The sequence below is a fragment of the Cervus elaphus genome, chromosome 1, assembly GCF_910594005.1.
Source record: "Cervus elaphus chromosome 1, mCerEla1.1, whole genome shotgun sequence".
Taxonomy (NCBI): Eukaryota; Metazoa; Chordata; class Mammalia; order Artiodactyla; family Cervidae; genus Cervus; species Cervus elaphus.
In genome coordinates, this window is record NC_057815.1 from 20800826 (window position 1) to 20872914 (window position 72089).

The 72089-nt window shown below is 39.7% G+C and overlaps 2 protein-coding genes across 2 annotated transcripts; both read left to right on the top strand.

The window, feature by feature from the left end:
- Positions 1 to 25460: 25460 nt before the first annotated feature.
- MMP12 (matrix metallopeptidase 12) lies at positions 25461 to 36030 on the top strand. The gene is made up of 10 exons (XM_043904657.1): positions 25461 to 25595; positions 26052 to 26299; positions 27317 to 27465; positions 27772 to 27897; positions 31255 to 31416; positions 31929 to 32052; positions 32871 to 33004; positions 33377 to 33536; positions 34236 to 34339; positions 35223 to 36030. Exons 1-10 carry the CDS (start codon positions 25491 to 25493, stop codon positions 35321 to 35323), a joined length of 1413 nt encoding a protein of 470 aa, XP_043760592.1. The 5' UTR covers positions 25461 to 25490; the 3' UTR covers positions 35324 to 36030.
- Positions 36031 to 46908: 10878 nt separating this feature from the next.
- On the top strand, positions 46909 to 53444 carry LOC122687839 (stromelysin-1-like). Its single transcript, XM_043893566.1, has 10 exons — positions 46909 to 47245; positions 48003 to 48247; positions 48344 to 48492; positions 48638 to 48763; positions 49178 to 49342; positions 49527 to 49671; positions 50580 to 50713; positions 51118 to 51277; positions 52011 to 52114; positions 53040 to 53444. Exons 1-10 carry the CDS (start codon positions 47141 to 47143, stop codon positions 53138 to 53140), a joined length of 1434 nt encoding a protein of 477 aa, XP_043749501.1. The 5' UTR covers positions 46909 to 47140; the 3' UTR covers positions 53141 to 53444.
- The last annotated feature ends 18645 nt before the right edge of the window (positions 53445 to 72089 follow it).

A 72089-nucleotide genomic window follows, 5' to 3' on the forward strand; every position in this document is an offset into this window, starting at 1 on the left:
GTGATTACTAACGTGAGAGAATCCCCTTTTGTAACTTTATTGTGTGGAATTTTCTCAAATTCAGGAAATATTCTTCTGGGATCAAGGCCATTAAAATTACAAGCAACTTTTAAAAAGTGTAAGCATGTTTTCCTGGGGAGGTTTTATCATTTTCATGAGATATTTTTCAAAGACTTACAATACCCAAAGTGTTCTGAACCACAGGTCCATTCAAGTTACTAGAGAATGAGAGCGAGAACAGAAAATTGCTTTAAATATGGTAAAATTACTTTAAATCTTTATAAATCTGGAAAGATAAGGGGAAAAAGTGCTAATGTATAGTAGACTTTAGATTCCCTCTCCACTGTTGTGGAAGTAAAAAATTGGAAAGAGAGTATATACAAAATTGTGGTATATCCAATATACACAATACAAGGATTTGTATGGAACAAGTTAGATCTATTTTTGATGGTTTCCTATCATGTGATTATTACTTGAAAAAAGCAAGGTTCAGAGAAATGCACATAGTATAATCCCACTTTGTAAAACAACTCATGACAAACCTTCTTCCTTACATATAGGCGTATGTGTACGTGTGTGTTTGTACACACAATATGAGCAAGGAGAAAAAAGAAAACTGTATACCAAATTATTAAAGAAGACCAACCAGAGAACAGGATGGGTGAGTTATTCAATGGAAGGAGAAAAAGTGAGGTGGAATACATATGCATGCAAACAAATGAACAAACAAACAGCAACAAAAAGCCCACTATTTTGAAGAAGAAAGATGTACAGAAAAAAAATTGCACGGATTTCCCTGCGGTCAAGTGGTTAAGAGTCCATGATGACAATTTAAGGGATGCATTTTCTGTCCCTGGTCAGGGAACTAAGATTCCACATACATGCAGCAGGGCACTACCAAAAGATGAAAGGAATAAAAAGTCATAACTAATAAACTAAAAAAAAGCTATTTCAATAAAATTGTATGCATGATGTGAATTTATTTGTATGAAATTATCTGTGTGTTCATACATGCATAACGAGATACATGAAAGAATGGTGTTATGATGGTGAATGAAATATTCATGGATAGTTTATTCTATTCTTCATGTTTTACAAAGCTGATTCCTTACTCATTTTATTATCTCTTTTGTGGTTCAAATGTTTTTATTACTGCCACCTATTATTTATATATTCCATTTAAAAAATTTCATTGTGGCAAAAAGAAAAAATATTTGCTAATTTTTATTTCAGATGATAATTCTCATCCTCAGTGTATAATTCCAGTAACAATTAAATTAGGTATTCTCAGAAATTAGACAAAGATAGCACATAAATTGTAGTCTCTGTATCATCATCTTGTTTTATGGCAGATTCAACAAGGATATGGTATGTGAGTAGGTGTGTATGTGGGTGGCAACAGTGGAGAAGCTGGGATGAAAGAAACCCACAAGATCCACTTTGGTGATGTAAGGGAGGAAGAACTTTATCACAACTCATCTCAGGCTTTCAGCTTGAACTCTAACTAAAAGACCGATTAGCAAGAGAGAGACAGTTTATTAGATGCATATAGTCCATAGTACGAGGGAGGAATCTAAATGAAAAGTAACTCAGAAAGGTGGCTTAGAAACTCAGTTTGTATAGCATCTTCAAGAAAGAACAATCAATTTGTAGAGGAATGGCAAAAAAAAAGGAAAGCAGCTTTAGACTTCTAAAGGTGGCGCGCTGTGAGAAGGTGAATACACAGGACAGAACTACTGGAGGAAGGCTAGCTTGAGGATCCTCTTGGTGTCTCCTCTGAAGCTCAGCTGGTAAAGAATCCACCTGCCATGCAGAGGATCCCAGTGTGATTCTTGAGTCAGGAAGATGTCCTGGAGAAGGGTCACGCTACCTACTCCAACTTTCCTGGTTGGAGATGCAGGAGACCTGGGTTCTGTCCCTGGGTTGGGAAGATCCGCTGGAGAAGGGCATGCAACCCACTCCAGTATTCTTGCCTGGAGAATCCCCATGGCCAGAGGAGCCTGGTGGGCTGCAGTCCATGGGGTTGCAAAGAGTCAGACATGACTGAGTGACTAAGCACTGGGCTAGAAGTCTATCTGCAGAAAAAAAAAAAAAAAAAGGATTTATATCTTATATTTGGGCGAAAGGGGGGAAAACTTTATTTGCTTCTTCTCAATTTTCTTTGGCTCAAAATAACTTTTATGTCAAAGAGACATTCTTTAAGATGACATATTCTGGTTTCCTTCAGTGGATTCAGGTTCTGGGAAAGAAATCAGAATGCAAATAATCTATTCAGGGTCACAAATGCTGAAGCAAAAAACACAGAACCTGTTAGCTGCTTGAAGAGGGCTTGAAGCAAAGAAATGGACTCACAGGAGTCATGTTACCAGAACTGGATCCTGGAATACAGGCTGCCCTTCGATTAAAGAAAAGCAGAACCAGAGTCTTTCCAAAAGCAGACAAGAATGTGACTAAAGACATAAAGAACATGCTTGAATTATGCCTAAAACAGTCTTTAAGGCATTGCTGTCACTCACTGTAAGATATTTTGGATTTGTAAAATGAATTCTAAGCATGATTCATGTTTTTTTTGCAGGGCTTATTAATCATCCAATGAACTTGGTATTAGAGAGGAGGAAGCTCCTTGCTGTCTCCACAGAGGATATTCTTGAGGCTGACTTGGAAAATCCCAAGAGCTTTGTTATTCATAATGAAACTAAGACTTGAAACTTGAGTTCACTGATTTCCTTGGTGCTAAGGAAGGGCCTCTCCTCTTCATCCATTTTTGTATGAGAAATGTTAGACAACTGGACTGCAGAAGAGAGAATTCCACTTCCAATTTAGTAAAGCAGTATCCAAGTGTCTTCATTATGCTCCTCCTGTGTGTGTGTGTTTCCTTCTTTTGACCTTCCCTTTTCTGAATTGTCCTTGTAAGGAAGGAAGAAAATTTCCTCTTCTAGATTCTTCTGACTCATCTAAGGACTAAACCGACATGAGATACATTAGCAAGAGAAAATCAGTTAATAGCATGTGTCCAAGGGAGAGACACAGGAAAACTGAGTATGACAAAGTGGCCAAAACCTTCACTTAAAATAGCGTCTTCAGCTAAAGACGAAAGTGGATGTTGGGGGTAGTGGTTTGGGATTTCCAAGGGGGAGGAAGGCAATTCACATGGAGATGGAAAAGCAAATGTTTGTTGAATCAGGCAGGAGCAAGGGGACAGAGTGGACTGTGATCCCTGGGTCCTCCAGAGTATCCCTCGCCACACCGAGTCCATGTTCTTTGCAGATATATTTGGTGATAGCTCTATTCCAGGAACAGGCTCTTAATCTAAACTATTTTAGATAGTAAGGGGAGAGAAACAACAACAACAAATCTTGTATTTCTTAAAAATAACTGATGCTGAGCAGGGCCCTGTGGGACTCCTGGGCATGGAGGACTTTTTGTCCCCCATTCCTTGTAGACAAGACTCCAGCCTCCATGACCTTCTCTGAGTTTCAAAGGGTGGAAGAGTTGCTAATCAAAGGAGAAGCAGCAATGAAACCACCCTGGGCAGAGGCTTATCCACATTGGGATATGGACCACCTAGGACCGTGCACAGACCCTGATCTTGTCAGCAGCCCCTCACTTTGGAAACTGCAGAAGAAAGAAGAACGCAAGACTGTCACTGCCTTGATCCTTATCACACACTCCTGCCTGATTATAACCTTTCCCTACTCACCAGGGAGTGGGGGCACAGTTCTTGAGGTGGTAGCCTACTGTGGCCCCCCTTTGCCTGGCAAAGTAATGGGCTTCACTGGTGGCTCAGCTGGTAAAGAATCTGCCTGCAATGTGGGAGACCTGGATTCGGTCCCTGGGATGGGAAGATTCCCTGGAGAAGGGAACGGCTACCCACTCCAGTATTCTGGCCTGGATAAAGCCACTCTTTCTTTCTCCTCCATAACTCTGGCTCTGTATTTCTGTTTGGTATTGGTGCACAGAGAGCCAAGATTTTGGCAACAAATTTGGGGGCTCGTCTGGGATCTGATCGTGGGCAGGTGACCCTGCAGGGCCACTTGGCTTGGTTGGATGCTTGGGGATTGCTTTCACACTAGCCTCCTTCCTCTGGGAGAGTGGAAGGCTGGAGGATCTTCCAGGTCAGAGCATCAGGGTCCACCAGCTGCAGGGCTATGCCCCAATCACACCCTGTCCTCCACTTGCGCTGCAGAACCCAAGCTTGCCGTGGAGAAGAGGGGAGAGGTTGTCCTAGCAGCTGCCGAGGCTTTCTTTGCCCTGGGGATATCCTTTTTTTCCCTTCTCCAAACTGGCCCAGATTTATCCTCTGGGAAGACTTGAGCTTCTGGAGGATCAGAAAGAGGGCCTTTGGAGCACCGTGACACACCCACCAGCTATTTGGTCAGCCCCCTGGGTACACACCAGGGCCTCTTTGACCTTGCCTGTTTGGGGGAACTTCGGTTCCAACTTGGGGAGCTTTGATTCCAATTCGGGGAGTTCTCCCTATGAAGGGCAACTCCATTTGTAAGGTGGGCTTTGGGAAAAGTCACAGGTCTAGTGGGACTGGGAAGTCATATTTGGGGCATTTATGCCATTTGGCTTTTGATTTTTGGGCATCTCTTTGCCATCTTTTTGGGGAATTCTTGCCATTTGGCTTTTTGATTTCTTTGCCATTTGTTTTATTTGCAATGTGACTTCTGGATGGTGAGGTTTTGGTTTGGTTGGTTTGAGCCTGCAGATTGGTTTGAGTGTGCAGACATATGGCACAAACTGCTTGAGCTAAAATGGGAGGCATTTCCTCTAATGTTCCACACCACAACCACCCCCTGCCCCCCAACCTGGGAACACCTTTGGAAAAGTTTTAAATGTCTGGTCAACCTATAGCTTTGATCCAATGCCAAAAATAAACATAAAAAGACCTAAAAATGGGTCTCACAATTAAATCTTTATTGCCACAGGATGAGAAAATAGACTGAAGTTCCCTTATGTCCAGGACTCTTCTCCTATAATCAACAGTCTGGGGCTGATCAAACTAAGATCCCCACCTCCCCAGAGAGACAATCCCTGTTGGGACCAGTCTACCTTTGCTATCAGGGCCAACTTGAGTACTATCTGGTTTAAATTTTGGCCATGAAACTATGACCATAGGAAAAGATTTTTTGACCATGTGGCCACAATATTCTTTCAACTCCAGAGAAAATTGGTTAAAGCTTTTTGTTTTAACCAAATTGTCCTACTAGGAGAACATGCTTTTCTCTCCTTGTACCTTGAGACCACAGCTTTCAGGGACACATATCTAGACCATCTCTAATTCCTGAAACTGAGGGGGGGAAAAAAGCACACAAAAGAAGTCTTTTAAATTTTTTCTTATTCCAATCATTGTTTATCAACTATTGTTTTGTATTGTGATGTCTGATTCATGACTAAGTCTGGAAAACAAAGCTATGAGATCTCTTGTTGTGTCTGTTTGGATATATGTATGTCTCAGTATGTGTCTTTGTCTTTGGATATTATTGCTAAATTTGTAAATGAGCTCTATTTAATTGGCTCAAAGAAAAGTAGGCACTTAAAGATCAAACAATTCTAAGTGAAAGAGAAATTAAGCTAAATGGATTTCAGGTTCTTGTGAACTGGGAAATAGTCAGCTTCAAATTAACACTTGGTATTAAGGCATGTTTGTTGATGTGTGTGTGTCGGTGCTTATGCAGACTCTGGTAAATATTAATAACAGGACAGGGCTCACAAGTGACAACACCAGAGAATCCTCCCCTGTTGCTTCAGGCTCTGCCTATGGTGGGAAGTTGGTTGGGATTTTAACTTTTGGACTAGACTTGTTATGGGTAAGCTTTATTCCATCTTGTAGAACCCCCCCTCCCCTAAGTATTTTTACAAGACAGATCTTCAACTATGCTCCCATGAAAAGCAATTGGTATTTCTCTCCCCTGGGCAGCTATATCTCTGCCAGGGTATTTTTACAAGACCAAGAGAACTTCAGTTGTGCTCCCATGAAAAGCAATTTGTATTTGTTTTCCTTGGGCAGGTATTTCTCTCTTCCTTGTGCCCAGGCCCTCAGGAAAAAAAGAAAAAAAAAGTGGAGAGTGGTCAAGAGCTTTTGGAACTCAAGCAGCAAAAACTGAGATTTCTGGTTCAGTCTTAAGGTAAAAGTTAACTAGTAAATGAACTATTTTAATTGACTTGAAAGTAAGTGTTTACAAATTAAATCTACATATACAGAAAATTGGCCAAGATAAATTTTAGGACCCATGATATCAGAAATATTCAGTACTGAATTGATATCTGCTATTGAAAGTAGCTTAAGATTGTTGGCTTGATTAATATAGACATGTCCTTAGAGTTATCAATGATAATTGTAATATTTCTGTTGTACCTAGGTTAACTAGAGGTCAAATAAGACCTTATTCCATCTGTCACAGATTTGTCAACAAGAAAAGTAAGTCAATGTTAAAAAAGCACAAAACTTTAAGGAAAGTAAGATATGTGATCACAGTAGCAGGTATAAGGAATAAAAGACACTGACTGTCTTATGCATGATCAGGAGTCTCTATGGTTGGGCTGCTTTTAGTTGGGTAAATGGACTTTGTTAGAAACGGGCTAGAGTAAGACTTGTTTTGGTTTCTTACTCAAGTATTCTTGAAATGCTGCTTTTGACTACAGACCATGTGAGTTTCTTTGCCTTTAAATAATTTGTATTAATATTTGCTTTTGAGATCTATGGTTACTTTGGTTAAGGAATGGGTATTGTCTCACATTGACTGATGATCTTGACTAAGTGTTTTAAAACTTTTGACAAGCTTCCTGAATATCAAATTTTAATTAAAGTTCTTTTGCTTTCCAGCTAACTTTGGGATAATTTAGAGGGTTCTCAAGGTGTCTTAAAGAGAAATATTTAACTATCATTATTTTGTATGTTACATGTAATCATTCATAATTCTGGCTTACGAATGAATTCATAAATCAGATGTTTAACCATGCCTTTTAAGTCTTTTGTCATTTATAGATACTTTTGTGCTCTGATGCTGTTACTAAAAGGGCTTCATTATCAAGGAGATTCATAGGAAGGCTATGGAAGGGGTTACAGCAATTTCACATCAAAATTATGGCTATGCAGAGATTCCAGTCCATACTGACCTAAAACAAGGAGCAGTCCTGCCCCTGGGCCCTTAGATCAGGTATCCAGAGACTTTTACTCCCTGACGGGCAGGTCGATGCTTCTACTCAGCCTTGAAGCAATTACGGAAGATGGATTGTCACCCCTTTGCTTCCCGTAAGAAGATGGGAGTAAAATCTCTGAGGGGGAAATGAAACAGGAGGGAAGGGGCAGGGCATGAACTTTGAAGAAAGACATAACCTAGGGACATTATACAGGGTTGATCAGAGGCAAATGGGTCCAAGATGGTGGACCAGCCCTTGAGCCTCAGTATAAGCTCTTTGGAACAGATCAGCAAGCTAAGCGACATACCTACCTGTGGGTGGTGGTCCAATCCAATGTAAGGAAGCTTTTAAAGAGAGAAAATGTAAATGAGATAGCTATTAAATAAACCGTTAAGAATGATTATGTAATAGTAATGTCTGTCTGCTAGTTGAAGTGATGGAATTCCAGCTGAGCTCTTTCAAATCCTAAAAGATGATGCTGTGAAAGTGCTGCACTTCAATATGTCAGCAAATTTGGAAAACTCAGCAGTGGCCACAAGACTGGAAAAATGCCAGTTTTATTTTCAATTCCAAAGAAGGCAATGCCAAAGAATGGTCAAACTATCACAATTGCACTCATTTAACATGCTAGTAAGGTAATTCTCTAGTCAAGGCTATGGTTTTTCCAGTGGTCAGGCATGGATATGAGAGCTAGACTGTGAAGAAAGCTGAGTGCCGAAAAATTGATGCCTTTGAACTATGGTGATGGAGAAGACTCTTGAGAGTCCCTTGGACTGCAAGGAGATCCAACCAGTCCATCCTAAAGGAGATCAGTCCTGGGTGTTCATTGGAAGGACTGATGCTGAAGCTGAAACTCCAATACTTTGGCCACCTCATGCGAAGAGTTGACTCATTGGAAAAGACCCTGATGCTGGGAGGGATTGGGGGCAGGCGGAGAAGGGGACGACGGAGGATGAGATGGCTGGATGGCATCACCGACTCAATGGACATGAGTTCGAGTAAACTCCGGGAGTTTGTGATGGACGGGGAGGCCTGGCGAGCTGCGATTCATGGAGTTGCAAAGAGTCAGACACGACTGAGCGACTGAACTGAACTGAACTGAAGGTAATTCTCAAAATCCTTCAAGCCGGGCTTCAACAGTACACGAACCAAGAACTTCCAGATGTACAAACTGGATTTTAAAAAGGTAGAGGAGCCAGAGATTAAATTTCCAACATCTGCTGGATCATAGAAAAAGCAAGGGACTTCTAGAAAAGCATCTACCTCTGCTTCATTGACTATGCCAAAGCCTTTGACTGTGTGGATCACAACAAAGTGTGGGAAATTCTCAAAGAAATGGGAATACCAGACCATCTTACCTGCCTCCCAGAAGCCTGTATGCAGGTCAAGAAGCAACAGCTAAATCCCGACATGAAACAATGAACCGGTTCCAAATCAGGAAAAAAGTATGTCAAGGCTGTATATTGTCACCCTGCTGATTAAACTTCTATGCCAGAGTACATCATGAGAAATTCTGGGCTAGCTGACTCACAAACTGGAATCAAGATTGCTGGGAGAAATATCAACAACCTCAGATATGCAGATGACACCACCCTTATGGCAGAAAGTGAAAAGAAACTAAAGACCCTCTTGATGAAAATGAAAGAGGAGAGTGAAAAAGTTGACTTAAAACTCAACATTCAAAAAAACGAAGATCATGGCATCCGGTCCCCATCACTTCATGGCAAATAGATGGGGAAACAATGGAAACAGTGACAGACTTTATTTTCTTGGGCTCCAAAATCACTGCAGATGCTGACTGCAGCCATGAAATTAAAAGATGCTTACTCCTTGGAAGAAAAGCTATGGCAAACCTAAACAACATATTAAAAAGCAGAGACAAAACTTAGCCAACAAAGGTCCATCTTGTCAAAGCTATTGTTCTCATATCTACACAGTAGTCATGTACGGATTATGAGAGTTGGACCATAAAGAAGACTGAGCACTGAAGAATTGATGGTTTTGAACTGTGATGTTGGAGAAGACTCTTGAGAGTCCTTGGAGAGCAATGAGATCAAACCAGTCAATCCTAAAGGAAATCAGTCCTGAATATTCATTGGTAGGAATGATGCTGAAGTTGAAGCTCCAATACTTTGGCCACCTGATGCAAAGTACTGACTTATTGGAAAAGACCCGATGATAGGAAAGATTGAGGGCAGGGGAAGAAGGGGATGGCAGAGGGTGAGATGGTTGGATGGCATCACTGAGTTGATGGACATGAGTTTGAGGAAGCTCTGGGAGTTGGTGATGGACAGGGAAACCTGGCGTGCTGCAGTCCATGGGGTCCCAAAGAGTCAGATATGACTGAGTGACTGAACTGACTTATGAACTTCAGATATGTGAAAAAGCAACAAGAGGGAATATTTTCCTGAGGCATGAGCTAGTAAGATAAGTGGTCCACAGACTTTTGACACTGTTAATGAGGCCTAGTCCAGTAATAGTAGCACATTGAGTAGTCTATCTGAAATCTTTGCCAGACTTAGGAATAAGTCTTCCTAGCATCTTAGGATGAAATGGTCATGAAATACCCCCAAGCCATAGTCAAATTTATTACCCTGAAGGGGCCCTGCGAACTAAAAGTTGGCACTTGCCATCTGCCTCTGCAAGGATTAAGTCAATGGCCACAGCAGCCACTGACCTTCAACACCCCTGAAGAAATTTAGGGTGGAGATCAAGAATGAGGCACTCTGTGCTCTGAGAAAAACTGGCTAGATAGGCATATAGATAGATATCTTCAGAAGGTTTTATGAACCCAAATTCATGCATTTTCCTGTATCTAGAAAAGCAGTAAAACCATTAACAGTGACACTGACTTGAACATAGAGGAGGAAAATGCACTGGACAGTTGAAATGGAGTAACTATGGTAAAACTAGGTGACCACTGTGGATGTGATTTCAGACGCATTTATTTCTGTATTGTTACCAGCTTGGATGTTCTCAGTTATGTCAGATCCACAAGGATTAATTCCCCTACTCCCTTCCATGAGGGTTTAGCTAAAGTTTTGAGAGTACTGAATCTGAATCAAGGTTAAATAGAGGCCTTTCCAACCAAAATGCAAAAAGCACTGGAAGTGACAACCCTTCTTAAGGACATTATTAAGAAACTCTTGTCAAGCTATGCTGGAAAACTCATCTAAAATCCAACAAGGTTTTTCAAATTGCTCTCTGTATACTGGTGACCACTAGAAACAGGTTAGGATTGAGCCCTTATGAAATTATATACAAAAGGTCACTCTTAGCTCCTTTCAACTGACTGGACTGTTAACTGTTAACAACAAACTGATTGTTAACTGCTATGTGGAGTTTGTGTTCTAAGGTCTCCTCCTTGCCTGGAAGCTCCCTTACGTCCCTTCAAAGCAGGAGACTGGGAGCTGATGAAAGTGTGAAAAAGGACAATGTCCTGAGCAGCAGCTTAAAGAAAAATGGAAGGGATTCTATGTTCCTCAAGACTGAGGAATATCCAAGAAAGGGGGGATTGATGCTGAGTAGGACACTGTGGGGCTCCTGGGCACAGAGGCCTTTTAGTCCCCCATTCCAGCCTCCATGACCTTCTCTGAGTTCCAAAGGGCAGAACAGTTGTTAATCAAAGCAGCAGCAATGAAACCCTGAGGCAGAGGCTCACCAAGATTAGGAGATGGGCCACCGAGGACCCTGCACACCTGTCAGCAGCCCCACACTTTGGAAACTGCAGAAGAAAGAAGAATACAAGACTGTTACTGCCTTGATCCTATGACACACTCCTGCCTGATGATATAACGTTTCCCTACTCACCAGCGAGTGGGGGCACAGTTTTTGAGGCACTAGCCTACTGTGTTCCCCCTTTGCTGGAAAAATAATAAAGCCACTCTTTCTTTCTCCTCCATAATTGTCTCCCTATTTCTGTTTGGCATTGGTGTACAGAGAGCCAATATTTTGGCAACATAAAGTTTAATAGCTCTCTTCAAGATTTCTCAGGGACCCTCTGAAGATTCCATAGTTAATCAAAGCTCTTCATAGTTAATCAATAGGACTTCATTAACTTAATTTGGGGAAGTTTACTAAAGATATCAAAATGGTTTTAAAGCATTCGATCAAATAGGATCATGTGAAGTGAAGTGAAGTTGCTCAGTTGTGTCCGACTCTTTGCGACCCCATGGACTGTAGCCTACCAGGTTCCTCTGTCCATGGGATTTTCCAGGCAAGAATACTGGAGTGGGTTGCCATTTCCTTCTCCCGGGGATCTTCCCGACCCAGGGATCGAACCCAGGTCTCCCACATTGTAGGCAGACGCTTTACCATCTGAGCCACCAGGGAAGTCCCAATTTTTTTTTTTAATGTATTTGGCTGCATCAGGACTTAGTTGCAGCATGTGAGGCCTTAGTTCCCTGACCAGGGATTGAACTCATGTCCCCTGCATTGCAAGGAGAATTCTTAACCACTGGACCACCAAGGAGGTCCCCAATAGGATTGTAGGTCACTGTGAAACAATACTTATGTGGTTAACCAGAGTGATAATATAAGATTTCAAAGGCAAATATAGAAAGTTACAACAGATTATTTAAAAGGTAAAGAAACTTGTAATCTGTTATCAAAAGTAGATCAATATTTCTAGAAAACTTTGTCCTCTTAACAGAGAGAAAATCGTATTCTAGTTTTGCATATATTTACATTTGATATTAAAATTTATTCACTCAATTAAACTAATTCTAAGTGTAGCCAGTCCTAAGCACACACAAAATTCTGTTCTCAGGGCTCCTTTTCCACAAACCTTCTAAAACATCCTTTTTTTAGTATTCAGATTTTTATCCTATGTTCTCTCTTTCTATCTCAATCTCAACTTCTTTAGGACAAAATTACTTTCTTTCCCCTTAACAAAATGCATTTCTATTCCTTATACCTTTGTCAACTACAAGTTGACGCTTGCCAAGAGCATTTGCCAGTGACTGAACAACAGCAAGGGCATTGCCATCTGTGTGCTTCTGCAGCTGCTGACCTCTGACACTCCCTGAAGGCAATTCAAGGTGGAGACTGAGTGTACTCCAGGGAAACCGGTATAACAGGTCTTTAGATAGATATTTCCAGCAGCTGATTTCATGATCCCAATTCTTTCATCTCCTCATATACCTAGAAAGGCACTAAATCCTCTCTTGGTGACATCAGCTGCAGAAAACCTTTGTGAAATGAGTACTTGATTGCTTTGAATCCCCCTCACCAGAGTCTCATGTGTTGGCCTCCCCCACTGCCTCTTTGGAGCCATCTTTCAGGGTTACCTGAGGTGTCTCCTGGGCTAAAGTCCTCATGAGCCCACGCTCGGTCGCTTCAGTTGCGCCCAACTCTTTGCGACCCCATAGACTGTAGCCCGTCAGGCTCATCTGTCCATGGGATTCTCCAGGCAAGCATACTGGGCTGGGTTGCCATGGCCTCCTCCAGGGGACCTTCCCAACCCAAGGATGGAACCTGTATCCCCTGAATTACAGGCAGATTCTTTACCACTGAGCCAGCAAGGAAGCCAACAGTCCCCATTTTGCCCCTAATAACTCACAGCTGTCACGTTGGGCATCTTTTTAGTCAACACTTTAAAAAAATTTCCTTGTATATGAAATGTTTTCCTCATTAATTTTAGTAGTTTTAATTACATTATTTAGAATTCTTAACCCTTAGAAACCTTAATTTTCAGTGAAAGCAAAGACAATTGTGAACTGTTTGCTATACCAATATTTTTTATTAACAAGCTTAGGATTATATTTCATAATTTCTAGGAACATACATTTCCTCAGCACTTATTTTTTTCAATGTGGTTTAAAACATGTTTACTATAAGACCCAAACATCTTCAGATTTTCTGTAATAAGACAAAAATAGATAAATAAACTTTGACTGTTTAGCAATTAATGTTCAGTATTTTATCTTATTTGCAAACGATCTATCCATTCAATGAATTCCCATCATTTAACTTACCTTACTCAGCAAAACTCTAAAGTTTTTTTATCAAAAAGTCCTATTCCATTACTCAGCCATTAAAAAGAATTCATTTGAATCAGTTCTAATGAGATGGATAAAACTGGAGCCCATTATACAGAGTGAAGTAAGCCAGAAAGATAAAGACCATTACAATATACTAACACATATATATGGAATTTAGAAAGATGGTAATGATAACCCTATATGCAAAACAGAAAAAGAGACACAGATGTACAGAACAGACTTTTGGGCTCTGTGGGAGAAGGCGAGGGTGGGATGTTTCGAGAGAACAGCATCGAAACATGTATATTATCTATGGTGAAACAGATCACCAGCCCAGGTTAGATGCGTGAGACAAGTGCTCGGGCCTGGTGCACTGGGAAGACCCAGAAGGATAGGGTAGAGAGGGAGGTGGGAGGGGGGATCGGGATGGGGAATACATGTAAATCCGTGGCTGATTCATGTCAATGTATGACAAAACCCACTATAATATTGTAAAGTAATTAGCCTCCAACTAATAAAAATAAATGAAAAAAAAGTCCTATTCCATCCAAGTCTATCTAAATCACTTGTCCCCAGTAATTATGTTTAGATCACTCATGAAAATTTCATGAGATATTAGACAAAGTCAGTCACCACCCCAAGCTATCTATCTTTTGACAAATTTTGTAACAGAGATAATATGAGCTTATTTAATTTTAGGTAAAGTAAAAGTTTTATATTTAATGTTTATAAATTTAAAGACCTGCTTCTTTTAACTAATCTAAGTGTTTATTAAAGATTAATCCTAGATCATGTGAGCTTGAAAATTTTGGGGATTAGTTTATATTTTTGAGAATTTTATTTTATCTTGGTTGTTTTAGTCAGAGTTTTTTAAAAAATTAATTTTGGCATTGCCATTTCAGAGACATAAAATTACTGTATCTATAACAGATGCACACATACAGACAGAAACAGAGTCTTAGCTCTTACTTAAAAACGTTTCCCATGAATCAGGTGCAATACAAAAATTATTAGTTTGTGAGTAATAATTGGAATAAATTAAGTTTACTCACTCAGATTGCTAAAGTCTTATTATTTGTAGAGAATACCTTTAAGATTTATATTTCTTGTTGACAAACAATCTTAAGAAAGTTTTGATTTAGAATTTGGACAAGAGAACCTTTTTAGCATTTGTATTTTAAAAGCCCCCTTTCCTCTTTATTAGTGTTTTCTTTTTTCTTTGTGAGAGATGTTCAGGTTCTATTGATCAAACTAACCAGGCTCAGTCTCAGGCAGTGTGGGCTGTGTTTACATTTCTGATTTTGTAGAACTCTGCAAGGTAAAGACAATTGCTTGTCTTCAACATTAGCTTCTGGCTTCCACCTCACACTGTGGGCTCAAGCAACACTGACAGTTTCCTTTAGCATGTTCAGTTAACATGGCCCAAGAGGAAGATAACATGCCTTGCTTTACAATATCAGGCCGGGGAAAGTTCCCTGGTGAGACAGTATCCATCCCCACCATACAACCAGGCAAAAGTGATGTAAGCACTTTAAATAATGCCCATTCAAATTCACCAATTTTCCTACAGTCACCATCAATTCCATCAACTCTTATATGTTTAACCATAGCCTCTACTAGGGCCCTATCAGCAAATCTCAGTCTTGCAGTTCTGAGTAGAAGTGCGCCCAGCTAGACATAATATCCATTCCCACAAGACAATCAGGCAACACTGACTTACCTCTTCACATAACATCTGCTCACGCGTTTCTGCCTTTATAATTCTATAAACCTTGCACTTTTACTTTTTCTTAATTATAGCTTAAGTCAGAGTTCCACCAATGGATTTTGGTACCACAACTTACAAGGTTCCCACATCAAGGAGTCATTAAAACTTCTCCACCATCTAAGTCACCAGGGAAGCACCTATGCAAAAAGCCTTGGGCCCCAGTGAAGAGGTCAAGTCAAGGGACCCAGGCCCTTTTTATCAATCTTTCAGTTCAGTTCAGTCACTCAGTCATGTGCCACTCTTTGCGACCCCATGGACTGCAGCATGCTAGGCCTTCCTGTCCATCACCGACTCCCGGAGCTTGCTCAAACTCATGTCTATCAACTTGGCGGTGCCATCCAACCATCTCATCCTCTGTCAACCCCTTCTCCTCTTGCCTTCAATCTTTCCCAGCATCAGGGTCTTTTCCAATGAGTCAGTTCTTTGCAACAGGTGGCCAAAGTATTGGAGTTTCAGCTTCAACATCAGTCCTTCCAATCAATACTCAGGACTGACCTCCTTTAGGATGGACTGGTTTGATCTCTTTGCACTTCAAGGGGCTCTCAAGAGTCTTCTCCAACACCACAGTTCAAAAGCATCAACTCTTCAGCATTCAGCCTTCTTTATGGTCCAGCTCTCACATCCATACATGACTACTGGAAAAACCATAGCTTTGACTAGACAGACCTTTTTTGGCAAAGTAATGTTTCTGATTTTTAATATGCTGTCTAAGTTGGTCATAACTTTTATTCCAAAGATCAAGCGTCTTTTAATTTCATGGCTACAGTCACCATCTGCAGTTATTTTGGAGTTCAAGAAAATAAAGTCAGCCACTATTTCCACTGTTTCCCTATCTATTTGCCACGAAGTGATGGGACTGGATGCCATAATCTTCATTTTTTGAATGGTGAGTTTTAAGCCAGGCTTTTCACTCTCCCCTTTCACTTTCATCAAGAGGTTCTCCAGTTCTTCTTCCCTTTCTGCCATAAGGATGGTGTCATCTGCATATCTGAGATTATCGATATTTCTCCTGGCAATCTTAATTCCAGCTTGTGCTTTATCCAGCCTGGCATTTTGCATGAAGTACTCTGCATAATTTAAACAAGCAGGGTGACAGTATACAACCTTGACATACTCCTTTCCCAACCAGTCTGTTGTTCCATGTCTGGTTTTAACTGTTGCTTCTTGACCTGCATATAGATTTTTCAGGAAGCAGATAAGGTGGTCTGGTATTCCCATCTCTTTCAGAATTTTCCACAGTTTCTTGTGATCCACATAGTCAAAAGCTTTAGTGTATTCAATAAAGTAGATTTTTTCGGGAACTCTCTTGCTTTTTCTATGATCCAACGGATGCTGGCAATTTGATCTCTGGTTCCTCTGCCTTTTCTAAATCCATCTTGAACATCTGGAAGTTCTAGGTTCATGTACTATTGAAGCCTTGCTTGGAGAATTTTGAGCATTACCTTGATAGCATGTGAGATGAGTGCAATTGTGTGGTAGTTTGAACATTCTTTGGCATGCCTTTCTTTGGGATTAGAAGGAAAACTGACATTTCCCAATCCTGTGGCCACTGCTGAGTTTTCCAAGTTTGCTGGCATATTTGAGTGCAGCACTTTACCAGCACCCTTTTAGGACTTGAAATAACTCAGCTGGAATTCCATCACCCTCATTAGTTTTGTTCATAGTGAAGTTTCCTAAGACTTTGGACTCCAGGATGTCTGGTTCTAGGTGAATGATCACACTATCGTGGTTATCTGGGTCATGAAGATCTTTTTAGAATAGTTGTTCTGTGTATTCTTGCCACCTCTTCTTAGTATCTTCTGCTTCTATTAGGTCCATACCATTTCTGTCCTTTATTGAACCCATCTTTGCATGAAATGTTCCCTTGGTATCTCTAATTTTCTTGAAGAGATCTCTAGTCTTTCCCATTCTATCGTTTTCCACTATTTCTTTGCACTGATCACTAAGGAAGGCTTCCTTATGTCTCCTTGCTATTCTTTGGAACTCTGCATTCAGATGGGTATATCTTTCCTTTTCTCCTTTACCTTCAGCTTCTCTTCTTTTTCAAGCTATCTGTAAGGCCTCCTCAGACAACCATTTTGTCTTTTGGCATTTTTCTTCCTGGGGATGGTCTTGATCACTGCATCCTGTACAATGTCATGAACCTCTGTCCATAATTCAGTCTTTAACTTGGTTAATGGCCTAGGTATTGCCTCCAAGCAATTGCAATTGTAATTTCATTGTAATTTTTGACTTTCAGCTTATAAAATTTCTCCAAATTGGGGTAGAAAAAGTGAACTTGTTTGGGGCCCTTTAATGTTTCAGGGACAGATAAGGAATCATTTTTGACCTACCTAACCTTGGGGAGTGCTATATTAAAACCTTTATTTTAAACCCATCAATGTCCATTATATTCATCCCATTTCTTAATAACCATTTAAAGACTGCCGCCCTGCTGGGAAGTGCCCCATGACTCTTTCCTTTCTGATTCTTCTTTTTGTGCCACCTCTTTCAGTATTTGCTTTATTTACCCTATTTCTTAATAACCTTTTAAAACTTTCCACTTTGTTGGGAAAAGTCCCTTGATTTCCCATCAGCTTAGTCCCATTATCTTCTTAATTAACTTAATGTCATTAGTACCTGTAAGGCCCATGAGCAGAAGCTAAGGCCAAAAATTCAATTAGACTTTTAAGGAATTTCTCAAGGTTAGCCATTATATTTTTTTGTATCCACCTTTTTAATTTGATCTTTCCATAGGTACCAATAAGATAGTTGTTTATGATGAGAACTGCCTAAAAATTTAGCAATTTTGAAGTTTTTCCAATTCAGAGAATCTATCATCTGGTTATCAAAGAGCAGGATCTTAATATAAATTTCAACCAATAAGGCTTTTTATGGCTTATCTGAGGCAGGAGATTGGTGGGCTCCAGTTTAGGCATATACAGTTTACACTGTATACACATATACAGTATACACTGTATACACATATACAGTATACACATATACAGTGTACACATATACAGTGTGCACATATACAGTTTATACATATATAGTGTACACATATACAGTGTACACATATACAGTTTACATATATATAGTTTGCACATATACAGTTTACACATATACAGTTTAGCCTCCAGTTTACACTTCAAGATAGAGATAACAATAGAACAGGGTAGACAGTGGACAGACTTTATCTCCTGTGGACACTTTAAGATAATACTCATGGCAGGGACAAAAAGGGGCTAAAGTCTGAGTAAAGGATCAAGAGGTCACACATATGCTCTCCCTGGGGCAAGGGAGACACCGCACATGCACAGAAGGTTTCCTCTGGGACCAAAAGGCAGTGGCTGCTAGACCATAAGTCTTGCCATCAGTTCCCAGCAGACACCCTCGCGCTGAAATCTATCTCGGCTGAGGGGTGCATGAGCATCTAGGGAAGGTCCTGAGACAATTTATTCACGGGGCCAAAGCAAGATGATTGGCCAGAGGGAAGATAAAACCTGGGAGACTGCCCCCTCATAAATGATTTAAACTTCCCAAGGGTGCAACTCTGGCTGAGTTTTCCTGTGTGTCTTTCTGTGTTTACTCTGCTTTTCTAATACTTTACTTTCCTCTACACTTTCTGCCTCCTTATCAGATTTTTCTTTTCAAGACACACAAGGACTGGGGGTTTAGACTCTAACTGCTGGCTCTGCACAGTCTAGTGGTTAGGATTTCTGATTTTCACCCAGGTGACCAGGGTTTGATTCCCAGCCAGGGAACTAACATTTTGCTTCTAGCTGCTGCTCACCGCAAGCTATCACTCACTACTGCGTGAGTCTAAAATCACAACCACAAACCAAAGAGACATCTCATAAGATCCAGAAAGCTTATTCCCCAAAATACTTTAAGAAAGCAAAGACATTTGCTGCATAGGCAGTGAGGATACCACACTGCCAGCGCTAGTTAAGCAACAAGGCTGAGATGACAAAGGCCCCTTGCGGACTGGAATCCATGGGACAAACTCCCCTGACAGCTGGCATGGTTGAACAAAGAATGCTCAGGTGCCAATCACACATCCAAATTACTACCTGTACTCTTGGCCAGTTGCCTGTTCCATGGGCTCAGTTCCATGGGCTTCCCTGGTGACTCAGTGGTAAATAATCTGCCTACAATGTGGGAGTTGCAGGAGACATGGGTTGGAAAGATCCCCTGGAGGAGGGCACGGCAACCCACTCTAATATTCTTGCCTGGAGAATTCCATGGACAGAGGAACCTGACAGGCTACAGTCCACAGGGTCAAGTCCACGGGGTCACAAAGGGTTGGACATGACTGAGCATGCACATACACCTATAGACTGATTGTCTAGTAATACCATCTCTTTGTGTTCCTTGCAGTCTCAAGGAGAATCCACAATGATAGCTAAAACATAAAATGTAAACACTTTGGGGAAAAGTGAGACAAACCTTTTAGAAAATTATACATAAAAAATAACAATAGCAGCAATACAGTACACCCTCTATGTAGAGAGGACCATGTTAGGTAGCCTGAATATACCTCATATGAATCTTAGTGCAGCTGTATCAGATGTAACATCATATCCTTGGGGGGCTGCCGTGAAGTGCAGCCCAGTTCGTCAAGGCACCTAGAACCTATAGATTCTCCCATCACTCTCAGTTTAGGAAAAACCCCTCTCTTCTCAAAGCGTAGCCACTTTAGTGATTTAGGCTCTAGGAAAGATGTCAGAATGTGAATAATTACTCAGGATTATGAATGTTGAGGCAAGAAACAGTTGGTTAGTGACTTAAGTGGTACTTGAAGGAAACGAGAGAAATTAAGGAAAAAACAATTTAGTGATTTAAAAATTCTGTTGCCTCAACTCTTGAAAAGAGCTGTGCATATTCTCTCTGATTTGCTCTCATCTTTCTAGCCATTGGTCTGTTTTCTCTGTGAGTTGATCTAACCCACAAACGCATTTGGTCAATCCTTTGTGAGAATGTCACTGCTTTTGACTGACACCAAGTTGAACAGGCTTACCTTTATAATCTAAAGAGTTCTGTGTTCTAAAGAGTGTCTCTGAAATCCAGATCTCTTGGCTTTATGGCTATCTTCCAGGAGATGGTACTTTTTGTCAACCATCTGGTGAGATGCCAAGTCATACCAGGCAGAACTGGTGTCATGGGTCATTTGCTGACCCAGCTATGTAGAATATACACTCCCAGAGTACATATATTCTCAGTGGGGTGATATCAATCCCGAGTGGGTGGAAATTGGTCACTGGGGACAAAAACATCTTATTTTTCAATGTATAAAATATAGATATGCTTATGGTACATAAATAGATATATACAATATCTCTTATATTGAAATTTCATGGGCGCAGTCTAATATGCTTCTTTTTTGGGTGGCAATAATGAAAGAAATGTTGAGAAACACTGCTCTAGATGTCACCAAGGAAAGAGAACCAGGCTCAGTGCTGAGCAGTTTCATGCAGCATCTGATTTAAACCTCTAATTGGTCACTTACAGATAAGGACACTGAACTACCTTGCCCAAAGCCACACAGTTCATAGATAATACAGGTAACATAGCTGAAGTCTGAGGCCAAGCCTCTTTCCACAGCCTTGTTCTTTCCATTAAGCCCGGCTTCAAAGACAAAATAGCACAGAGTTATCTGAGTCATTATCTCTAAACTGAGGTGATTTGATGTTGGAAAGCACAGAGAATAAACTACGCACCATACATACATACGTGTCTATCATCATGTATCTACCTCGGGATGAACACATGGACCTCTGCTTCCTGCTGCATTTTTGTCTTAGATTATAGCTATTTGCTGGGGGAAGAAAAGGGACAGGGAGAAGAAACCTCTGTCCTCTTCACCTGCCCTGTTCCTGCCTCTACCTCTCTGGGCTGCATGCGGGGCAATTGCCGTCACTCCCGAGCCCTGCACACGCCGTGTTTTTCACCAGTGTTCTGTCCCGTCTCCCTTGGGAGGAAGGTCGTGGGCTCAGGGAACCCACTGACACAGTCTGGGGCTGAGAACTAGTTTGAAAGGCAGTGGGTTTTCTAACCAGTTACTCTGACACTCTCTGCCTTATGGACAGTCAAGTAGCAGTTCCACGTGAGGCTGAGTTCCAGTTGATTCTGGAAATTGAGAGACGACTCTGTGAGCCGTCTCCACCATCAACACCAGCTCTTCACTCCCTTGTTCACGCTTCCTTGCTGGAAGCTGATGCACTTGTGATTAAACACTATTATTTAGATTCACTTTTCTCTCATGTGGAAAAAGTTAGCTGGTCTAACCCAACCAAGGCACGACCGACAAACAGAGACTGTGGTAAAAGAAGAAGACAAGGAATGAACATTTACGGAAGTCTGTAAACTCTGGGAGTTGGTGATGGACAGGGAGGCCTGGTGTGCTGCTATTCACGGGGCCGCAAAGAGTCGGACATGACTGAGCGACTGAACTGAACTGATCATGGAAAAGTAGGTGTTTAAAAGATTATGTCATTTATTCTTTATAAAACATCAATACTATTCCCATTTTACATCTAAAGAAAAGGAAGAAAGGAGAAGTGAACGTGTCTGAGTCCACACAACTGAGTAGGGTGACTCTAAACATTATGCTTTTGAGACATGCTCTGGGCCAATTCCTGGGAGCCTTGTCAGCAAAGGCAGCTTAGCAGCAGGACAGTGGCAGGCCCAGGCAGGAAGGAAGGTGCAGAAAGGAGTCTCCAGAGAGCAGACAGAGTTGCCGCTGCCCCGGGATCCAGGTTCACCTGCAACACGCCCGGGACTGTCTGTGGGCTTCTGGCCCCTCCGACGGAAAAGGGGACAACCTGACTTTAACTGAAAAAACTGAGGACATATAGGGGAATTCCCTGGTGGCGCAGTGGCCAAAACTCTGTGTTCCCAATTCAGGAGGCCCAAGTTTGATATCTGGTCAGGAAACTAGATCCTACACATTCTAATGAAGATCAAAGATCCTGAGTGCTGCAACTAAGCCATGGCTCAGCAAAATATATATATTTAAATTGAGGTATTATTGTGTCATTGTTACAGTGTTGGCAGCAGCAAGCTATCCATAAGGAGTTTTTTGTATATTTTGGGAACATTTCTCTGTCTTGGTCCCTTGCTGATGACCATACTTTGATTTGCCTCTGTATCCTCAGGGATGACAACTAGCTGAAGATGATTGAATCAGGAATGTACCCTAAAATGTCCTGGGGTATGTCAAGAAGGAAACAATGTCATAGAGCTCTGGATACTTTTGGAAGCTTTGTGAAGCTCTTAGTGCAAGTCATCCCTCATGAGGAACTCTGACCTTGGCTACTTTCTGCATTTTCATGGATATGTGCTTTTTCACATGAAGCATCGCCAGTGACTCCTTGATTGTCTCTTCACTCAGCGTGTCCTCTGAAAGCCAAGTCCCTGTTGGTACTCTGAGCTTTCAGCCTGTGCCTCGATCATAATCTTAAGTATGCATGTGTTGTGTCCCACTCTTTGTACCCCAGGGTCTGTTTGTCTGTGGAATTTTCCTGCAAGAATACTGGAGTGGGTTGCCATTTCCTCCTCCAGGGGATCTTCCAGACCCAGGGATCAAATTTGAGTCTCTTGCATCTCCTGCATTGGCAGACAGATTCTTTACCACTGTGCCGCCTGGGAAGCTCAATCTTACTGTAGCTCCTTCTAAATACCACAGAAGATTAGTCAGGGTATGTTGTTGATCTCCCTTTCATTACCAGTCTCTTTTAAATGTCTTACATAGGAGTACAGTAAAAGAAGGAAGGCATCAAATTACTGAGTCTTCTGTGTCTGGCATTAAGCTAAAAAAATTTCCCCTATAATTTAAAGTAATTCTTACAACTCTTGAGATAGATAATATTATTGTTCCAATTTTACAAATGAAGAAGTTAAATCTTAAAGAAATGGAAGTGGTTGGACAAGGTCATAAAATGATGGAGCCAAGATTCTAAAGCGGATCAACTTGACCCCAGACTCTCAGTTAACGACACTGCCGATAACGTTCTCTGGTTGCCCAAGGGGTCCAGATTACCCATCTGTGACATTTGATCAGCAAAGATTCAGAGACCGTTAAAATCGGGGTGTGAGTTTCTGTTTTTAGCAACCTTTCAGTGAGAACCTTCTTTCACTTCCTTTTTATCTTTGGTAATTTTAAGCATGCATCTTACATCCTATATTTCTTGACTTCTCTAAAGTCTTCCAAGAACTTGATTCCTTCTTGCTGTGGATGAGACCAGTTTATGCTTTCAGAGAAGTTTAGGAGCATATCCTCTTATGTAATGATTGCTCCCATGAAGAAATTTACTACTCATATCTTTAGACACTGTTCTCCAACTAGATTCCTTCACACATGTTTATTGAGCACCTACTAATTTCCAGGTTGGTTTGGGCACCAGAAGTGCAATCATGGACACTCTGACTGTCCCTGCCCATGCTGGGCAATGTTCTGTTGGTGGAGAAATAAAATGCTCCCATATTTTCTAATAAATCCCATTTTTCTTGATTTATAGCCTAACAGTCAGGCTCCTCTTATAATTCTCTGGTTAAATTCAATATCAGAAAAGATTACCTTACAATTCTCCTGTGTTATCTTTCTCTTCATGAATCCTAGAGCCATGTCTGGCTGCAAACTTACAATGAATGATGTCCTTTGAGGCCAAGGGGAAAAGAATGAATATTAATGAGTGCCTGTAGTATGTGTTGTATTTATTAAACATCATCTCATTTAATCATCACAAAAGCATAAGGAAGTACAAGTTATCATCCTCATTTTCAAATGAAAGGCCTGAGAGAATTCCCTGCTGGTCCAGTGGTTAGAAATCTTCCCTTATACTGCTGGGTGCTGGGTTTGATCCCTAATTAGAGAATTAGGATCCCCCAAGCCACATGGCATAGTCAAAAAAAAAAAACCCACCAGAAAAACAGGAAGTCAGAGCTTGAGAAAGGCGGATAGTTTGAAAGTAGATACCAGGTACAGTGTAGAGGACCCGCTTTGCGTAAGAAGGAAATCATTCACCTGGAGCCATAGCCTCAGGGAAATCCTAGGGAGCAGCCAGAATTTCCCTAGGCCTTGAAGGTGGGTCAGAACAGTGACTGAATCATAGCACACAGTTTTGTGCTCTCAACTTAAAAAATAGTCACAACCTAAAAGTTGAGTGTTGCGTTTCATTTGGCGGGAATTTTTAGGAGTTCAAGCCTGGGAGACAGCATCTCAAGTGATCCTGAGAGAACTGGTCCATGGAGTTAAGGGATGGAGCCAGATTACATAGAAGGTTTGCAACAAAGGGCAGGTAGTCTGAGCATCAGAAGATCATAGCTAATTAAAGAAAATCAGGTATACCAAACCGAGGAACTTAGTGCTTGTCTGTGTGTGGAAAGATGCAAGAGTCTGGGCTCACTAAAATCATTCCTCTCATAGGCATCTCAGCTGTCCTGGGCCAGGATCCTGTGTTTTTCACGTCCCGAGCTCCATGGGGCTCACCGTAAGGAGTGGCTGCAGTCTGGTGGCTGCTAGATCACAAACATTCTTCCTCTTCCTGAGTGACCTTAGAGCTCACCAGTTCACAAAGGAGGGCTGCCATCACTGATGACTGTGACACCCTTGTCTGCTGATGAGGCATGAAATACTCCATTTCTCAGTGCACTCCCACTCCCCCAAACTCTTCATGTAGAATCAGGAGGCAACCCCATTGCTTGCATTTCTACCTTTGGAATTTATTCCTTGAGTCCTAAATGCTTTCAGTCTTCAAACATTCCCTATTGACCGAGAGGCAGATTCTGTGTTCATGGGACAATTAAGTCATGGAGGGAGGAGGCTGAGTTGATGGGGAGATAGAGAGATTCCAGAGGCAAACTTTTGCTATCTCCCAAAGTTGGAGTGTTGATCTTCATGCTACCAGTGTGAAGGATGTGAGGAAATTTGCCTTTGGAATCTCTCTCCTCAGTTACAGAGCTGGAATTTGAAGCCTGAAGATCTCAAGTTATAGAAGTAAGATCTGAGTCTGTATGGTACAGAGAACAAACATCAAAACATCATGATGTTATAAACTTTTCCTTTCTAAACGTGAAATCTCTACACCAGATCTCTAGGGAGCTAGATTCAGCTTACAGAGTATTCTATTCTAGCAAAAGAATTTTATTTATCTAAATTCTTAAATTTAGTTTTTTAAAAAAAGATTATTTCACCTCTAAAGAATATGAGGAAAGTATTATACTGAAAGTTCAGAACTCCTTAAAATTTCATTTTTAAGTTATTTCAATATTTTAGGTGCTTATTATTTCTCATATAATGGCTTATTTTATAAGGTGGATGGAAGTTGGAGCTTATTTATTTTAAAGAAATGTACTCTGAATTGTCTGAGTGAGGGATGACTCTGATGTCAATTGACCCATGGATGGGTTAGATATGAATTGACCCATTGTTGGTCCTAGAATAAGGTCATATTTATTTTTGAGAAAAATCAAAGGATGATATCAACTGTGAGTCACACAAAGAATTTCGTATTCACAGAGCCTGGCCTAAGGGCTATATAAAGAGACACATTTAAGGAACTTGCATTGGAAAGGAACAGGGTAAATTGGGTTAAGCTGTTCAGAAGAAGTGTAGAATGAAGTTTCTTCTGTTGATACTAGCTCTGCAGGTTGTTGCTTCTGGAGCTGCCCCATTGACTAACTATCCAAGCCCTGAAGAAAGTGAAGTGGCGTTCGCTCAAGTAAGAATTGGCACTATAGAATTTATCTAGACTGATTTTTGTCTTTAAGATTTATTTCACTGACCTGTTTTATTCTGAAAGGACTAGTTGAAAATTGTTTTAGGGAGCTATTGGATTTTAGCACTGTTTTGTTGTTTTCTTATTTTTATTTATTTATTGCTGAAGAGGAATGTAAGAAAAAAGTGTCTGGGAAGAAAAAAATTTCCTCTACTTTTCTAGATTCTTCTGGCTGGTCTAAAAATTAAATTGATATGAGACAGAATTAATAAGAAAAAATCAAACAAAAGTTTCATAACATCCATATATGTAAGAGATTCAGAAAAACTGAGTAACTCTCCAAAATGGCCAAAACCCTTGCCTTAAAAAGGCATCAGTGTGCAGCTGAGTTATAAATACAGAGCTCTGACAGAAATCTTTCTACATAAAATGATGTGTCAATAAATGTATTTTTTCCAGAGATATTTGGCAAACTTTTATGGCCTCGAGATGGAAACAACTCCAATGACAAAAATGAAAGTCAATAGGAACATCATGGAGAATAAAATTCAGGAAATGCAGCAATTCTTTGGGCTAAAAGTGACTGGGCAACTGGACACATCTACTCTGGATATGATGCACAGACCTCGATGTGGAGTGCCGGATGTTGAAAATTTCCAAGTATTTCCAGGGAGGCCGGTCTGGAAGAAACGTCTTATCACCTACAGGTAACATCATAGCCAAGTATTTTTCTACTTTCCCCTAGGTCTGTGTTCTAGAAACTTGAGCCACTTAGATAGAACTCTAAATCTGGATGTAGATAGTAAGCATCCCTCAATTATTAACACTATCCCTGTGTTGAAATAGTGTCTCTAGAAGGGAAAACCATTCCCTCAATGGAATTGTTGGGCTTGCAAGTCCAGAACAGAGTAGGAAAGCCATAAATAAAAGAAGAATGGAGCTGGATCTAAAAAGAGGCAAGAGAAAGCTTTATAGACTATTTAGATGGATAAATGAAGAAGTCTGGGAGCAAGGGTAAAAAACATAAGCCTCTACAAATGTAAATCCTTCATAATGGTGACCTGTAAATCATAAATGAGTAGAAATCAAATTAGATTCTGTTTAAGGAGTAAGGTGCCCAAGGATAAATATTTCTGTAGATGAAGCAGGTTTTTCTCATCTGGACTACTGATCTATGGAATGATTCATTTTTTTTTTTGCAAGATAGTATTTTATTTCATTATTATTATTATTTTTTTTTGCAATGGTTCTCAAATTTTGCAGTGCTGCCTCTTTTTTTTTTCCCAATTATTTTTATTAGTTGGAGGCTAATTACTTTACAATATTGTAGTGGTTTTTGCCATACATTGACATGAATCAGCCATGGAGTTACATGTGTTCCCCATCCTGAACCCCCCTCCCATCTCCCTCCCCATCCCATCCCTCTGGGTCTTCCCAGTGCACCAGCCCTGAGCACTTGTCTCATGCATCCAACCTGGACTGGTGATCTGGTTCACACTTGATAATATACATGTTTCAATGCTGTTCTCTCAGATCATCCCACCCTCGCCTTCTCCCATAGAGTCCAAAAGTCTGTTCTATACATCTGTGTCTCTTTTTCTGTCTTGCATATAGGGTTAGGAACGATTCATTCTTGAATGATGCTAGCAGAAATGAAGTATTGTAATAAAACAAAATTAACACATGATTTCCATGTATTTTCCTCTTTTGTTCTGCTGGTAAAGAATCAACAATTACACCCCTGACTTGAGGCCTGAGGATGTTGACGATGCCTTCCAGAAAGCTTTTCAAGTATGGAGTGATGTGACCCCCCTGAAATTCAGAAAGATTCATGAAAACGAAGCTGACATCATGATACAATTTGCATTTCGAGGTAGACAACTTGAACTTACGTCATCTGTCTCATTTGGCGTGACCCAGGTGGCACAGTAGTAAAGAATATTCTTGCCAATGCAGGGGTTGCAAGAAATGAGAGTACAATCCCTGGGTCAGGATGATCTCCTGGAATAGGAAATGGCAACCCTCTCCAGTATTCTTGCCTGGAAAATTCCATAGACAGAGGAGCCTGGCAGGCTACAGTCCATGGGGCCACAGTCAGACATGACTGAGCATACACTCACACACACACACAAAACATATGTAGATAGACTAATTTTATTTTTCTTTTTTTAAAAATAAGAACATAGAGACGCCTATCCTTTTGATGGCCCATGGGGAATCCTAGCCCATGCTTTTGCACCTGGAGCTGGTCTTGGAGGAGATGCGCATTTTGATGAGGCTGAAACCTGGACTAAATCACGCAAAGGTAGGCTCCCCAAACCCTCAAAGAATTAAAAAATCCTAACAAATTCCAAGTTATATCCTGTTTTTGAAAGGCCACATTCTGAAAAAGGATTATAAGGACAAGGAAACTTTTCTGATTAAAATTTTGACACTGAATAAAATTCTAACACTGTTTCCACTTCACCCTCTATAAATGGAGTATATTGAACTAGATTATTTTAAAGTTCATTTCCAAGAATCTATGAAGATAAACTAGTTTATTAGTATACACTCAGGAACCTTAAGAACCATGGTATGGAAAGAAAAAAGCCATTATTTAGGGGATCAGTTTTTGGTAGTGCAATCCATAAACTCGAACAAATACAGATACTAATGCTGTGTATGCCAATAATCCTAGAACAGGGTGATCATTTGCATGATTCATTATATGCCAACAATTTCCTAAATTCATAGTGGCATAAAAAGATAAAGTTATAGAGGATTTGGAGATCTCTATAAAGAAACACAAGGTTATGTGATCAGGTAGTCTCTTGTGGTTCTGGGATAAAAATTTCAAAATGCCCCATTGATCATTTAATACCTTGTGTGTACTTACAGAGGGGATAAAACTCATCATCCATCCCAGACAGTTGGGGGAAGAGGGTAATGAGCATCCCCTGTTATTTGGAGAAGTCACTATCCACTGGAAAATTCAAGGCATCACATCAGAGGCCTTCCTAATATTTCTATTGGAAATTCTAGACTATATGACTGACCATATGTGGAAAGGAAATAGAGAGAAATTCATCAAGAATGTGCTCTACTCAGCACCATCATCTCCACCCCCAGTTGATATTGTTTGCATTGATGGCAATATTTTTATAGACCAGAAAGGCTATTTGTTTTAGTTTGACACATGGCCTAAGGCTTATGAAACCTTTGATTGAGAAGAGAATTTTTTTTTATTGTCAAAAGACAAATGATTAGGTCCTGGCTGAGCCTCAAATATTCAGTAAACATGTTAAATTTGTGCAAATTTTATCCAAAGGCATTTGGGGTTTGTAATCTTTTCATCTGACAGGAGAAACGTGCTGATTAGCCTGGAGAATTTTTAAAATTCTAAAGAAACTTAGGAAAGTCATTTAACACAGACCTTTACAGATAGAGAAAAGAAAAGGTTAGAGGCTACCTTGTGGAAAATGCTGGGACCAGACCATTTATTTCCTAGGTCTTATCTTAGCAAAATGTATACTTTCTATTTGTCCATGTTGCCTTATTTTAATTTGCTTAATTCTAAGCTTTCAAAAGACTGAATTATTTATGAAAATTCTAATGTAAAATCCTTATTCTCAACTAATTTTGACACAGTAAATCCTTTTTCTTTTTGGCATGGTAAATTAATTGAATGATTCCCATAGTCTTCACTGAGTTTCTATTAGGGAGTTAGGTGATGGGGGTGCTTAGATTCAGAAATGAAAAGAGCACAGTCTTGGGAGGTGGGAGGGGGGATCGGGATTGGGAATACATGTAAATCCATGGCTGATTCATATCAATGTATGACAAAACCCACTGGAAAAAAAAATAATAATAATAAAAAAAAAAATTAAAAAAAAAAAAAAAAGAGCACAGTCTTGCCACTGAGAAATACACAATCTAAAAGGAAACAGAACATAAACAAAAGTCCATTATTTTGAGATGAGAACCAATGGTGATCTTTTGTACAAAGTAGTACAGGAATTGAGAGTAAGATAAATTCAGGCTTATGCCAAATCGTAAAAGGTTTTGTTCACTCTTCCTAGTCTTATGCAGAGTGGAGAGAATTAGTCTTTGCTTCTTCTTTCTCATTGTTTGGTAGAAGTGGAAGCATCTCTGAATTAGTTACTGGACCCGTGTGTTACAGGGAGGGCTTGGAGAATCCGTATTCGTAGAGACCCCCTCAGAGAGGTGTGAACTCTTTGTTCATCTTGGGTTCTAGAGAGTATTTCAAGATCAGGCTCTGTAGCTAAATGGTGTGTGACCCTGGGAAGTCAGTTCTGAGCTTCCTTTTGCTATAGAGAAAGAAAGAACCAAATGAAAGCATTAGACTATAATGAAGATTTTAAAAAAAATCAGGAATTTTCAAATCTGAGAATTAGGAAATCTGAGAGAAAGGGCACACCCTTGTCTCTTACCTACAAAGGTACAGCCTCTGGGACATACAGGAAAAAAAAAATAACAGTTACAACTATAATGTGGTAGTGTAAATATGTCTAAAGTGTAAATACAGTCTCTCTGATTTCATTTGGAACCATGTTTAGGAGAAGGGTGATCCAAGAAATTTTTAGAGCCAAGAAATTTGGCTGTGAATTTTGGCTCAGGCACTTAATTTGTCATTTAATCTTGCTGATACTATATCCTCATCTGAAAATAGAGAACAAGATGACTTCCTTTTGGTTGTATAAGGATTAGATATAATGTGGTGTTTTTCTCAGTGACTCACCTGGAACTTAACACTGATTTAGACTTGAGTTTTGTAATGGAAGGTTACCAAAGACTTTTCTATATCCAGTGAAGCCTGATTAAGGGAAAAGCAGAACAAGGTCTTGTGAGTTGAGAATTACTTAGGAGCAATGAACACAGCTGTGAGTCATTCTGGAAGTTTTGACAGTGGAACATATTTCACTTGTCTGAGAGTGCAGTGGTCCTTAACCAGAGGCATGCACTGCCATGCGTAAAGTAGACAGCTGGTGGGAACTGCTCTATAGAACAGGCAGCTCAGCTTGGTGCTCTGTGGTGACCGAGATGGCTGGGATGAGGGGGTGGGAAGGAGGTCCCAGAGGGAAGGGGACATATGCATGCACATAGCTGGCTCACTTCACTGTACTGCAGAAACTAACACAACATTTTAAAGCAACTATTTCCCTGGTAGCTCAGACGGTAAAGAGTCTGCCTGCAATGTGGGAGACCTGGGTTCAATCCCTGGGTGGGGAAGATCCCCTGGAGAAGGAAATGGCAACCCTCTCCAGTATGTTGGCCTGGAGAATCCCATGGATAGAGGAGCCTGACAGGTTATAGTCCATGGGGTCGCAAAGAGTCAGACACGACTGAGCAACTTCACTTTTACTTTATACCCCAATAAAAAGAAAAGAAAAAAAAATACGTGGAAACATTTTTTTTGGTTGTCAGAACTAGAGGGTAGTGGTGCTACTTGAATTCAATGGTAAAATGAAAGATTTATAAAGATCCGTAATGCACAAGACAACCCTGATAGCAAAGAGGGATCTGTCCACAGTGCCAAGGCTGAAAACGCTTGCTTATGAAGGAGGAAAATGAGGTATTTCTAAAAGTTTCCCTTTTCACTGTCAGAGTGGTTGTGTCATTGTTCTATAGATGCCAATAGATTTCACTGGTTCTCTCTTAGGCCCAAACTTGTTCCTAGTTGCTGTTCATGAGATTGGCCATTCCTTGGGTCTTGGCCATTCCAGCGATACAAGTGCCATAATGTTTCCCAGCTACAGAGATATTGACTACAAGATATTTCGCCTCTCTGCTGATGACATACATGGCATTCAGTCTCTCTATGGTGAGTTGAATTTCTTCACCATTTTGCCAAATAAAGATACTCATTCTAATGAATAATCTCATACTATCTGCATTTGGATAAACATTAACATTTATCTTCTCTTTGAACCCCATGAAAATTCTGTGAGGTAGGCAACACAGATATTATCTTCATTTTATGGATGAGTACAAGGGGACCTAGTTTGTTATGCCTGAGCCAGAGGCAAAACCTGAGTCTTCTGGTCTGAAATCTGTTTTTCCTATCCACCATACCATTGTCTTTTGAAGAAGGCACATAGAGAAATAATCTAACCAGAACAGGAGAACAGAGTGATCAGAGTTTTATTCTCCACAATGTTGCAACTACATGGCAGGGGAAAAATATTTATTGTATGCTTCCTGTGAATGTTACAGAAAACATAAATTGCTTTTTAAGTATTCTTCATCAAGAACATTGAATGTTTTAGAGTGTTTCTTCATCTTAAAAATAAAAGGCACTTTTTTTTTCTGATGCTTCTTGAAATGTATTTTCAGGACGTCCAGAAAAACACCATATTCCGTCAAATCCTGGCAGTACAAACCCAGCTGCTTGTGACCCCAATATGAGTTTTGATGCTGTTACTACTGTGGGAGATAAAATTTTTTTCTTTAAAGACAGGTAAGATCATTTTCATATCTAACAAATATTAAAGGCTGATCCCTCAGATTTTTGTGTGTGTGAGAGAGGATGGTGAAAAATGATTTAAAAAACGAAGTAGATAAAATCTGTTAGTAGGAACTTGGACTTGATTCTGAAGGCAATGGAGAGATCTTGAAGATCTTGAAGCAGGAGAGCAGTGTGATTATATTTGTTTTAACTAGAAAACTGAACTGTAAAAAAATGGATCTGTGGCAAGAATCTGGGTTGGGGATAGATAAGACAGGTAGCAAGGATGCCAGACTATTTTATCATACTGATAGATTTAAATTAAGACGGTCAAATCTGGACTTAAAGCTGTGACAGGGTACCAGACTCGATTCTTGATTATAAAAAAGAGAATTCCAGGATGACGTATGGTTTTTGTCTTAGAACATATATTGAACCAGATATTGGATGTGTGGGTCAGTGGAGAAAATTGGTATTTGATATAGATCGAACAAATATTCCCCATTATTGAGATTATGGAACTGAGATACTTGAGGTTGAGTTGACTTCCTTTAGGTTACAGAACTGCCGCCTGGGTTGTGAGCTCAGACTAGAACCTAGATACCTTGGTTCCAAGCACCATGTATTTCCATATGCCAGTCTGCCTGTTAAGATCATTGCTAGTACTGGAGGTGATTAAAATCCTCTGCGTGTGGTTCTCCTGCACAAATGCCCATGGAACAGAATGGGAAGCTCCTGGAAAGAAACATGAAGTTCTTCCACAGGTCCTTCCCTTTTCATGATTCTTCAGTCTACGGTGATTTTTTAACGTGTTAAATGTTTCTTGTCAGGTTCTTCTGGTGGAAGCTTGCTGAGAGTCCAAAAAGCAGCATTAGTTTAATTTCTTCTTTAGGTCCAAACCTACCATCTCACATTGAAGCTGCTTATGAAGTTGCAGACAGAAGCCACGTTTTCCTTTTTAAAGGTAATTCCAATGTTTAGTTTTGCTATTGCATCTACTTCTAAGGAAGAGAACAAATTAAGGAAATAGTACCACATTTAAAGAACTTTTTAAAAAGCACTCCAGATTTTTATTATTGGGGGCTCTGAAATACAGCCCCAAATGGGGTAAATATACTTAGATAATATGTAAAGCTTATTGCAAAATTCTGTAAAATATAAGATGATAACACTTTGGAAAAAAAAAATACAGAGCCATAGAAGGTAAACCATGTTTAAGAACAGGAGTAACATATTCTGAATCTATGAAACAAGAATGATGTTGCTTCTGCTGAGTCAGTATTTCTATTACTCTTTCTGTATGATTCCAATGTACCCATTCTCTTTGTCTTTACAGATGACAAGTACTGGTTAATGAACAATTTGAAACCACAGTTAAACTATCCCAAGAGCATACATTCTCTGGGCTTCCCCTCCTCAGTGAAAAAAATTGATGCAGCTGTTTTTAACCCACTTTTCTATAAGACCTACTTCTTTGTAGGTAACAAGTTTTGGAGGTGAGCTTTCATGGTTGATAATTTGACCCCTAAGATTTGTGAAACAGTCAGGGAATGGGATTTTTCAGAAGACAGCTTTTCTATCTAAATTTAAAAAGGCCCTTGATTTTCCTGGAAGAGGGATCAAGATAATATAGCACTGGAACAGTTGTTTTCAACCTAATTCTTTTCTCTGTACTGTTGATTTATGATAGGAGATAGCAATGCATGTTTTAAAAGGAGCACTTTAAATAAAATGTCACGTTACTAATCACAGTAGAAATGAATTGAAGAAGAGTGGTGTGGATGTATGAGACCTAGTATTTGCAGTCAGTTTGCAGGGCGTATGCATTTTCGGATTCCTTTCTAGAACTGTTGGATCCCAAGGAGACAGAATGAGGGAACCATGCTATGAGGGACAGCAGATTGTTCAAAGTCATTAACTGGAAATTAGAGAGTCAGGCGCTAGCACTGGCAGAAGCATTCTGGCAGAGCGGGGAGAGTGCTTGATTGGAAGTCAAGAAGCCTAGGGTTTGAGTCCTATAGAAACTTGGAGTAAATCTGTGAACAGTTTAGGTCCTTGGTTTTCCAATGGGTACAGTTTAAACTGTTCCAGAAGAGAATAAGGCAGGTTTTGTGATTCATAACCATGAAATATCAAGCTTAATGTCATGAAATCCATATTTTGATGTAGTTTCTGCTGGTTATTTCTTTGCTCAGGTATGACGAGAGGAGACAATTCATGGACCCTGGTTATCCCAAGTTGATTACTACATACTTCCCAGGAATTGGCCCGAAAATTGATGCAGTCTTCTATTGCAACAGTAAGTGGACTGGGAAACCATGAACATAGTGGAAACCCCTTATTAAAATACTGGATTATAGAGTCTTCCAGATCAGAAAAAAAAGGGCTCCAAATTGGAAGAGAAAGAACTCTGCAGTTCTCCAAAGGGCCACTGAGAGAAAATCTACAATTTTTTTGGCTCAGAATAGGTGGGCCAGAAGAAAGAGTGAGGTGGCATCAAAGATGGATTTATACTAGGGTTGTCTATCAGACAGAGAGCAGATAATTCTTGCCACTTTTATATGTCTGAGTCTCTGGGATTTCCATCACATCAAGTTGCACAGTATATGTAAGCGAGCGGATAGCAGTCAAGGCAAGCAGGAGTCTTTTATACATTGTTATGTCCTGAGCTCTTTAACTTCCTTTCAGTCCCTTCCACCCTTCATGGGTTCTCATGGACTGAGTCTCAGGGTGGGATGAAAGAAGCCTAAATTTATTTGAATTTGTGTTTATGAATGTCTTCCAGCAAGGTCAGGCTAAGCAAGATATCTTTGGGTCAAGATATTTTGGGTTGTATTCCTATCCCCATGTTTTATTTATTTTCCCCATCAAAGCTTCTATGTATCCTACCTGAGTCCACTCTCCTCTCTTCCATTCTGAATTCTCCACCTGGAGTGTGAATTTTCAAAAACATTTGCATTTTTAAGAGTCAGTCTTAAAGATCAAACAACCTTCTCATTAAAGATATTTATGGTGAAAATACTAGTAATAGGTAGATATCTGGGGGCAGGATATCTAACCGAGGAATCCAACTTTATAATCTTGAATCTGATCTTGTCTAATCTAGGTCATCTTTTTTTTTTTTTTTCAAAGAATACAATCAGAGAATTAAAATACTTCTTTTTTTTTTTTTTCATTTTTAGGACACTACTATTTCTTCCAAGGATCTAAAGTACTTAAATATCATGTCCTAGCCCAACGTGTCATTGAAAGCCTGAAAAGCAGTAGGGAGCTGGGTTGTTAGTAATGATATAATTAATGGTGTTTGTCAGTTCACTTCAGTTTAAAAAGTATTACGTACTTGATATGTGCCCAGTACCATGATATATATGTTATCATAAGGTAAAACCTATGGACCATAGATAAATGACTATATAGGCAAGTGATTATATAATATACATAAAATTCTTTGATTTTGAAAATGCTCATTGCCAGTTTTTATTGAACTCTTCTACTGAGTTTGAAGAGACACCCTCAAAGGCCAAAAGAATATCTTGGTTCCTAATATCCTTGAACTGACCAATTTTAATTATTTCTTTGGCTTAGCTAAGTCAAGGGATGATTAGTCTCTGTAACCACTGTATGTTTCAGCAAGGGTATTATTTTAATTACTTGGGGGTAAAGGCAGATGGAGAAGAGGGCAACAGAGGATGAGATAGTTGGATGCATCAGTGATTCAGTGGGCATGTATTGGGTAAACCCTGGGAGGTGGTGAGCAGCAGGGAAACCTGATGTGCTGCAGTCCATGGCGTCGCCAAGAGCTGGAATCAGCTTGGTGACTGAACAGCAACAACAAAAGCAGACTATACTTAGAACTGTTAAAATGACAATGAATGAAAGTAATATATAAATAAATCATATAATTATGGTGATAATATAATTTTATTCCATTGTGTTGATTTTTCTGTTATCTTTTATAATATATGTATTGCTCAAATAAAAACTTGAAAGAAAGTATTTGGTTTTTAAGAATTTTTTTCTTGAAAAACAGAATATGTGTTTTGAAAATAATTTTGAAAATAATTTGAAAATAATTAAATAAAATAATATTTAATTTGCTATTAAATAATACTTGGACTTCCCTAGTGGTTCAGACAGTAAAGCATCTGCCTGCAATGTGGGAGACCTGGGTTCAATCCCTGGGTAGGGAAGATCCTCTGGAGAAGGAAATGGCAACCCACTCCAGTACTCTTGCCTGGAGAATCCCATGGATGGAGTAGCCTGGTGGGCTACAGTCCACAGGGTGGCAAAGAGTCAGACACGACTGAGTGACTTCACTTTCACTTTCTTTCTTTTCACTTTCAGTATTAAATACAATGTCTATTACTGCACAAAGGGGTGAAAAAGAGATAAGGCAACCAGAAACAGGAAAAAGTTATATTTGTTTTGGTCACTTGCCTAAAGCCACCTGAATCCTTGGTCTCAAATCGAGACAGCATGCTCCAGACTACAAACAACCCCAAGGAGCATCTCCAGTGTATGACCGCAAGCCTGGAGAGAAGAAGGAAGGAAATGGGAACTTCCCATTTCAGTAAACTTCTCATCACAGCTCACGTTGGGTTTCTCCACTGCTTTAACACACATTCTCTCTCTCTGGATTGTACATATGTTAAAATTCTAACTAATAACTCATAGGTTTGTGGAATGCTCGTAGTTTTCTATGTATTTTCACACCATTGTTGCTTGATATACTCAAGATCTAAGAAATGGTCAAGCCTATTTCAACTCAGGAGGAGGTCTTACAAATAGCTGAGAAAAGAAGGGAAGCTAAAGGCAAAGGAGAAAAGGAAAGATATACCTATTTGAATGCGGAGTTCCAAAGAATAGCAAGGAGAGATAAAAAAGGCTTCTTCAGTGATCAATGCAAAGAAATAGAGGAAAACAATAGAATGGGAAAGACTAGAGATCTCTTCAAGAAGATTAGATATACTAAGGGAACATTTCATGCAAAGATGGGCACAATAAAGGACAGAAATGGTATGGACCCAACAGAAGCAGAAGATATTAAGAAGAGGTGGCAAGAATACACAGAAGAACTATACAAAAAAGATCATCATGACCCAGATAACCACGATGGTGTGATCACTCACCTTGAGCCGGATACCTTGGAGTGTGAAGTCAGGTGGGCCTTAGGAAGCATCACTATGAACAAAGCTAGAGGAGGTGATAGATTTCCAGCTGAGCTATTTCAAATCCTAAAAAAATGATGCTGTTAAAGTCCTGCACTCAATATGCCAGCACATTTGGAAAGCACAGCAGTGGCCGTAGGACTGGAAAGGATTTCTTTTCATTCCAATCCCAAAGAAGGAAAAGGCCAAAGAATGTTGAAACCACCACAAAACTGCACTCATTTCACACCCTAGCAAAGTAATGCCTCAAATTCTCCAAGTGAGGCCTCAACAGAATGTGAACCGTAAACTTCCAAATATTCAAGCTGGATTTAGCAAAGGCAGAGGAACCAGAGATCAAATTGCCAACATCCGTTGGATCATCACAAAACAAGAGTGTTCCAGAAAAACATCTACTTCTGCTTTATTGACTATGCCAAAGCCTTTGACTGTGTGGATCACAACAAACTGTGGAAAATTCTTCAGGAGATGGGAATACCAGACCACCTTACCTGCCTCCTGAGATATCTGTACGCAGGTCAAGAATCAACAGTTAGAACTGGACATGGAACAACAAACTGATTACAAATTGGGAAAGAAAAGAGTACATCAAGGATATATATTGTCACCCTGATTATTTAATTCTATGCAGAGTACATCATGCAAAATTCTGGGCTAGGTGAAGCACAAGTTGGAATCAAGATTGCTGGGAGAAATATCAATAACCTCAGATATGCAGATGACACCACCCTTATGGAAGAAAGAGAAGAACTAAAGTCTCTTAATGAAAGTGAAAAAGGAGAGTGAAAAAGTTTGCTTAAAACCCAACATTCAGAAAACTAAGATCATGGCATCCGGTCCCATCACTTCATGGCAAATAGATGGGGAAAGAGTGGAAACAGTGAAAGACTTATTTTTTTGGGCTCCAAAATCATTGCAGGTGGTGACTGCAGCCATGAAATTAAAAGATATTTGCTCCTTGGAAGGAAAGTTATGATCAACCTAGCCAGCATATTAAAAAATAGAGACATTACTTTGCCAACAAAGGTCCATTTAGTTAAAGCTATGGGTTTTTCCAGTAGTCATGTATGAATGTGAGAGTTGGACTATAAAGAAAGCTGAGTGCCGAAGAATTGATGCTTTTCAATTGTGTTGTTGGATGAGACTCTTGAGAGTCCCGTGGACTGCAAGGAGATCCAACCAGTCCATTCTAAAGGAAATCAGTCCTGAATATTCATTGGAATGAGTGACGCTGAAGCTGAAACTCCAATACTTTGGCCACCTGATAGGAAGAACTGACTCATTGGAAAGTACCCTGATGTTGGGAAAAATTGAAGGCAGGAAGAGAAGGGGACGACAGAGGACGAGATGGTTGGATGGCATCACCGACTTGATGGACATGAGTTTGAGTAAACTTTGGGAGTTGGTGATGGACAGGGAAGCCTGGCGTGCTACAGTCCATGGGGTTGGAAAGAGTTGGACACGAACTGAACTGAATCTTTATACCCACATTACAAGCTATGTATCAGTATCCTGATCTCACAGATGAAAAAGTGAGGTTCAGAAAAGTTAAAATGTAAATAAATGAAAAAAAAAAGAAAAGTTAAAACGTTTGTTCAAATTCACATACACATTAGGTAGCAGAAATGATGCAGCTGTTGTTCAATCAAACCTATAAAACACATAGAGGCAAGAGTTTGTAGTGTCTTCAAATTAAATTCAATCTCTGCATTTCATTTGCTTTTTAACATCATCTTAGCCTGGACTTAACCCTTTCCAAAGTTTTTCTTTCTCAAATGTTCACATTCTTGAAAACTGAAACCTGGATCTGTCTCTTGTCCCAGCATATGTCTGGTGGTCTTCAATTTGGAGGTGCCTCTCATGAATTTCTTACCTTCTGACTTCCCTCTCCTCTTTCTAAGTCCAGTCTTTCCTGTCAATTATCTTCCACGTGTGCTGCCCAGTTAGGACAAATGTCTGCAAGCTGTGAGTATATTTTACTAGGATTCAAAAATCCTAAGTATTCTTACTCACAAAGGCTGGTCAATATTCCAATTCCAGAAAATTACCATCAAAAATCTTGCTAGCCATGAATTCGTAAGTGCTCATCAAAAAAACCATCTCTAAAGTTCTGACCATAAACACACAATTCAGTACCTTTGTGGCTCAAAACACATTTCATAATCTTTCCTTTCTTTGAAAATAATATTTTATGCAATTATAAAATGGGAACATTTTGTTCCAGGTCATGAATTTAGAGAGAAAGTGGAAAAACTTCTCAAACCCCAAACTTCACTTATATTCACATCTCCTTCAAGATATTTTCTTGTCAACTTGACTGCTCCAAAAAAAACTACAGATTCCAGGAGTAAGATTCTTGTTGCTGTTAATAATTTATTAACTATTTTATCTTGCCCCTAATTATTGAGCCAAAGAGTATCAGATCATGCTCCTTCTTAGTTGAAAGATTATCAGTCAATAGAATCAAAGTGGCAAAGCAGAAAGAGCTTAAGTTTGGGTGAAACTGTTTTTAGAATTGTAATATTCATTTACTGGCTCTGTGACACCAAACAAATTGTTTACTTTCTCTCTGCCCTTTTTTCTTCGTTCTTAAAATAGCAGTAGAAATGTCTATTTTACCCCTCCCAACCAGTGAGCTGACACCAGCCCAGAGGGCCCACAGACCCAGCCTGTGCAGCTAGCCCCAAAGAGACACGAGCCCACCTCCCAGCAGGCCCACACTCGCTGCACAAGAAGACCCAGCAGCCATCTGAGCCAGCCCTGCCCCCAGCGTGCCCACTGTCTCTGCCAGACCACAGCAGAAGGGGGCGCTTCCACAGCATGTAGCTCTGGTAACCAGAGGGGAGCACGTTGCTGAGCCCCGTGACTGCCACTTTTCCAAGATCTGGAAATGCAGCTGGCATATCTAATACAAATACAACACAAAAAATTAGGCAAAATGAGAGGGCAGAGGAAAACCTTCCAATCAAAGGAACAAGACCATATCTTTTTTGAAAAGTGAAGAGTGTATTACACACTCCAAGAAAAGTGATAGGCTTTAATTACCTAAAAGCATATAAAATATTGAAAGTTCAGAACCTTTATTCCTTTCTTCTAACGGTATAATTTTAATGGAGAGTAAGCTGGCACCCTACCACTAGCTCTGTAGATTTATGTGAGTTAGCCATGCTTTGGTACATTGCCAACTCTACTTTAGCTATTACCACAATACAGTTATACTCTGGCCTTCTTACATAATGTGATCCATCCAAAAATGTGTCAACATTTACAAATCATGACTCATCAGAAGATGAGCTGTCTCAGCCATGGCAAAGCATTGCCCAGGATCATTACATGGCTTTGTCAGGGCAATGAGTGTTACTGGTTACAGATATCTGACCTAAGCCACAGAATGTAACACTTATAAATTCCAGAATTTAAGTAAATAATATATGGATGACAAAAGAAAAAGTAATTCAGCCAAGTGTAAATACTCCAACTTCTCTTCTTTTACAGAGGTGCATAAGGCACAGAGTAGAGACAACTTTTTCAGTGAGAAACTGAACGGACAAACAGACAATGATTGAACTATACATAAAAACAGAACTTTGACCCATTATCTGTAGCAATCTGCCCAGGAAACCAATCCCTTTATATGCAATAAACAACCCAGGAAAGCAGCTTGTAAGTGCAGGAAGCTAGACTGATATCTCTAGTGACAATCTAGGAGGCTAAAAGGTAGCTTTTGTGACAATCCAAAATGTCCAACATTTGCTGAGAAACTGACAGCCTCTCTCATTTTGGTCTTGTTTCCAACTTGGATCAATCAGAAAAACTCAAATATGTACTTCCTAACCAATAGCACAGGAGGCCCACTTCTAGTTAGCCCAGCTACAGTGTCCCCACATCAACACTTTCCAATCAGGACACATGTGAAAGCTTCCCTTTCCCCCACCATAATGTTTTCCACGTGTCTGTCTGCTTTGAGTTTGTCTGCCAAGACATGAATTTCAGTGGCTGACTTTGCTCTATAGCAAGAGCTGAATAAATAGCTGTTGCTTGGTCTCATTTAATCTTTGCTTTTTTCCATACTAGGAACAGACCTGTCAAGTCACAAAGAAAGGAACTGTGAATCAATCTTAACTGTGAGAAGTGAAAGTGATAGTCATTCAGTTATGTCCGACTCTTTGCAACCCCATGGACTCTAGCATGCCAGACTCCTTCATCCATGGAATTCTCCAAGCAAGAGTACTGGAGTGAGTTGCTGTTTTCCTCTCCAGGGGAATCTCCTCAACCCAGGGATCAAACCTGAGTCTCCCGCATTGCAGGCAGATTCTTTACCATCTGAGCCAGGGGAGCCCTTAACTATAGACTAGTAATCTCAGTTCCTCCCATTTTACACGATTAATGGCACGCCACACCTTCTTCAAAAGATGGAAACTTCTTTAAGAGATGGGAATACCAGACCACCTTAACCTGCCTCCTGAGAATTCTGTACACAGGTCAAGAAACAACAGTTAGAACTGGACATGGAACTATGGACTGGTTCCAAATTGGGGAAGAAAGGAGTACATCAAGGCCGTATAGTGTCACCCTGTTTATTTAACTTATAGGCAGAGTACATCATGCAAAATGCCAGGCTGGATGAAGCACAAGCTGGAATCAAGATTGCTGAGAGAAATATCAATGATCTCAGATACGCAGATGACACCACCCTTATGGCAGAAAGTGAAGAAGAACTAAAGAGTCTCTTAATGAAAGTGAAAAAGGAAAATGAAAAAGTTGGCTTAAAACTCAACATTCAGAAAACTAAGATCATGGCATCTGGTCTCATCACTTCATGGCAAATAGATGGGGAAACAGTGGAAACAGAGGTTTTATTTTCTTGGGCTCCAAAATAACTGCAGATGGTGACTGCAGACTTGAAATTAAAAGACACTTGCTCCTTGGAAGAAAAGTTATGATCAACCTAGCCAGCATATTAAAAAGCATAGATATTACTTTGCCAACAAAGGTCCATCTAGTCAAAGCTATGGTTCTTCCAGCAGTCATGTACGGATGTGAGAACTGGACTATAAAGAAAGCTGAGCGCCGAAGAATTGATGCTTTTGAATTGTGTTGTTGGAGAAGACTCTTGAGAGTCCCTTGGACTGCAAGGAGATCCAACCAGTCAATTCTAAAGGAAATCAGTCCTGAATGTTCATTGGAATGAGTGACGCTGAAGCTGAAACTCCAATACTTTGGCCACCTGATGGGAAGAACTGACTCATTGGAAAAGACCCTGAGGCTGGGAAAGATTGAAGGTGGGAGGAGAAGGAGACGACAGAGGATGAGATGGTTGGATGGCATCACCGACTCAATGGACATGAGTTTGAGTAAACTCTGGGAGTTGGTGATGGACAGGGAGGCCTGGTGTGCTGCAGTCCATGGGGTCATAAAGAGTCGGACATGACTGAGTGACTGAATGGAACTGATGCCTTCTTCTTATTTTTTTTATCCTTCCTGTCCCTTTTCTGTTTCATCTCTTTCCTCATATGGGACTTATATGTGCAGCCCTCTGGTTCTCCCAACGGCTCACTTAGATTATAATAGCCCGTATAGGCCAGTCAGCTTTACCTTCTTCTCCTGCTAGTCCTTCAGCAGCTCATCACTGCTACCAGATAAATCTCCTAGAAGCAGTGTTCTCACTTATCTGGCAGAAACATTATGTGGGAAAATTTTCAGTCTAAGAAGACAACTGGCTTCAGTCAAAATACCAGCAAGTTGCTTTGTGGATCTCAACAAACTAAGGGTTTCCCTGATAGCTCAGTTGATAAAGAATCTGCCTGCAATTCAGGAGACCCATGTTCAATCCCTGGGTGGGAAGATCCCCTGGAGAAGGGAAAGGCTACCCACTCCAGTACTCTGGCCTGGAGAATTCCATGGACTGTATAGTTCATGGGGTCACAAAGAGTCGGACATGACTGGGCAACTTCCACTTTCAACAAACTAATAGTAAAGTTTGTATGGAGAGGCAGAAGATCCAGAATAGCCCACATAGTGTTGAAAGAGAAGAGTGAGCGACAGTAACCAAATCCGTGTGTTATGGGTACAAGAACAGATCAGTGGGAAAGAATAGAGAGCCCAAATATATCCACATAAGTGTGGTCAATAGATCTGTGACAAAAGATCAAGTAAACACAATGGAGCTGGGGTAGTATCTTCAACTAATGGTGCTGAGACAACTGGACACGCACATGGAAAAGAATGAATGGAGACAGTTTTACACTCTTCACGAAAATTAACTCAAAATGAATCAGAGGTCTAAATGTAAAACACAAGAATACATATAATTTGAAAATTGTACATATATATGTGTATATATAATATTTTTATAAAAAAATTGAAGACCCTAATTAGTAGCCAAAGAAGTAATGTTTCCAAGCTTTTTCTTTTCTCCACAATGAACTTTTATTTATTTATTTATTTTATTGGAGTAAATTGCTTTGGGACTCCCCTGGTGTCTCGGATGGGAAAGAATCTGCCTTCAGTGAAGGAGACCAGGTTCGATCCCTGGGTCAGGAGGATCCCCTGGGAAAGGGAATGGCAACCCACTCCAGTATTCTGGCTTGGAGAATTCCACGGACAGAGGAGCCTGGCAGGGGGCTCTCAAAGAATCAGACATGACTGAGCAGCTATCACTTCCCTTCACTTCATAGTTACTTTATAATGTTGTGTTACTTTCTGCTGTACAGTAAAGTGAATCAACTGTATGCTTACATAGATTCCCTCCCTCTGAGACCTCCCAGCTACCACCCTATCTATCCCATGAAAGAGTGCTGGGCTGAGCTTCCTGTGTTTCACAGTAGGTTCCCACTAGCTCTCTATTTCACACATGTAGTGCCTATATGTCAATCCTAATCGCCCAGTTTGCCCCACCCTCCCATCCCCCCACTCCCACATGTCCATTTCCTATGTCTATGTCTCTATTCCTGCCCTGGACATAGGTTCATCTGTGCCATCTTTCTAGACTCCATAGATCCACATTAATATATCATATTTACTTTTCTCTTTCTGACTTACATTACTCTGTATGACAGACTAGGTCCATCCGTATCCCTACGAATGACGCAATTGCATTCCCTTTTATGGCTGAGTAACACTCCATCGTATGCGTGTGCCACATCTTTATCCGTTCATCTGTCATCGGACAGTTACATTGTTTCCAAGTCACGGCTACCGTAAATAGTGCTGCAATGAGCGTCTACTATGTATGACACATAAAATGAAAGGGGAAAAGTTATAACATTGAAAACAAGATGGCTTTAGAATATACAGAATTGTTTTAGAATATACTTTTCCACTATTTATAGGGTCAGAGAAGCTTTATTTGAAAATAGATTTGGAGGCTTATCTATGTTTATCTTATAAAACTTCAGGAACTTGCAGTCATTTTAAAGAACTGGAAAGATTTTTTTTTTTTCTTCAAATGTCTGATCAGGGACCAGAACATTTATTTTTCAATGAACTAGAAAATGTTGAAACCACATCTCTATTGGAGGTATGTTGATTTTGGATGAGAGAAAAGAAATTGTGACCTTAGATTTTCATTCTCATCCAAGATACCTTCCATAGTACAAGTTACCGAAAGAGACACTCAGACTTGCTAGAATTATTAAATTTCTCCTGAACCACCTTGGAAAGTTACATAGAGACATACAATTGCCAACTGACCCCAAACGGACAATTTCAGAATGCATAGGTCCGTCTCTAAAGTGTGTAACAGAGTTGTTGTTTCTCAGCTTGTTCAGTTTTCCAGCTGAAAGGTGACTTGTCCGGTAGATTTGGCAGTATGGGGTTATGCTTGAACCATGCTGCTTTTCACACCTGCCTCCCTTCCACTTCCTCTCTAATCATCATACGAGAAAAAGTGTTTTACAAGCAGTATTTTGTATCCTATAATCAGATTAAATACACATCCTATTGGAGTACCCCCCAAATTTTTATTTTTTGTGTGCACGATTCAATTGTTACACCAAGCATATTACAAAATGCTCTCCTTCCTTCTCTAAAATCAAGTTGCCTGAAGCCACATAAAAGTCTTTGTCATTTCCAAGGAATTTGAAAGACGGATTTCAACACATTTACTACTCTTATTGAGTGATCTGAGTCCTTAGGCTTCTATAAATGAAAAAGATAGTCACCCCACTTGCAGATATTATCTGTTCCCAACTTCCTTTTCTGCTCTAGTTCACCTTTCAACCAATATGTTTGAATGTTTCTATGGAAATTAGACATGAAAAATAATATACATGATCTGATTTCAACTATGGAAAATGTACATTTTAAAAAACCTGTAAGCAACATGTTTTATTTTTACAAGGTGAAGAAGAAATACTTCGCCTTATTAGTACTTCCTTTTGGCTGATGACATTCAAATTCACAGAAAAAATAGATAAAATTTTATAAAGTGTCCACAAATGAGCATGATATAAAACAGAATACACAATTATTAAAAATCAGAAAAAAGTACTGTAAAGTGCTAATAGTATTTTTTCTTCTAGTAGCTTGACCATAAATAATTTAATTTCCTCTACATTTTTATGTATTTTAAATTTTCTACAGTAAAAATACAAAATTTTATTGAAATTTAAAAAATTTAAAGTATTTTGTAGAAACATGGATTTCCATCAACAACAAAATCAAGTAAACATCTAAAATAAAATAAATAAACATCTTAGTCACTAATTAGACATTCCACAAAGAAGCTTCAACCTATCTTCCCTCAACTTCATTTTTCACTACTCACGTTCACATCTTTTTACTTCAATAAAAAGTTAACCCTTTGCCATTTTTTCAGAGATGCAAAACTTTCTTGAGTCTGTATGGTTGTTTATCCTGTTCCTGGATTTTTCTCTATATCCAAACATTTCAGTCTTCACTTATTTGTGGCTTTATCCTAGGCTTTCTCTCAAGCAAATATCTTTCCTTCTTCATAATTCCTGTACAATTTCTTTACTTCTTATAAAATTAGTTATGCAGTGATCATTTCCTCCGGTAGATTATACTCTTTTTTTCCTTCTTTCAACCTTCCCAGCTAATTTGGTCACTTTTTCTATATTTTTCCTCTAAATGTTATTTTCAAATTTACAATCTTAATTTGTTTATTCTGAAACATTTAAAACTGTGACACTTGAGAAACAAGTGAATAGCTAGAAGAATGATTATATCAGTTGGAGGTAGTAAGGATCATGTGCTAGCCTGTCTGATTAGTCATGGAGAAGCATGATAAATAGGAAGACAAAAGTGAAAAGTTATCAGATAGAGTCCTACCTGGACTAACTGCCTGCTTTTAAATCGAAGTTTCAATCAGATTTAGGTATTGCAGATCAAAGGCTCAAAAAGTGAATTTCCCTTTCAATTTTATTCTAGAGTGTATTTCTTCTGTTTTTACAGAATTTAACAGTATAGACTCTGGCTATATATATTCAGCTTTGTGTTTACTTACCTCTTATCACATTTGATTTTAAATACATTTTTCTTAAAACTGCATGTAAAAGTTCTACAGAATTCTGACTTTTTACCAGGTTAACTTACTTCTTTCAAACCCACAAATGTAAACTGTCTAGTAAATTCCAGTCATTTTTTTCCAGAATTTAAAAAAAAAAAAATGCCCCAGTTTTCTTCTTACCAAGACAGGAAGCATTTCCTGGATATTAATCACTCTTTTGACTTGCAAAATTGGAAACGTTGGGAGAAATTAGTAAAGTAGGTTGTATCATACCACTCTGGATTCAGAATTTTTGGAAACGGTCCTGTTGCTGTTTGGAAGAAAGCAATCATGAGTCAAGCTGCGGGTGATCTAAACAAACACTGTCAACTTATAAAAATCGGACTCTAGACCGTGGACCTAGGAGAAGATAGACAGAGAGCAAGCCATTAAGACAACATCGAGCTGAGAAAAGTCAGTGGAAATGAGAAATCTTCCGATTCTGCTGTTGCTATGTGTGGCAGTGTGCTCAGCTTATCCTCTGGACAGAGCTGCAAAGGACAAGGAAGACAGCATGGAGCTTGTCCAGGTAATTAAGGGAGACAGTCACATCCCCTGATGGCCCAGTGGGCAAACTCTCTCTGCTTTCTATTTATAAAACTCACACAGAATTGTTGGAACTTACTATGTACGAAGTTCAAGGGCAGAGTTATATAGTGTTGCACATGGAAAGGGTTTCAGCATCACTCATCTGGGCTTCTCTTTTTATATTGGAAGGAACAAAAGCCAGAGATAGTAGGTATTTTCCTAAGATCAAAACCACCTTAGTAGCAGCATTGTTTAAGATACATGAATAACAAGCGGAGAGTGTATGAAATGTGTCTTATTTTGAAACTTCTGTAGGTATTTTAATCCAATATAAGGTTAGCTGGATATTTTTATTGCTGCTGTCATGTTTAGACACAGAGATTGTTCTAAGTTTTTCTTAAGCCAGCTCCTTATGAGAGGCATAAAGTGGAAAATTAAATAAATGTAGCTGAAATAGACAAATACACACAAGGAAGTTTGATGGTTTTGTTTAACTCCTTTAAGTTCCCTAATACTTACCTTGATTTTCCAGTTCATGGCAATTTTCATTACTCTGGCAGTAAAATAAGCTGCAGAGATTACAAAGATAAAGCAAAAGTGAAGAAGAGTCTGTAATTGAAGAATTAAACATGACATTGACTTTTATTTCAGGAAGCTAGAAGACTATTTCAAATAGATTAACTGAGCAACTGCACAAATTTACTGTAAACTACTAAAAATCATAAGAATGACCTAAAACTATACTTATTTTCCATTAGCAATATCTAGAAAACTACTACAATCTTGCGAAGGATACGAAACAGTTTGTTAGAAGAAAGGACAGTAGTCCAGTAGTTAAAAAGATTCAAGAGATGCAGAAGTTTCTGGGGTTGGAGGTGACAGGAAAGCTGGACTCTGACACTCTGGAGGTGATACGCAAGCCCCGATGTGGGATTCCTGACGTCGGCTCCTTCAGCACCTTTCCTGGTATGCCCAAGTGGAGGAAAACTCACCTCACCTATAGGTAATGGGTCCAAAGAGATTTTGACATACTATTGAGATTTTATAAATTACTATCACAGGAGAAATAGTATCTTTATTATTTTTTTTTTCCATACAGAATTGTGAATTACACAAAGGATTTACCCAGAGATGCTGTTGATTCTGCCATTGAAAAAGCTCTGACAGTCTGGGAGGAGGTGACTCCACTTACATTCTCCAGGATTTATGAAGGAGAAGCTGACATAATGATCATATTTGCAGTTAGAGGTAAAAAAAAAAAAACAACAAAAACAAAACAGAAACAAGGGGGAAAAAACCCACACAAAATTTTATCTAGTGTTGGTTTCATTAGAAAAGATTCCAAAGAGATCCTAATTATTGATCATCCAATAAATTTTTTTCTCTTTCTTAGAACATGGGGACTTTTTGCCTTTTGATGGACCTGGAAAAGTTTTGGCTCATGCGTATCCACCTGGATCAGGGTTTTATGGAGATGCTCACTTTGATGATGATGAACAATGGACAAAGGATACATCAGGTTAGTGATACATCTCTCAGAATGATTTTGGTGAGATTTTTGTTTTAACTTGGAGAAATCTTAATAACTGAGAATATTGAGGAAATGGAGTGTAACAGATTCCCAGTGGAACAAGAATCAGCAGAGGCAGACTGGAGATGGGAGTAATTGGAAATGGCTGGATACTTTGTCTCAAAGACTGATTTCAAGAATGAGCCTTGAAAAACACTTGACTTTCCATTAAGTGTAATCAGTCAATTGACCAATTAACCAAAAGAAAAAAAAAAAGGTGGCGAGGGGGCAACAAAGGTACTGTGTGGTTCCAGGAAATAAACGAGTATAATAGCTGACTAAATGAACATAATACACAGCTGACCTGTATAATGTATGTGTATTTAAGGAATAAGTAACTGTTATCTATGATTTCTTAAATAGGGATCAATTTATTCCTTGTTGCTGCCCATGAACTTGGCCATTCCCTGGGCCTCCAACACTCAACCCACCGTGAAGCTTTGATGTACCCCGTCTACGACCCGCTCACAGACCTGTCTCGGTTCCGCCTTTCTCAAGATGATGTCAACGGCATTCAGTTCCTGTATGGTAAGTGATGCTGGAAAATTAGACGTGGTAGCTTTGCAATGATGGTCTTCAGGAAAGCTTCCAAATGCTGCATAAAGCATTTGTAATTTAACTTGAGGCACTTTGAGAACGTGTGGAAAGCATACACAGTGACAGAAGCATCATTTCCTGCTGATGTTTGCATCCTCACCTCTGTCCTCTTTAGGGTCTCCCCCAGTTTCCCCTAATGACCCCGCGGTGCCCACGGAATCGGTGCCTCCCGAAGCCGGGACCCCAGCCGCATGTGATCCTGCCTTATCCTTCGACGCAATCAGTACACTGAGGGGAGAAATCCTGTTCTTTAAAGGCAGGTCAGTCCAGAAAGCTTTACATTCCCATCTGTTCTTCTGATGTATCAATACAATGCCTAGAGAGGAAAACAAATAGAAACTTGATAGAGATTTTTAAACATTTAAAACAAAACAATTATGCTCTGAGACTTGAAATTATTCTGATGTTCCACTTTCCACATTTTCCTAAAACTGTCAAGTTCATTTTCAAAGACTTAGGATGATTTGATTTTTATCCTGTAATTGTCATTCCCAAATATTATTAAGTAATGGTCACTTTTGAAAAGTCACAAGTAAAACTTTAGAATCTGAATTTTATCTTTATTTCCTTTAAAAATTATACCAGGACACTATTACATTTAATCAGTTAATTTAGTCACTGCTGGATAAATATGCACATGATAAAACTGCACAAGTAGAAAGTTAAAAGAAGTCATCATCACATCACTGATTCAGTTTCTCAGTTCTCCCTATCTCCATCCATAGTGATGAGTGCTTAAATATCCTTCCAGAATTATTCCGTGTATGTATAAAAATATACTTACATGTACGTACAGTTATGTACACATCTCCCTTTCTTTTTGAAAATATAAATGATGGTGTTATATATATATATACACCTACAATTCGTGCAAAACAGTATTGTAGGTGTTTAAAGCTTATAATCAATTGGTTAATTTGCATTATAGGATAACTTCCCTTTCACAGAGACATTATTCTGGAATCCTATGCCAACAGGTCCAGTGCAGTCTTCTGGGGAAAAAAAAGGAAAGATTTTTCCTTAATGGCAACATACCTGATTTCTGTCTGTCATTGATCCTAGAGGATGTGGGAATGGAGGGAAATGGGTGAGGAAGGAGAGTGAGGGAAATATGCTAAAAGGTGAAAGACTTTTTTCAATTTTCATTTTTTTTTTGCATGTATTTCAGACATTTTTGGCGGAAATCCTTCAGGACACTTGAACCTGAATTTCTTTTGATCTCTTCATTCTGGCCATCTCTTCCTTCAGACATAGATGCCGCGTATGAAGTTACTAGCAAAGACACGGTTTTCATTTTTAAAGGTAATTATTATGTAACAGTTTCTTTAACTTGCTGAAATAAAGCTTCTCACTGGAAAATTGATTAAGACTTTAATTTTTTCTACAACAAATTTTGTCTGCTTTATTGCTTAAATGTAACGAAGCTGTAATTGAGACTGGCATTATTTTACTTATCTTTTATAGATGATGAAATGAACACAAAAATAGAAATAGCCCAGTTGTAAATTCCCTCATTTGGAATTTACAACTGTGTTCATTCATTCAACCTACAAGGTTTTGTTTAATGTCTATTTGGGGCTGCTAAATCTAAAATTCTGGCTTCTTTTTCTACTATGAAAATCAAAGGTGCTAAGAAGTATTTCCAAAACCAACGACTTCCTTGTTACAGATTCAATGTGATTGGGTTTTGTTTCCCATAAAAACAGGAAATCAGTTCTGGGCCATCAGAGGAAACGAGATGCAAGCAGGTTACCCAAGAGGCATCCATACCCTGGGCCTTCCTTCAACAGTAAGGAAAATAGACGCAGCCTTTTCTGACAAGGAAAAGAAGAAAACATACTTCTTTGTAGAGGACAAATACTGGAGGTAAGATTTGCTTGTAATAACTTTGTATGATCCTAGTTAGGGAAATAATCTTCTTTCTCCAAGGAAGTCGCCTGCCTTCCTCTTAGACCTTCGTCCCCCACGGGAGGAACAGCGGGTGCTCTAGACAGCTGCGGGGAGTCCCCGTGTGTGCACTCAGCCCCCCCAGTCATGCTCAACCCTTTGCGACCCCATGGGCTATAGCCCCCCAGGCCCCCCTGTGCATGATTTCCCAGGCAAGAATACTGGAGTGGGTTGCCATTTCCCCCTCCAAGGGATCTTCCTGACCCAGGGATCGAACCTTGTGTCTCCTGAATTGGTAGGAGGATTCTTCACTGCTGAGCCATCTGGGAAGCCCCAGTGACAACATATATGAACCATATATGATAGAAAACTCGAAATTTGTATTTGAAATGAATGATTGAATTCACTTTGTGTTCACATCTTTGTGATAGAAGGATGATTAAGGTTCTTTCTGTCCAGACCTAAGAAATATGGTAGCAAATAGCATCTGCTAGATCAAGATGTTGCCTATTTCTGGTAGAGATATAGTTTTAAGAGCCAAGTTTGCAGTACCATTAAAGTCACACATTTCTGTAGCACTAAACATGTCTGACATTTATTTGCAAATCTTGGAAAGTTGACTAGAATTCCACGTTAACCCTGACATGATTTACCGGTTTTGATAACACGGCCTCTGTGCAGTGCTGAGTTTTGTTTCTTTTACTTGGGGCAGATTTGATGAGAAGAGACAATCCATGGAACCAGGTTTTCCCAAGCAAATAGTGGAAGATTTTCCAGGGGTTGAACCAGAGGTGGATGCTGTTTTTCCAATATTTGGTAAGAGGACACTCCTTTTGTTGGCAGTGGGGCACTTGAAACATTCCATAGTGCCGGAAGAAAGAGGAAAGTTGAAGTGTTTAATAACAGTTTTCTTTAACCAGGTTTCTCCTCCCAACCCTAAATTTCAGCTTACAAATTTCATATCAATTGTATGACTACTTCATAGAATAAGCTGTATAAAAACCCCCTCAAGTAGTGTGGCCAAGTTCAACACTGGCCAGCTGGCTTCTCCATCCCACTGCTAATTCCCATGGAGAGTTTCTCTGTCTTTTCTGAGTAGTCAGTCAGTTGCCAATATTTAACTTTCTATGAGCCCAAAGTTTAAAAAAAAAAAGAAATAAATTTTTCCCCTTCAGGTATAGAAGGGTGGAGGGATAGATGATCTTTGTTGATAGGTAACCTGAGCACCAGAATGGCAGAGTCATAAAGGATCATCTGGGTCTGAAAGAGTCCCTGAGATTCTCTGAGGCCAAAGAATCAGGCTTCTTTGTCAGGAAAGGGAGGAGGAGTATTCGGAAGGAAAAGTGTAAAGATGCACAGTTTCTGAAGATGCAGAGAATTTTATCTGATTTCAAGCAAAATAACCTAATAACCCAGAGCCTGGTTCTGTTGTCAGACGGAGCTAGAGTGGGTGCTGTTCCCATCCTTTCCTTGTTGAGTGACCTTGGGCAGGCATCTAAATTTGTCTGAATCTCAACTTCCTCATGTGTAAAATGGAGTTAGATATATGTGCCTCATAGGATTTTTACAGAAAGAAATGAAAATAACAGTCATGCAAAATGCCTACCATAGTTCCTGGCACATAGTTAATCTCTATAAACACTTTCTACTTTTAGGTATCTGTTATTCTGAGTTTTGTGTGTTGCCAAATTTATTTACTTGAAGAAAACTATCTCATTATTTCCCCTGTCTGCATTTGCAGGATTTTACTATTTCTTCAAAGGATCTTCGCAGTTTGAATTTGACCCAAATGCAAAGAAAGTGACACATGTGTTGAAGAGTAACAGCTGGTTGAATTGTTAGGAGAGATGTTTAGAAGGCACAACATGGGCATTTTAAGTTAACCTGATAACTCTTCACCTAAGTCTCCATGAAGTGAAATGGCTCGTGTTCTCCTGTGTGTGCAGACGGAGACCGAGAGTGTGAGCTGTGTGTCTTGCCCACTAGCCTCACGTATCAGAGGGCATTCAAATGGGCTGTGCATGTGTGCTCTGGTCACCGCATCAGCCTTCCATGGGATAAGGGAACAGGGTTAGCACTCTGCAACAGGCAAGCGACTGTATATAGACTATTTGCTTATTATTTAATAAAGAGAATTTTTCGGCTACTTTATCGTGTTGTTTGTTTCAATGAATGCACTTTCCTCATGATCTTGGGTGTATTGTGGACTGATCAGTGGACTGGAAGTACAGGATCAGGGTCTCCACGGCTGGGGCCTCAGAATGGGCAAACAATCTGCCATTTCCCCTCCCCAGGTGCCCTACCAAAGGGATGCTATTTCCACCAACCAGGCATCGTATGTGTTCCTGACACACCTAAGGAGAAAGATCTAGGGGAGCTGTCACTGTACAGGGTAGGCTCTGAAAAAAGTTGTGAAGCAGAATCCTATAATTAAAGCAAATCACCTAGTTTACACCTATTTTTTTCTGGTGGGGAAATAAACCTGTTCTTTATCTTCTCCTTTTACTTATATATTCCATCAATGACGTTCCTTTCCCTGCCTAAGTAAATAATTGTGCTCAGATCGCCTCTATTCACCTATGAAAATACCCTCCTGTATTTTGTATATACCCTCATTTTGTATCTGTCCATGCTCCCGTAAGCTCCCATGGACAAACACTTATCCTAAAAACTGTTTGCCACTCCTAAGTAATACATGTAGCACAGTATCGGCTACACATAAGAGCTCATTCATGCTATAACTTATTAACTCATTTGAGAATAATTTATTAATAGCATTCCATGTTTCAGGTATTGTGCTAGGCTGTGGGCATGGGAGCCTGAGGAAATGGACACCATCCCTGCCTCACTGAGATTATAATCCAGCAAGAAAGACTATCTGCAAAGAGTGACAAACATGGGCGTGCAACTGTAATTTTAGTAAGAGTTATAAAGGAGAAACTAGCCTTCTTTGACAGAAAAACAGAGGAACTCCTTTAAGCTGGGTGGTTTTAGATGTTTTGGAAAATGGCATTGGAGAAGGTTCTGAAAGAAGACGTGAAAACTAGCTGAGAAGATGGTTTGGACTAAAGCAGTCACAGGGGTGAATCAGATGGGCATATGAATATGTATATGGTCAACAACAGAACTCTGTGATGGCTTAGATATGGAGCTTATTTAACAGACAAAAGTGGCCCAGATAGCTTCGTTGAGCCTACGGATTGATGGGGGAAGAACTGGAAAGAAGCAGTTTTGTGAGGAAAGGGCAATAGTTAGGAAGAATTGCTCAGTTTTGCTAATTTTTGAAATGTCTGAGAGAATTTCAAGTAATACCATGAAATAAATGAGTTTAGAACTCAAAAGAGAAGATATAGTGATCATGTTTGGTGATAAATGTTAACTAAACTTACTGTGGTAAACATTTTGCATTGTATTCACATACCAAATCATTATATTGTACACCTAAAGCTAATACAATGCTGTATGTCAATTATACCTAAATTTTCTTTTTAAAAAAGAGAAAAGATACAAATATGTGGGATTTTTCAGCATTTGATTAGTCTTAGAGTGCAAGAGATACCAAATGAAAGATTTTTATGATGTAATCTTAATAAATAACAATATTTTGCCAAGGATTGAACATGTCTTTATCTTAAAAGTTAACTAAATTTACTTGGTTTATTTTTTGATAGATACTATGCAGCCACAGCATGAATTTGAAAGGTAAAAATCATGCAATGAAAAATTAATTTTCCTCACACATTTATCATCACTATCTAGTTCCTTTTTTCAGAGGCAACAAACTAGAATTTTAGGAATCCTTTCAGAACTATTTTATACATATACAAGCAATAATATTATCTTTATAAGTTAAAGAGTGTGTGTGTGTTAGCTGCCCAGTTGTATCCAAGTCTTTGCTAACCCATGGACCATAGTCTGCCAGGCTCTTCTGCCCATGGGCTTCTCCAGGCAAGAATACTGTATTGGGTAGCAATTCCCTTCTCCAGGGGATCATCCCAAACCAGATCTCCTGTATTGCAGGCAGATTCTTTACTGTCTGAGCCACCAGAGACACCCTAAGTTAAAATGGGGCATATAAACTCACACTGCTCTGCCATTTACTATTTTCACTTACTATAGCCTGGCAACCATTCCACATCCGTACATGCAGAATTTGCTTCACTTTTTCATGACTACACTCTGTGAGATAAATATGTGATTTATTTATTCAGCTTCCTATTGGTCACTAAATTAGTGATTAAATAAATGCATGCATCAAAGAAATAAAATTTAAATATAAAATAATAAAAAATAAAAATATATTTAAAGTAAATAAAACTATTACATTAAATGATAATTCAGTAATGTGTAATTTGTTGTTGTCATGAATATCCAAATGGCCCACGTGGTGGAGAATATAAACAATAGTTTCCCTACCCCTCCATCTCTGCTCAGACTTTGAAGGTTAAACTTTTCATCAGATATGCAAATGTATTCAAGGATATTCATTGTAACATTGGGAAAAATGGTAGAAAAATGGTAAATAAATAATAGTAAATAAATCAAATAAAATTGTAGGCATCAGTATACTATTTTCAGTATTCAGTGTATCAGTAGGTGATTTTAAATATTTTCCTATTATTCCTATTATTTGATTGGCATGCAAAAATAAAGCTGCTCTCAGACATTAACTAGTCCAACTGAAAGTCTGACATATATTATTTGTCCTGTTTTAATGCAGAAATAAATACTTTACATACATCACCTCACTTAACTCTTATTTGGGAGGTAGAGATTATTGCATCAGTTTTACAAATCTAAGGATTGCTGCTCAGAGAGGATAAGCCATATCCTCAAGGTCATGCTGATAATATATGGCTGAACCAGAGATGTAATCCATCTTGTCTGACGCCAAACTTATGTATGACCCCCTCTGCTTCTCCCTACTCTTTGTATTGATATGGACTGACTATACATGTGATGAAAAACAAAAGAGATGGAGCAAATGAAAGACTGGCAGAGGTAATAAGTCAAGAGCTGGAAAAGAGATAAAGAAAGCAACTGGCTCTTTATTGCTGGCTGGATCAAAAGGGGAGGTTGGAGGACCTAGGCATGGGTATGTAATACAGACTTCCAAAAGTCAAAGGTTTGTAACTTGAGTAATTTCTACAAGTGCTGCTTTATATATTTTTCCATTTAAATAAGGAATATTAACTCAGGTAATAGAATATTTTACATGCATCTAAGAGTACAGGAATATGGCTTGTTTTTAATAAATAGTTCATTCATAATTCAAGAATGTTTAATGACTTGTCAATTAGGATTCTGCTGGATAGTAGAAAGGGACAGTGGGAATCTCTCTCATCCATTCATGCACATCACTAATTAGATGATGAGGCATTTGGCTACCTTAAGAGAGTCATAGATTAATCCTAATTGTAGATTAGTGATTTTAAAAAATCACTGCAAAATCTGATACTAGAGGAAAGGGCATGGGTGATTCATAAAAGAGCATTGAAGAGGACTCTCACACATGGGACAACATGTGACACATGGGACAACATGTGACACATAAGACCACAGATACATTGTCAAAGGCATGAAAATATTTTATACAGATCTGTTACAGAACATCAAATTGATTTCCCTGACACATTCTGAAGACAATTTAACTTTTAAACATTTCTGCACATTAACTTGTTTTGAATTTCATTTTCCATGAAGTCCTAACATGTTACCATTTGACTCTGTAGCAAATGAAAATGTCTTTTTCTCAGTGCTTTCAGTCCATGTCAGTTTTGTGATTAATCAGATTCAAATTACATCCTCATGAGCAAGTAAAAACTTGGGAGGAGAGTCACAACCGCAAGACTACAGATGGCAGAAATCTAGGTCAAAATTCTGACTAAGAAAGGACAGAAGTGCTTCCAACACTTTTGGAGCTCACAATTTTGGGGTGATACCGCTGGTATGGAAATAAACATAAAAAGCAGACAGGATAGGAGACATTCATTTCTTTCTTTCCTTATTCATTCACTCTTTGGGCAATAGCTCCTAAGTACTCACTGTATGCTAAGCATGGTAAAAGCGTGGATACATTTGGATGAATAAGGGAACAAAACAGATGAAGATTTTGTCTTCTTAAAACTTACATGCATGAGAGAGGCAGAAAAGAAACTACACTTAAGAACTATAAATACCCTACATTGTATGTTAGAAGGAGATACATGCTTTGGAAAAAAGAAAAAAAAGAGAATGTGGTAAGGGGATTTCAAGTGAGGAGGACTGGGGTGGTGATGAGGTGCACTGTAAACTCTACAGTACAGACAACGTGAGCCTCCCTGAAGAAGTGATATCTGAACAGAGATGAAGGGGGCAAGAGAGCCGGCCAGGTGAGCTGGGAAGAGCACTCTAGGCAGAGAGAACAGCCGGGGTGAAGAGGCCCGAGGTCCCCCTGCTCAGTGTTCAAGGAAGATCAAGGGGGCTGCTGACGGCAGTGAAGTCAGAGGGAGGGGGTGGGAGGACTAGAAGAGAAAGGCAGGGAGATGCGGGTTGAGGCAGGACAAAGTCCTGCGGGGTCATACGGGTCGGTTTTGGGTGAAATGGAAGAACCATAGGAGAGAATAGGTCAGAAGTGTCTGGATACTCTGTTAGATTATTAATAGATCGTACGGGAACATAGATGTAGAAGCACAGAGACCTGTTAGGAGGCAATTGCACTGTTTTAATCAACGGAGGGTGGTGCCTCCAACCAGGCGGTTAACAGTGGAAGTGGGGAGACGTTATCTGAGATGTATTTGCAAATAGAATCAGCAGGATGTAGGGTGGAAAGTGTGAGGCTGTAAAGTGTGGAAAAAAGAGGAGTTTGGAGGACCTGACTCTTTTAGGACTATGCTGTTGAGCCGCCCTCACTTGAGGTGTGAGCAGGCTGTGGTGGGAAGACTGTAAGCTTAGTCTGGGGCTTGTGTATTTGCGATGTCTATCTTACAACCATACAGTGATGCTGGATTTGTGAGTCTGGAGTTTAGGGAAAAGCTCTGGATTGGAAATGTAAATTTGGGAGTCATCAGCACAGAGATGGTTTCATTTTTTATTAAAATTTCTTTGTTTTATTTACTTATTTTTAAATTAAAAATTTTAATTAAAAAAATCAATTAATATTTTTGTGGTGCTGGGTCTCTGGTGCTGCACACAGGCTTCCTCTAGTTGAAGCGAGGGGCTGCTCCCCAGTTGTGGTGTGTGGGCTTCTCACTGCGGTGGCGCCTCTTGTGCGTGGACTCTCGAGTGTGTGGGCTTCAGTGATTGTGGCAGAGGGGCTTCGTTGCCCTGCGGCGTGTGGAATCCTCCCAGGCCAGGGATCGAGCTTGCAGCAGGCAGATTCTTAACCACTGGGCTGCCAGAGAAGTCCCACATAGATGGTGTAAAGATGAGCTTAAGAGTTGAGGAAGAATATAGAAGAGAAGTGGCCTCAAAAAAAAAAAGAAAAAGGAAAAGAAAAAAAAGCCCTGGGGCACTCCAATATTGAGTTAAAGAACACATGAACAATAAATTTATATTCCACCACTCTGACTGGAAGCATCAGAGTCATAACGAAACAAAGCAAGGTAGCAAGTGTATCATAATCTGCCATTACAGATTGCCTCTTCTTTGCTACTTGTGAGAGTCCAGGTGTGAATTGTTATTTTTATATAAGTGTGTCTGACAGAGAGAGGAGGGTGGGATATGTTGTTGGCATGGACAGTTTGGGGCAAGAATATGTGAATCCTCCTGGATGATCCAAGGATGAGCAGATGATGAGTGAGGAGGGGTGTTTCAGCAGTTCAAGGGAGGAAATCAGGGAGGAGCCAGTAGAGAGGGCAAAGGATTAAGGTGATGAAATGTGGAATCACACAAGGAAAGGAATATAGATTGGTCACATAGGAAATGGATAGCGAGCAAGGAGGTGTCTGGAGAGAATTTTCATCCATAGTCCCAGGGCTGAACCCAGAGAACCTGTAGGAGAGCGTTCATTCTGCCTGATCTAAAGACCAAGAAAGAGCCAGTTAGTCTACCTGAGAAGCAAAACCAAGCTTACCTTTCAAGCAGGAAATGGGTGCTGCTGTGGTCTGACTTATCTCTATCCCATTCATGCCCTGATGAATTCATTCCTTAAACAGATTGCGTGTCTGAGATTGCCAGGCCCTGTGCCAAGAATGAAGATACACAGAGATAAGATTCCTGTTCATATTCTAGTGGAACAGAAGAACGGGCAGTCAGGAAAACAGACTGGAATCCAAGCACTGCTCAGGCCAAGCCCAAAGAGCTGGGGACACACACAGCAACTAAGCCAGTTTGGGGACATCAGGGGAGAATTTCAGAGGAGATACATTTAAGCTGAAACCCACAGGGCAAGCACTTAGTGAATGAAGGGAAGGGAAGATGATGTCCCCACCAGACAAAAGGTGTAAGATGTGTCAAGATCTGAAGGGGAGCGACCTTGGCTTTTTATCTCCTTCAACTCCTTAGCATGGCATCCAAGTTCATCACAGTCTCAGCCCTGCTTGCGTCTGTATGCCAGCTCCCATCGTGGCCCACCCTAGTGCCGGACTCCAGCCACGGAGCCACTTGAGGTCTCCTCTACACGCCACGCTCTCTGTCCCGTCCAGCCTTTACATTCAGCCCTTATGTTTGCTGTATCCTCTGTCTGGCGTATGCTGATGTCTGCCCCGTTCATTTCCCTTCTCTGGACATACCCTCCTAAGGTCCCAGTAGGTGTGGTTGGGCTAAGCAGTACCTAAGTACCTGCAGCCCCACAGTCGTGCAAAAGTCTGATTGGGTTGCAGAAAGGCACAGAGATAAGGTAGAGACTATGAGGTGCTCTCTCCCAGAGTGAGAAACAACCCAAAATACCCAGTCAGACCATACTGTGGACAGAATCTATAAGATCACCTAGGGTGGGCACCCGACTCAGGGCCGTGGTGTGTCAAAGTCCTGCACAGACTATTCTCATGTGTCTACAGAAAGAGACAAGAACAGTGACCCTGCAGGCTAAAGCTGAGAACACGAAGGAGAAGAGAGGCTGAGAGGGGAGATGGAGATGGAGCCTGTAACTGTCCCATTTCTCAGGAAGCCGTCCCGAGATTGGAGTCCATGAGATTCTTCCAGTTCCTTATAAGTCCACTGTAATCATCCCAGTGAAATGATTCCTGGCTTAGACATAAGTTGGGAGTGGATTGGCGAGCCACAGGCTTTCAAAGCGTATGTGAGGTTTGCTGCGGGGTCCCAGCAGGGCAGAGGAAAATACCATGTCAGGGAGCAGCCAGCAGTTTGTGAAAAGAGGAGAAAGAGCAGCCGGTTCATCTTCTATCCGTGTTGAACTGTCTCCTGAAAACTCAAGGCAGGGCCTCCCTGACAGCAAAATTTTAGGGGCTTGGGATGAAAAGTAAGGTGTCTAAAGCTGTCGGTTACTCCTTGTCATCTAAATTCTACAAGGAAAGGGATATATTACAGTCCAGGTTTCCTTACTGAAAATTACAAAAAAAAAAAAGTGAATAGCTGTTGCCAGAAGTCCTTGTAGTCTGAATTCATATTCAGATTATGAAAATGTGTCTGGAAATTAATCATCCACTTGGCTGAACTGTATCTGTTCCTCACTCTGCCCTATTGAGTGCTAACAGTAATGGCAGGGTTCTGAGTGATGGGAAATGGGCTGGAGAAATCTGTTGAGAAATCTGGTGGAGGAGCTGAAGGGATGCGACTCCCTGCCCATCCCTTCAAACCACTTCTTGCTATTGGATTCTATATGATTCCTCTGAGTCTTTAAAATTAACTTCATTTGAATTCAGTTTCAATCAGATGGTTCCCGAGGAAAACACACATACTGTTCTCTCAGCTGACTCGCTCTTGAAAAGCAATGCTTACTTCTGGATGTGAAGAGCCAGCAGGAGCCTGTCAGGTCAAGTGTGAAGAGGAAGGGTCAGGATCAGGACCATGTGGAAGGGTGATGATATGAGGGAACATGTCATAGCTGGGGACTAAAGAGAAGAAGATTTTTCTGAACTAAATTATAGAGAGATGAATATTAAGTATTCAACAGCTGAGCCACCAGGGAAGCCCAATTATATATTTAAGAACATTAAATTTAAAAAAATCCATTACATGTTACTTAATAAATGTGAAAACTGAGAAAGTGCTCCCCAAAGCATATGAATTAACTCAGTGAATAATTCAGCAATAAATCTGTTTCAGAAATAGGCTATAAACAATAAATTAAACTACTAACTTACTCAGCTAACGAGCATTACCTCTTGCACACGAAGAAAATTTCTTAAGCAAATCTGAAGTTGATTAAAAGTGCTTCAGAGAGAAGCAAAGAATGTTGTTGTTATTCAGTTGCTAAGTCATGTCTGACTCTTTGCAACCCCATGGGCTGTAGCACGCCAGGCTCCTCTGTCCTCCACTGTTCCCTGGAGTTTGCTTAAATTCGTGTCCATTGAGTCAGTGATGCTATCTAACCACGCCACCCTCTGCTGCCCTCTTCTCCTTTTACCTGCAGTCCTTTCCAGCATCAAGGCCTCTTTCAGTGAGTAGTCTCTTCTCATCAGGTGGCCAGAGTATTCCACCTGGGGTGCTGGAGAAGACTCTTGAGAGTCCCTTGGATTGCAAGGAGATCAAGCCAGTCAGTCCTAAAGGAAACCAGTCCTGAATATTCATGGAAGGACTGAAGCTGAAGCTGAAACTCCAATATTTTGGCCACCTGATGCAAAGAAGCAAAGAACACAGAGATAAAAAAAACCCTGGCCTTCCCAGCTTTTACTGAAAGAGAGGTACTTGAAGATCCACTTAAGTCATTTAATCCTTGAAAGTGAAAGTGTTAGTTGCTCAGTTGTGTCCAACTCTTTGTGACCCCATGGACTGTAGCCCACCAGGCTCCTCTGCCCATGGACTTCTCCAGGCAAGAATATTGGGGTGGGTTGCCATGTCCTTCTCCAGGGGATCTTCCCAACCCAGGGATCAAACCTGGCTCTCCCGTATTGCAGGCAGATTCTTTACTGTCTGAGCCAACAGGGAAGCCCTTAATCCGATTCTCACTAGGAAAAAAAAGATGCTTTGGGGGAAAATTCCACTCTGGGGTTTGGTCCTGCTAAGTGTCAGGCCACAGAGTAACAGCTGATTCTTCATATAACCATCTCCATCAGCGAGAGTGCCTCAGCACGATTAAGAGGAAGCTGTTTCACTTTCCTAAGACAAAACTAAAGGTGAGTATTTATGATACCTGACTTCCTGGCCATGATTTAAACCACTAAGAAATTTTCCACCTTGACATTTACTCTTCGAATCACATTTAGCTTATGGCACTGAAGGTGATGATGATGATGTGACCCTTTAGAACACGGCTGCTTCCTGAGCAAGTTTCCAAAAGTAATAAAGGAGGTAACTCACTGTGCTGGCTTACATGGTGCATTTAACCAAAAGTTAAATTCCCTCATTGCGTAATAAGACTTTCCTCAAGACTTGAATTTAATTTATGTTGTAGGAAATTATTTACTATCAATATCTAGCATATTGATACATTCTGGTCAGGACTCACGGTTCTAATAATTCTGATAGCTTTGCTTCCAATGAATTAAAGCAAATAAAATTTGGGGGCATGATCTCCTCATCTCAATGTAAGAGGGTTTAGGTATGTGATTTGGAGTGTCTTTCTAGTCTAAGAGGAATTAATATTCATTGAGCAGCTATTATGACAGCATGATACATCCTGCATTTGAGGAATTCACTATCCTCCACACTGCTGTGGCATATCTTAATATCACTATTTTCATTTTATATGTGAGAAATGAAATACCATAGAGGTTAAAGCTTAGCGGTCTAAGTTGTTGCAAAACTCTAATTGAGTTTTAAATCCAAATCTTCCTTTTACGCAAAAATCCAAATGCTGTTTTGGTTTATATTGTTTCTGTGTACATCTAGTAACTATACATTTGCCATCAAGCTGTCTAGAGTATTAAGCAATAAGAGTACATCAAATTTTTATGTACGTATATAATTTTGGTTAATATTCTAAGGACAAGTTTGCCTTTTTATTTCAAGAAAATACTTATCCTGAAAATGAATCTGGATATATTTTTGAATCCAGAAAATGAATTTCATGTCTATGAACCCTTAGTATTTATCTTGTATTGTTATGTAATACCCGATCACAGGGACAGTCTTAAAGGGCAGGAAGTGAAAAAACTTTAATATGTAATCCTTCAGTTTAAAAGGTACTTATCAGTTCAATTATATTGTAAACAAATGGGCTAGGCATTATTATTTCCTTTTTGCAGTTGACAACATCAAAGATTGCTCAGCTGTGATTCAAACCTATGTCATTTGATTCAAAATTCTGAGCTTTTCCTGCCACACCCTTTGCAAGGTACTTGAAAGAAAATTCCCTCCCCATATGTAAGGTAACTATCCTCACTCACTACAGTTAGAAAACCATGTTTGTGCATAAAGCTCAGATAATTCTAACAGAATGTGCATTTGCTTCTAGACAGCTCTGGGCTTAAATCTCCACTCTGCCACCTCCTGGTGCCTTGGAGAAGATAATGTCTGAGTTTCAATTTTTGCTCACCTACACTGTGGAAGTCTCCAGCTCTAAAGGATCCAGACTCCGGAGGTCCACCTCCTGGCAACCCCAGCAGCTTCCAAGGAGTGGGAAATGGAGTGTGGATCTTTATTCCTGATGGGAACTGCCCAAATGTCCCATTTTCCAGTTTAAAGAAATTGCTCCTTTCTCTTATGCTTCACTGAAACCTTTTCCCTCTCCCTCTTAGTTGAAGACAACTGACATAACCTTCTCAAATTACCTTAGGTTTTCCCAAGTTTAGAAAGAGATACTGCCTTCAATCAAGTAGTGTTTGATTGTAGTCCTGAAGGCACATCTAAGGGTAGGGTATGCAGAATTCTTGGCAAGATCAGGGGAAACTATAGAACAGAAAATGCAATTTTACATCTCAATATACTAGCTCATGACATATACTGTCTATAGAAATATACGTTCACATTCTTTTGTAGGAACTGTGTTAAGTATATTTGTTTATGTATGTATTGTACTACTGGAGCTTCCCAGGTGGTGCTAGTGGTAAAGATCCCGCCTGCCAATGCAGGTGACATAACAGATGAGAGTTCAATCCCTGGGTCAGGAAGATCCCAGGCCCAGGCCTCCCACAGAATCTGATTGGAATTGACGGGCTATGGCTGTGTCCACCTCTGTACTTTACACATGTACCCCAGTGATCATTGAAGCACTACTTACAATAGCTTGGACATGGAAGCAACCTAGATGTCCATCGACATATGAGTGGATAAGGAAGTTATGGAACATATACACAATGGACTATTACTCAGCTAGAAAAAGGGATGCATTGGAATCAGTTCCAAAAAGGTGGATAAAACGGGAGCCTATTATACAAGTCAATCAGAAAGAGAAACACAAATACTTTATGTTGAATTTAGTTGGCAGAAGACAAATAATAATAAAAACAATAAAGCTAACTCTTCCTTAGCACTTTCTGTGCCAGAAAATATTCTAGTTGTATATGATTTATTTAGTAGATGAAGGAAGAGAGAAAGAAAAAAAGGAAGAAACAAAGAAATAAAAAGAATTGTAACTAATACATACTTATATTTTGGTGTACAAACGGCTTGAGAGCCATCACTTCCATCAGCTCCCAGGGCCCAGCAGAAGACCTTCCAAGGAGGGCTTATTGAAAGATACTCCAGCCTACTGTCCAACCACACGGCTCCCTTAAATCCCTATCCACTTACCTCTCCAACAAGGCCAACGGAAGTTCCTAATGCCAACATGACAACATCTGTTACCAGTACTAAAAAGTACTGAAACTAAAAGAGGCATGCTTATATGAGAAGCAAAAGGAGACTTTGATTTAATGTGTTTCAGCCATTAATAGATTTCTGGATAAAGTGACTGGAAAGTACACACTTGTATTTTGAATTTTACTTTTTCTGTTGTCTTCCATAAAAAATTTGAAGACATGTGCCTACATAAGTGCTCATTGGTATAATATAAATTACACCTAAGATTTTAACAGCTACTTGAAAAAAATAGTAATGTATACAATATCACATTGCATCTAATTCATGAGAGAATTAACCCCCAGAGCAAAATTGATGTCTGATTGTTTTTTGCAATTCCTAGCATGTAGCCCAATGCCTTATATCAGGTCACTTCAGTCACTCAGTCATATCCAACTCTTTGTGACCCCATGAACTACAGCACACCAGGCTTCCCTGTCCATCAAACTCTGGAGCTTGAAAAATTCATGTACATCGAGTTGGTGATGCCACCCAACCATCTCATCCTCTGTTGTCCCCTTATCCTCCTGCCTTCCATCTTTCCCAGCATCAGGGTCTTTTTACAATGACTAGTTCTTCACATCAAGTACCCAAAGTATTGGAGTTTCAGCTTCAGCATCAGTCCTTCTAATGAATATTCAGATGGATTATCTTTAGAATTGACTGGTTTGATCTCCTTACAGTCCAAGGGACTATCAGGAGTCTTCTCCAACACCACAGTTCAAAAGCATCAATTCTTCAGTGCTCAGCTTTCTTTATGGTCCAACTCTCACATCCATTCATACCTACTAGAAAAACTGTAGCTTTGACTAGACAGATCTTTGTTGGCAAAGGAATGTCTCTGCTTTTTTATATGCTGTCTAGTAGGTTGGTCATAGCTTTTCTTCCAAGGAGTAAGCATCTTGTAATTTCAAGGCTGCAGTCACCAACTGCAGTAATTTTGGAGCCCAAAAACTAAAGTCTGTCACCATTTCCATGGTTTCCCCATCTATTTGCCATGAAGTGATGGGACTGGATGCCACGATTTTAGCTTTCTTATATAATGACCTACAAGACCTTCTAGAACTAACACCCCCCAAAAAATGTCCTTTTCATCATAGGTGAATGGAATACCTGGGGTAACAGAAAAAATTGGCTCTGGAGTACAAAGTGAATCAGGGCAAAGGCTAAAAGAGTTTTGCCAAGAGCACACACTGGCCATAGCAAACACTGAAACAACACAAGAGAAGACTCTGCACATGGACATCACCAGATGGTCAACCGAAATCAGACTGATTACATTCTTTGCAGCCGAAGATGGAGAAGCTCCATACACTCAGCAAAAACAAGACCAGGAGCTGACTGTGGCTCACATCATGAACTCTTTATTGCAAAATTCAGACTTAAATTGAAGAAAGTAGGGAAAACCACTAGACCATTTAGGTAGGACCTAACCAAATCCCTTATGATTATACAGTGGAAATGCAACAGATTCAAGGGATTAGATCTGATAGATGGAGTGCCTGAAGAACTATGGATGGAGGTTTGTGACATTGTAGGGGAGGTAGTGATCAAGAGCATCCCCAAGAAAAAGAAACGCAAAAAGGCAAAATGGTTGTCTGAGCGGGTGTTACAAATTGCTGAGAAAAGAAGAGAAGCTGAAGACAAAGGAGAAAAGGAAAGATATAGCCATCTGAATGCAGAGTTCCAAAGAATAGCAAGGAGAGATAAGAAAGTCTTCCTCAGTGATCAGTAAAAAGAAATAGAGGAAAACAATAGAATGGGAAAGACTAGACATCTCTTCAAGAAAAGTAGAAATACCAAGGGAACAATTCATGCAAAGATGGGCAAAATAAAGGACAGAAACAGTATGAACCTAACAGAAGCAGAAAATATTAAGAAAAGCTGGAAAGAATACACAGAAGAGCTATACAAAAAAGATCTTCATGACCCAGATAATCACGGTGGTGTGATCACTCACCTAGAGCCAGACATCCTGGAATGTGAAGTCAAGTGGGCATTAGGAAACATCACTATGAACAAAGCTAGTGAAGGTGATGGAATTCCAGTTGAGCTATTTCAAGTCCTAAAAGACACTGCTGCTAAATTGCTGCACTCAATATGCCAGCATATTTGGAAAACTCAGTAGTGGCCACAGGACTGGAAAAGGTCAGTTTTCATTTCAATCCCAAAGAATGTTCAAACTACCGCATAATTGCACTTATCTCACATGCACTTATCTCACATGCACTTATCTCACATGCTAGCAAAGTAATGCTCAAAATTCTCCAAGTGAGTCGTCAACAGTACGTGAACCAAGAACTTCCAGATGTTCAAGCTTGATTTAGGAAAGGCAGAGGAACCAGAGATCAAATTGCCAACATCTGTTGGATCATCAAAAAAGCAAGAGAGTTCCAGAAAAACATCTACTTCTGCTTTACTGACTATGCCAAAGCCTTTGACTGTGTGGATCACAACAAACTGTGGAAAGTTCTTCAAGAGATGGGAATACCAGACCACCTGATCTGCCTCCTGAGAAATCTGTATGCAGGTCTAGATGCAACAGTTAGAACCGGACATGGGACAACAGATTGTTTCCAATTGAGAAAGGAGTATGTCAAGGCTGTATATTGTCACCCTGCTTATTTAACTTATGTGCAGAGTACATCATGCAAAATGCTGGGCTGGAGGAAGCACAAGCTGGAAATAGATTGCTGGGAGAAATATCAATAACCTCAGACATGCAGATGACACCACCCTTGTGGCAGAAAGTGAAGAGGAACTGAGGAGCCTCTAGATGAAAGTGAAAGAGAGTGAAAAATCTGGGCTAAAACTCAACATTCAAATAACTAAAATCATGCCTTGTATATCATACTTACTAAGTAAATGGAGTTTGGATAAAGTCCAGGAGTTGGTGATGGACAGGGAAGCCTGGCATGCTGCAATCCATGGGGTCGCAAAGAGTCAGACATAACTAAGGGAGTGAACTGAACTGAACTGAGATAAATGGAGTCTGTTTTCCATATGCATTCAATGTTTTATACAAAGTTCAGGGAAATTGTTAACTAACATGTACTTGTCCACATATACAATAGTAACATGATAATTATATTAATAATTTTGGGGAGTTCACTATGATTCCTTGGGTTTAAGTAATTCAGTTCTCTTAGTGACTCTGATTCCTTTTAGGCTTGCCAATTGAAGGAAGAAGCACTTTAGAAAGTGTTAACATGCCACATTTTCTATTCTTAAGAATTTAACCTAAGATTTTCCATATCAAGCAAATATGTGCAAACGCAATATTCCTGGAAAATGATCAGGAACATAAACACAGGTAAAACACCAGCCCTTCACCAGAACGAAGTCAAGGTGAGGAGAAGCTGAAAAGTGATTTAAGCAAGTGTAATGTTCTATGGAACTTCAGAGTAGAACAATCTCACAGAGGAAGGAAAGAGAAAACTATGAATAAAGTAACATTTATACTGGACTTTGAAGAATAGATAGAATGATATTAAGTATAAATAGAGGGAAATAAAAAGTATGACAATGTAGGGGAACAAAGTGCAAGATACATTTGGGAAATAATGTAATTTGCTTGGAAGAGTGGGAAGTGAAGCTTGGAAGTCATTTTTTTTTTTTTTTTTAATTTTTTTATTAGTTGGAGGCTAATTACTTCACAACATTTCAGTGGGTTTTGTCATACATTGATATGAATCAGCCATAGATTTACTTATTCCCCATCCCGATCCCCCCTCCCATCTCCCTCTCCACCCGATTCCTCTGGGTCTTCCCAGTGCACCAGGCCCAAGCACTTGTCTCATGCATCCCACCTGGGCTGGTGATCTGTTTCACCATAGATAGTATACATGCTGTTCTTTTGAAACATCCCACCCTCACCTTCTCCCACAGAGTTCAAAAGTCTGTTCTGTATTTCTGTGTCTCTTTTTCTGTTTTGCATATAGGGTTATCGTTACCATCTTTCTAACTTCCATATATATGTGTTAGTATGCTGTAATGTTCTTTATCTTTCTGGCTTACTTCACTCTGTATAAGGGGCTCCAGTTTCATCCATCTCATTAGGACTGGTTCAAATGAATTCTTTTTGACGGCTGAGTAAAATTCCATGGTGTATATGTACCACAGCTTCCTTATCCATTCATCTGCTGATGGGCATCTAGGTTGCTTCCATGTCCTGGCTATTATAAACAGTGCTGCGATGAACATTGGGGTGCACGTGTCTCTTTCAGATCTGGTTTCCTCAGTGTGTATGCCCAGAAGTGGTATTGCTGGGTCATATGGCAGTTCTATTTCGAGTTTTTTAAGGAATCTCCACACTGTTTTCCATAGTGGCTGTACTAGTTTGCATTCCCACCAACAGTGTAAGAGGGTTCCCTTTTCTCCACACCCTCTCCAGCATTTATTGCTTGTAGACTTTTGGATAGCAGCCATCCTGACTGGTGTGTAATGGTACCTCATTGTGGTTTTGATTTGCATTTCTCTAATAATGAGTGATGTTGAGCACCTTTTCATGTGTTTGTTAGCCATCTGTATGTCTTCTTTGGAGAAATGTCTGTTTAGTTCTCTGGCCCATTTTTTGATTGGGTCATTTATTTTTCTGGAATTGAACTTCAGGAGTTGCTTGTATATTTTTGAGATTAATCCTTTGTCTGTTTCTTCATTTGCTATTATTTTCTCCCAATCTGACGGCTGTCTTTTCACCTTACTTATAGTTTCTTTTGTAGTGCAAAAGCTTTTAAGTTTCATTAGATCCCATTTGTTTAGTTTTGCTGTTATTTCCAATATTCTGGGAGGTGGGTCATAGAGGATCTTGCTGTGATTTATGTCGGAGAGTGTTTTGCCTATGTTCTCCTCTAGGAGTTTTATAGTTTCTGGTCTTACATTTAGATCTTTAATCCATTTTGAGTTTATTTTTGTGTATGGTGTTAGATAGTGTTCTAGTTTCATTCTTTTGCAAGTGGTTGACCAGTTTTCCCAGCACCACTTGTTAAAGAGGTTGTCTTTTTTCCATTGTATATCCTTGCCTCCTTTGTCAAAGATAAGGTGTCCATAGGTTCGTGGATTTATCTCTGGGCTTTCTATTCTGTTCCATTGATCTATATTTCTGTCTTTGTGCCAGTACCACACTGTCTTGATGACTGTGGCTTTGTAGTAGAGTCTGAAGTCAGGCAGGTTGATTCCTCCAGTTCCATTCTTCTTTTTCAAGATTACTTTGGCTATTCGAGGTTTTTTGTATTTCCATACAAATTGTGAAATTCTTTGGTCTAGTTCTGTGAAAAATACCGTTGGTAGCTTGATAGGGATTGCATTGAATCTATAGATTGCTTTGGGTAGAATAGCCATTTTGACAATATTGATTCTTCCAATCCATGAACACGGTATGTTTCTCCATCTGTTTGTGTCCTCTTTGATTTCTTTCATCAGTGTTTTATAGTTTTCTATGTATAGGTCTTTTGTTTCTTTAGGTAGATATACTCCTAAGTATTTTATTCTTTTTGTTGCAATGGTGAATGGTATTGTTTCCTTAATTTCTCTTTCTGTTTTTTCATTGTTAGTATATAGGAATGCAAGGGATTTCTGTGTGTTAATTTTATATCCTGCAACTTTACTATATTCGTTGATTAGTTCTAGTAATTTTCTGGTAGAGTCTTTAGGGTTTTCTATGTAGAGGATCATGTCATCTGCAAACAGTGAGAGTTTCACTTCTTCTTTTCCTATCTGGATTCCTTTTACTTCTTTTTCTGCTCTGATGGCTGTGGCCAAAACTTCCAACACTATGTTGAACAGTAGTGGTGAGAGTGGGCACCCTTGTCTTGTTCCTGATTTCAGGGGAAAGGCTTTCAATTTTTCACCATTGAGGGTGATGCTTGCTGTGGGTTTGTCATATATAGCTTTTATTATGTTGAGGTGTGTTCCTTCTATTCCTGCTTTTTGGAGAGTTTTAATCATAAATGAGTGTTGAATTTTGTCAAAGGCTTTCTCTGCATCTATTGAGATAATCATATGGTTTTTATCTTTCAATTTGTTAATGTGGTGTATTACATTGATTGATTTGCGGATATTGAAGAATCCTTGCATTCCTGGGATAAAGCCCACTTGGTCGTGGTGTATGATTTTTTTAATATGTTGTTGGATTCTGTTTGCTAGAATTTTGTTAAGGATTTTTGCATCTATGTTCATCAGTGATATTGGCCTGTAGTTTTCTTTTTTTGTGGCATCTTTGTCAGGTTTTGGAATTAGGGTGATGGTGGCCTCATAGAATGAGTTTGGAAGTTTACCTTCTTCTGCAATTTTCTGGAAGAGTTTGAGTAAGGTAGGTGTTAGCTCTTCTCTAAATTTTTGGTAGAATTCAGCTGTGAAGCCATCTGGTCCTGGGCTTTTGTTTGCTGGAAGATTTTTGATTACAGTTTCGATTTCCTTGCCTGTGATGGGTCTGTTAAGATCTTCTATTTCTTCCTGGTTCAGTTTTGGAAAGTTATACTTTTCTAAGAATTTGTCCATTTCATCCAAGTTGTCCATTTTATTGGCATAGAGCTGCTGGTAGTAGTCTCTTATGATCCTTTGTATTTCAGTGTTGTCTGTTGTGATCTCTCCATTTTCATTTCTAATTTTGTTAATTTGGTTCTTCTCTCTTTGTTTCTTAATGAGTCTTGCTAATGGTTTGTCAATTTTGTTTATTTTTTCAAAAAACCAGCTTTTAGCTTTGTTGATTTTTGCTATGGTCTCTTTAGTTTCTATTGCATTTATTTCTGCCTTAATTTTTAAGATTTCTTTCCTTCTGCTAACCCTGGGGTTCTTCATTTCTTCCTTCTCTAATTGCTTTAGGTGTAGAGTTAGGTTATTTATTTGGCTTTTTTCTTGTTTCTTGATGTAAGCCTGTAATGCTATGAACCTTCCCCTTAGCACTGCTTTTACAGTGTCCCATAGGTTTTGGGTTGTTGTGTTTTCATTTTCATTCATTTCTATACATATT

Bases quoted from the DNA above. Each gene is read 5' to 3' on its own strand.
- MMP12 (XM_043904657.1), top strand. From the start codon at position 25,491: ATGAAGTTTCTTCTGTTGATACTAGCTCTGCAGGTTGTTGCTTCTGGA. The intron at 26,300-27,316 runs GTAACATCATAG...CTGCTGGTAAAG, and splicing joins AAACGTCTTATCACCTACAG to AATCAACAATTACACCCCTG. The intron at 27,898-31,254 runs GTAGGCTCCCCA...GTTCTCTCTTAG, and splicing joins CTGGACTAAATCACGCAAAG to GCCCAAACTTGTTCCTAGTT.
- LOC122687839 (XM_043893566.1), top strand. From the start codon at position 47,141: ATGAGAAATCTTCCGATTCTGCTGTTGCTATGTGTGGCAGTGTGCTCA. The intron at 48,493-48,637 runs GTAAAAAAAAAA...TCTCTTTCTTAG, and splicing joins GATCATATTTGCAGTTAGAG to AACATGGGGACTTTTTGCCT. The intron at 51,278-52,010 runs GTAAGATTTGCT...TACTTGGGGCAG, and splicing joins GTAGAGGACAAATACTGGAG to ATTTGATGAGAAGAGACAAT.